Source organism: Humulus lupulus, chromosome X (genome assembly GCF_963169125.1).
Source record: "Humulus lupulus chromosome X, drHumLupu1.1, whole genome shotgun sequence".
Taxonomy (NCBI): Eukaryota; Viridiplantae; Streptophyta; class Magnoliopsida; order Rosales; family Cannabaceae; genus Humulus; species Humulus lupulus.
Genome location: NC_084802.1, coordinates 72,444,567 through 72,516,655, shown reverse-complemented (window position 1 = coordinate 72,516,655; position 72,089 = coordinate 72,444,567). Strand labels below are relative to the sequence as shown.

Sequence of the window (72,089 nt, the reverse complement as noted above, 5' to 3'; positions counted from 1 at the left end):
CTGAAGAGATGACTAGAGTAGGTATAGAGTTGGTGGTTGGTCAGTTAGCCAACATCACTCTTCAGTCTACGCTCCTTGAGAGGATCAAAGTGGTACAAGGGGAGGATCCCCAGCTAAGAGAGTATAAAGAGAGTGTCTTTGTCGGAGCGGCTAAAGACTTCTCTATTTCAGAGATGGGATTACTGAAGTACAAAGGCTGGATTTGTGTTCCGATAGATTCTGGTATCAGGCGAGAGATCTTGGATGAGTCTCATACCACTCCTTATTCTTTACATCTGGGTACGACGAATATGTACCAAGATTTGAGAACTCTATATTGGTGGGCAGGAATGAAGAGGGATGTGGTGGATTATGTGGCCAAGTGATTGACTTGTCAGCAGGTAAAGGCTAAACATCAGAGGCCAACGGGGTTGTTGCAACCTCTAGGGATTCCGGAGTGGAAATGGGAGGATATCGCCATGGACTTTGTGGTTGGATTACTGAAGACCATGGGACAACATGATTCAGTGTGGGTGATTATGGATAGGTATACTAAGTCTGCCCACTTTTTGCCTGTTAGGACAACTTATACTGTGGAGCAGTATGCTAAATTATATGTGAAGGAAATTGTGCGACTACAAGGGGCTCTGAGATCGATAGTATCTGATAGGGACCCCACCTTCACCTCCATGTTTTGGGAGAGCCTACAGAAGGCTATGGGTATACAGTTGCGATTTAGTACTGCTTATCATCCTCAGACAGATGGGCAATCTGAGAGGACGATTCAGGTACTAGAGGATATGTTACGAGCCTGTGTGTTAGATTTTGGGGGATCTTGTAGTAAGTATCTCCCTTTGATTGAGTTCTCGTATAATAACAGTTATCATGCAACCATTGGAGTGGCTCCGTATGAGATGTTATATGGGAGAAAGTGCAGATCACCTATCCATTGGAATGAGACGGGTGAGAGGAGATATCTAGGTCCTGAGGTTGTTCAGAGGACCAATGAGGCGATTGAGAAGATTAGAGCTCAAATGCTCGCCTCCCAGAGTCGACGGAAGAGTTACTCAGACTTGAGACGCAAGAGCGTAGAGTTTCAAGTCAGTGACCATGTATTTCTCAGAGTTTCTCCCTTAAGAGGGGTAAAATGGTTTGGTGTTCGGGGCAAGTTGAGCCCTAGGTTTGTTGGCCCCTTTGAGATTCTTGGACGGGTTGGCGAGGCATCTTACAGATTAGCGATGCCTCCATCTCTACTAGGGGTTCACAATGTGTTTCATGTATCCATGCTCCGGAAGTATGTATCAGATTCCACGCACGTGCTGAGTTATGAGAACTTGGAGCTGGATCAAGATTTATCGTATGAAGAGAAGTCGGATCAGATTCTCCACCTAAAGGATAAAGTCTTGCGGAGCAAGACCATTGCCTTAGTGAAAGTGCTATGGAGGAACAGGAAACTGGAAGAGGCGACTTGGGAACTTGAGACAAACATGCATCAGTATCCCGAGTTATTCAGGTAATTTCGAGGACAAAATTTGTGTAAGGAGGGATAGTTGTAGCATCCCGAATTTGCTAATAAGTATTAGGGCCTTGATTAGCGAGTCTGGAGGGCAATAATTGATTTAACTACGTTAATATATGAAATTGATAAGTATGTGATTAGAAATGCATGTTTAGGTGAATTAAATATGCATGTGGGCCACATTTGGCTATTAGGGGTATATTTGTAGTTTTAGCCCATTGAGGGCATAAATGTAATATTTGTGTATATTTTGATTGATACCATGAGTGAGTAGTGATATATTTGTGATGCACGATCCAAGACAGTCCTAGGGTGCAGTTTACCTAGAAAGTCACAACGGGGTCGAATACCCGGCTCGAGAGGAGACATGGGGTATTTTGGGAACGTAATATGTGTTCGGGATTTATCAAGTAATGGGTAGTAATTTAGCAATGATTTGGACATGTCGGGATTAAATGGGGATTTATAGGAACACTCAAGGAATTAGTGGGACTTGGAAATTGAAGAAATTGCCCTTGGTAGCACTTGAGGATTAAGATAAGCTTAAGGGGCATTTTAGACTTTTGGCAAGGGATAAGCTTGGACTCTTATGACTGCTAGGACCTTAGAAGGAAATAGAAGAGGAAAAACACCAAATATCTCACCTCTCTCTCTCATTCGGTTCTCACACCCTCACATTGGTGCCTAAAGACTTTTTTGAAGAAATTATCCAGAGATAAATGATTCAAGGCTGGAATTCAGGAGACTAGAAGCTTGGAAACTCAGGGAATCAATTTAGGGTCAAATTTAGTACAGAGGTAAGCTCCTAAACTTAATCATTTGTGTTGAATTATGCCATAGATGGGAAGCTTGCATGAGGCTTGAACTATAGTTTGATTTTGAGTGTCTGTGAGGATTTGGAATGATTTTTGGAGACTGTTGAGATGTTTAGGTTGTATGGAAAAGGATTATAGGCTTAATTCTAAGTGGGACTGGTGTTTGGAGGGTGAATTATGGATTTAGGCTCTGGGAAAAATGCAGAAAGTGTGAGAATTCTAGGTTTAGAGGCTTGAGCAGCAGCCCTATTCTTCAGGCGTCACGACCCGTGTGTTGGAAGAGGCTGGAAGGCCTTTGATTCGCTAGGCGCGCCGTGGCTCAAGGTTTGGAGTGCCGCAGCCTGTGTCCCCCAGCAGAGAGGCATTTTTGCCTCTGACTTGAGCGCGCTATGGCACTTAAGGGGTTGGGTCGCGGCTCAAATGTGAAATGTAGGCTGTTTGAAGGTTTATAGCTTGGGAACTCAAGTGTTAAGGCTCGGGAAGGATTTTACTACCCCGTTTGGTAGAATCCAAGGTCCCGGAGGCTAGAATTTTGTCTCGAAGTTATTTATTGGTTTAGAACTTGATGGTTGGTTGTTATCAATGCGTTGTGGCTAGGTTTTCATCGAGCTCGGGATAGAGGACTGTGCTAGTGGTCGCGGTGCTCAGATAGCTCACGACACAGGTAAGAAAACTATTGTACCCGTAGAGGAGGGCGTGGCCCTAATGTTTGTATTGCAGGGTGTGGCCCTATTGATTGAATTGCAGGGCATAGCCCTATTGTTTATGTTTAGTATATGTTTAAATATATGTTGATATTATGCTATTCGATGCATATTTGTGAGTGAACGACGAAGGTCGGGAACAGTGAAGGCCGAGAACGACAGGAAGCTGAGTACGGCAAGGGGTCAGGATTGGCTTTGAGCACGCGAAGTGCAGCCATTACGGCTAGACCCTCCTAGGATTCTGGAGTCATCTTTTTGGTGAAGACTGCGAACCCATGTCTTGGTAAAGCGCCTAGGACGGAGTTGGTCGTTATACATTTAGCCTGTTGGCTATCTTGCTGTATATTGTTGACTATTTTGCATATGTTATGTGTTATATGTAAGTTTTCTTGCTGAGCTTCAGCTCACGGGTGCTCTATGGAGCTCTAAAGGAAAGGTCGACCAACCATGAGTACGGAGAGCGTGGAGCGTCGAATACTTGTTCAACTTACCTGGCTGCCACGGCCAGGGTTATTTTGGGAAGATGTAATATATTGGTTGATATGTCGCTTAGGTTGACTTAACTATATTTTTGTGTTGTAAAGTATTTTCTAAACAGTATTTTGGGATCCCAAATGTATAACACTTTACGTTTTCAATGAATGACCACATTTTTATATTAAATGCCTTTAAACGACTTTTATTACAGTTTGGCTGCACTTTTAACCTAAAACCTCGATTAGCAAGCTAAAGTCACATCTTTAACTCACTTAGCAACGACTCTAAGGAAGTAGGGCGTTACAATTTCTGCCTGACCCAGCGCTTTGTGGCCCTTCGGCGATGGTTACTACATTTTCCCCATCGATCGGGGGAGGTCGATTATGCTCCCTCGCACGTGGTGTCATGTTCTGTTGGGCAGGCTATGTAGGAGCTACCCTCTGCCCAGCCGAAGCTTAGGCCAGATTTCTGTTTCTAACATACTGCCCAAAGTATCCTCTGGAGATCAATCCTTCGATCTCATCTTTTAGTTGTTTGTATTCATCGGTGGTATGACCAATGTGCCTATGAAATCAACAGAATTTATTGGCATCCCATTTCGACTTCTGATTTCGCATCGGATCAGGTCGTCTGAAAGGAACCTGGTTCTTGTTTGCAACAAAAATTTTCTCCCAAGTATCAATGAGCTCGGTATAGAATATATAAATGGAGAAGTAATTATCTCATTTTTTCTTCTTACCCCCATCAGCCTTCAAGTTATTCTCTTCATTCTTCTTTCTCTTTGAAGAGTTATCTCCTGAGGGTCATGACGTGGAGGGCGTAGCTGAGGTCGAGGTTGAGTTAACGTTTGTCATTATAGTTATTATGGGCTGAGAAGTCAACTTTAATGTTGACCTCACCTCTTCTACATTGACAAACCTATGAGCCCAGTTGTTGAACTCGGTTACTGTCCTCATGAGTTTCCTTTGCCTGTCGTCCCAAAGGGGACTCCTTGGAAATACTTCAGCTCAACTGCCATGAGATGACCACTGTCATCGACATTTCAAGCTCGTACCACTTCTATGTTGAATCTCGCCAGGTAGCTTTTTAATGACTCTCCTGGCTACTGCCTAACATTAGTCAATGTTGAGGCCTTGGGCTTGACACTCCTTACGACCTAGAATTGTTTCTTGAACTCCTTAAAAAGTTGTACCCATGACGAGATCGAGTGTCTCCGGGACTTATCAAACAAGTTTTTTGCTGGTCCAGTGAGTGTGGTCGAAAAGAGCATGAACCTTAGCTCGTATTCGACGTTGCTAGCTCGCATTATTGTGTTAAACGTACTCATATGGCTGTATGGGTCAGAAGTCCCATCGAAGGGTGCCACATGGGGTATCTTAAATCCATAAGGAAATGGAGTGTTTGAGATGTGGGAAGAAAAAGGCTCAAGCTCCTCGTCAGACTCGTCAGCCTTGTCCTTATTTTTTTTCTTCTTCAAAGAGCTTGAATGCTCTTTCAAGCTGGTTGATCCTTTCTTGGACCAAATCCACTGGAGGTTGAGCTTGCATTTGTGGTAGCTGGTTATAGTTTGTAAAAACACCAGCTCTGTAACGACCCAAATTTACTAATAAGGCTTAAGGGCCTTGATTAGTGTGCCGGGAGGGCATAATTGGAATATATGTGATTTAATGATTAAAAGCATGTTATATGGCTATTTGAATATTTGAGACGCATGACTATGTGTATTAGTATGCATGTAGGCCCTAATTAGGTTAGAAAAGGCATAATTGTAATTTTGGCCGTTGAGGGCATAACTGTATATAAATGTGATAAATTGTTGAGACCACATTATTATGTGGATATATATTTGTGATCTGTGATTCGAGACAATCCTAGTGAGCAGGTTAGCGAAAAGTCACGGCAGGGATTTATACCCGGCTCGGGGCGAGCCTAGGGGTATAAATGGGAATTTAGAGAATATATTGGGGTTTATCTTGATATATAGGAATATAATTGGTGATTAATTAGGTATCGGGAAGTAAGCGAAAAATAATAGAGACACTTGAGGAATTAGCAGAAATCGGATGAAATGACCAAAATACCCCTAGGTGGATTAAAGGAGTTAGAATTAAAAGGGAGGGTATTATGGTCATTTGGGCTTATAGAGGATAGGCATAAATGAGGCTTTATGCTTAGTGGAGTTTGCAGAAAGAAATAGAAGTGTGAAGAAAGAAAAGAAAGGAAAGAAAGAAGGAAAAGAAAAGGGAAAGAGGAGAAGGTTGTTTCCAAGGTCGGTTTAGGCATACCTCCATCAATTCTTGAGGTATTTTGGAGCAGAAACCCAGGGGAAGCCAGAGTAAGCTTGAGGCAAGAGTTCTTGATCTGGCTTGAAGATTTGGCAAGGGTTTAGCAAGAACAAGCCATTCAATTAAGGTAAGACTTTGAAGTTTCTTCAGTTTCTGGTTTTGGTATTGAACTAAGGTGTCTAAGCTGAATTTGGTGGGAACTCTAGAGAATTCAAGCCAGGGTTTTGAGGAGGATTAAGCCAAGGAGGTGTAGAAGCTTACTTAAGGTCGAATCCCCATTGAAGGTATGAAATTCTGAGGTTTTGACTGTTGTGCTGAAGTTTTTGAGTTTGAGGTTCAACCATGGTGAATTTTGAGATTAGGGGTGCATGTGATTGGTTTTTGTGTATTTGGGATGCTTGGGATGAGTGGAGTGTGTTGATAAGCTTGTTTTTAAGTTTGGTTGAATATTGGAAAAGTTTTGGTAAGGGTTGGCTCGGGGAAATCGCAGGAAGGAAAAATTAAGGGGTGCTGGTTCTGTGACTAGCGCTACAGCACTAGCCTTTGGGCGTTGTAGCGCTAGGCTTGGTTGTCTGGGGGATTTTGGTTCTGCTTGTAGCGCTGTAGCACCCTCCAAAGTGCGTTGTAGCGCTACCCTGCTTCCATAAGAGGGTTTTTGAGTTATTTTCAAGGGTTTTTGCCCGGGGGTTCGAGGTTCGATTCCACCACCCCGTTTGGTGGAATTAGAGCTTCCCGAGGGCTCAGGATTGGTCCCGAGGCTAGGTTTTGGACTTGAGGTTTGGTAGTGATTTTGACCTATGGTTGTGACTAGGTGCGCGCTAGGGCTCAAGGGGGATCGTGCTCAAGGATCAAAGTGAACAAAGCTAGCAAATTTAAAGGTAAGAAAACTGCACCCGGTTATATGTTCATGATGGGACTAAGTGCTCCCGATATCTGTAAAATGTCATAGATGGTATTATGCCATGGGACATGTGATAAACAGCATAAGGGTGCCGTATACAATATTTGCGCACAGGGCACGGCTTGGCCACTGGTAGCCAAGGACAGCTTTATATTCATTGAGCTCGATTTAAGCGAGCCGGAGTCAGTGGGATAAACAGAGGGTGCGGCCTAAGGGCGCTAACCCTAGTTATCATTTGTAAATTGGTGATTGATATGAGTTGATATGTTTAGTATGCTGAATACTTGATTATCATGAATGATTATATGGCTGAGAACATGCCTATGTGATATGAGATGTTGGATTGTTTATTGATTGCTTATGCTCTGTTATTGTGTTTTCTTGCTGGGCCTCGGCTCACGGGTGCTACGTGGTGCAGGTAAAGGCAAAGGCAAGTTGGACCAACCCTGAGGTGGAGGGCTGCGGGGCAGAACGTACATAATCAGTTGTTCGGTCGCCATGGCCGAGGAGTGGATCAGGATAGGGCTTGCTTAACTGTCTATTTTGCCTTAGTATGGCTAATACTGTAATTAAATCTCGAACCTTTTGTAAATGGTTTTAATCTAATTATTTCTGGGATCTCGTGTAAACAGAAAATGTTTATTTATAAGAAATGCAGCTTTTGAAACCAAAATCTTTTAACCCTAGTTCCACAATAGTTTCAATAACACGTTTCCAACTTAACAACTTGATTAGCGAGTCTAGCACTTTTATACACACACAATGTAACGGTCTTGGCTATCCAGGGCATTACAAGCTCCTTGTCCTAGTATAGGGTTATACTGATTCCCGTGCATTGACTGTGAAGGTTCTTTTCGGCTATTCAAGTGTGTTCATAAATCTAGATTTGACGAATTAGTCTGACCCCGGTTCTGATTCAGATGATCTCGAAGATCAAGATAGTCATTCTCACAATTCTCATTATTCCTGGGCTCGATGTTGTACACACTCACCGACAAGCTGAGGTCCAAACTTCCACTAAGGAAGCTAACATTCCTCTCTGGTTGTTGTTGTTGCATGGCTCTATTGTTACGAGGTGGGTTTTCTCCTTGCCCCCTCGCCCAATTGTTTTTCACCTTTACATATGACTTCTCGTTGGCTGAGGTGCCCGATGTCTTTGATGAGCCTCTTATGGGGCCTCACGTTCACCCCCTTGTCTAGGTCAAGCCCTATGGTTTCTGTCTCGGCTCCCACTTCGAGCGCTCTGAAAAGGTCTCTGGGGTGCCCGATCCCCTGTCTGATCCCCTACCTAGTTCCCATTTGGAGCTGGCTGGGGTGCCTCTCGAGATGGAGAGGGATGTCTTATCGAAGAGGGCGGTGGCCTTTCGTTATTAGGCCTGGAAGGTCCAGAATTGGTTCGCACAGGCTCTGGGTTGTTCTTGATAGGTTTGGGGTTATCATTTCGAGCTACCAGAGGAGCTCGACTATTCCCAGTTCTAGCAGGTACATTTCCAGTAGGATTGTCCCTAGCAGCGTTTTGGGTGTTTCCCCCTGGTTGACCATTGTTGGTATTTGTCCTGGGCCTTGGTTGAGTCTGCTGGGCCCTTTACTTGGCCATTCTTGCAGTCGTGCTCCCTCGGGGTCGTCCTCTGGTCCTTCGGGGTGGTGCCTGTACTTCATCGACTTGCCTAGCCAATTCCTAATTTCGTCATGTAGCCTTGGCTAGCTTTTCATGCAATTTGTGATACTCTAATTCCATGATTAGTATGTAACTTTTAGGATTATAATACAAATCCTCGTTGGGTCTGGGGGTCTGAACAGGTTGCCCCCTGGAGGCCAATGATGCACTCCCTTCATTGAGGCTCTGATCTACCATAGGCTGCTTCCCAAGCCTTCGTGGGTGGTTCTCAGTCTGAAGAGTATGCTCCTCGGGGATTTGGGGTAATGGTCGCCCACCAAATCTGGGGATATTCATGGCAACCATCGATGATGTGCAGGAGTTTTTGATTAAACAATACAATGATTTGCTTAATGCTCTCAATGAAAGCATCAAACTGTTGACGCCGTTTTTTGTCAACTTAATTATGAAGAGCACTAAACAAGAATGTAGAAAAAATAGAAGAATTCAGAGGTGTTTTACTTGGTTCAACAGTTAAAATCTGCCTGGTCCACGTGTCACTGTTATTATCACTACTCTCTCAAAGCTTTGAATGAAAGCAATTTGTTAGAGTTTTCTTCAGTATAATTTGTGCGTGAATACAAATGAATTAGACTAGGCTATTTATAGACCTGGCTGTGAGAATATTTTCCCCCAATTCAGGAAAGTTACAATCAAGCATTCAAATTCAAATATCTACATTAATAATATTAATCAAATTCACTAATTAAGTAATATCCCATAATAAAAGGGATTTAATACACGGTAATAGCGAATCCCTACGAAATAGGGATTTCCTAACAGCCTTTTCGTGTGACAAATGCGTGATAGAGCTCGATCGTTGTGCTAACACGCTTTCGAGATTAGCCAATCTTCGAGCTCATTGTTCTAGTTGTAGCCTCCTCCTCATCCACTAATTTGGTCAAACTTATTCCTCGGATAAGGTTGATGTCTTCGAGCCTACAGCTCAGGCTTGAACACTGGGACTCATGCTCGAGTGTTAAAAACAGACCTAGAACCATTTGACAATTCATATAAGTGTACTGCTAACACTTGTAGGTCCCCAGCTTAACCTTTTCAAGCCTACATTTTGGCTGTCTAGTTAATCTCAAATTTTGGGTGTAACTGGGGTATTGAGTATAGAATTGAGTTATAAACTAATTTAGAAACTTGTTGTGGTAAGAATCTTGGTTTTGAGCTAGTGATTTTCAAATTTTGTAAGAAAATGGAATTTGAAACTCAACAATTTTAAGTTATGTTCTTCTGGGTTTTAAGTGTGTTTGTGTGGTCTAATGAGGTTGGGTTCTGTTGACGGTGAAATCTCGTCAACGATATAAGGTTAGAAAACTATGACTATATTGCCAAAGGTATCTCAGAAGAAGATGGAGAAAACTTAAATGAGCAAAAAATGTAGAACTGCAATGGAGTCGAAATTGTATATTACTTAACAGCCTTAGCAAACAATCAATTTTCCAACCCCCTTCTCTGTGGAAGTGGGGTTCATTTTATAGTAGGCTCTAATGGCCTTGGATACATGGTGGTCTAGGGGACCAGGTGGTACACAAGTACTCTGTCAGGAGAGTGGTCTTAGGGGTAGTGGTGCTGATACTAGTACATAGTCAGGTACCATGAGGAGGTCTCCACTACTCTACCGTACGAATGTCAGAGGAGTGGTACAGGTGATAGTGGTGTCGACTCTGACATCTGATTGGGAGTTTGCAGGCCATGTCCCTTCTCCTAGTGTTCCCACTACCTGACTAGCATGAGTGCCACGGTCAGACGTACGGGGTCTTACAAGCCTACCCCGTACGAGATTGTACCATCATGACCTTTCGGAATCATACTTGGGCTTTCACTTCTAGACGGTGGGGTTTCCATAGGTCTCCATAAGGGAGGCCATCTCAAGGTGAGGGGTGTGAGATGTTATCACGCGAGGCCCTCGCGTAGCCATGGCGGGGCTATGCGAGGTCACCCCTCGTGGAGATGGCATGACATGCTCCCACGCGAGGCCGTCGGGGCTAGGAGAGGCTCCCACGCGAGGCCCCCCCACGGGGCTATGGGATGCTCCCACGCGAGGCCCCCCCACGGGGCTAGGAGATGCTTCTACGCGAGGTCGTCGGGGCTAGGAGAGGCTCCCACGCGAGGCCGTCGAGGCTATGGGATGCCCCCCACGCGAGGCCTTCGTGGTGCGGCCGAGGCGAGGCTACGCTAGGCTGCTGCTGAGTGCCGCGGCGCGCGAGGTGGTGGGCGAGGTGCGCACGCGAGGCAGTCCACGCGGGGGCACTAGGCGCGCCGAGGGGTGGCGCGAGGCTTGGGCCTCGCGAGATGCCTGCTGAGTACCGTGGCACGCGAGGCGGTGAGCGAGGTGTGCACACGAGGCGGTACACGCGAGGGCGCTGGGCGCGCCGAGGGGTGGCGCGAGGCTAGGGCCTCGCGAGACGCCTGCTGAGTGCCCTGGCGCGCGAGGCAGTGGGCAAGGTGTGCACGCGAGGCGGTCCACGCGGGGGCGCTGGGTGTCACGAGCTGACATTTTGACAGCGGAAATGCCCGTGCGGCACCTTGACTCCTCTGAGCCAAGGTCAGCCTTCCAACCATTCGAATAACAATGGGCACATTTTTCGCACGACCGTGTGCCTCTGCACACTTCTGTCTCTCGAACAACTCTCGCTGAGTCATGCTCTCAAGCATCTATGAGTGCAATCATGCATCAAGGCTATCTAGCCAAGACACTCACACTGTCCATAGGTTCTCACTATGGCAAGGAAAATCCCAACACCGATGCTCACCCAGACATTCGCAAGCCAAGGTAGCATGTGTGGCTAAGAGCCAACACCAAGCTGACGTGCCAACACCTCCCATCATGTCCCATTCGATACTATCCGATTAGTTCACGTCACAGACCAAGGACTCCCATACGTCCATGGTCCAATCCTCAAGGCACCATACCATCGTGCATGTTGGCAGGCCCTCGAGACTGGCTGCCAGACTAGTAGCATACACTGGACCTCTGTCCTACTCAAGCATAGTGCACCCTCCAATGCTTGCATGCTAACAAGTCCCACGAATGACTTCCTGTGCCATCTCGTGTAGAGATTCATGGCCATGGCGCGCCACGACATCTCTCGAAGGTTTGGGCCACGTTCCATGCAAGCGGCATCCCGGCAAGCCAAGGGAACCGTACCCTTAAACCTCTGGCAGCACACTTCGACGCACTACCGAGGCGGCCCGGTAATGTCCATGAGTACTCCTACTCATGGAGACATATGAGTCCCCTCGTGGTCCTCATATGCCCACCCTACTAGTCCTCCCAACTAGTAGTAGCTCACTTGACGCACCTGTGCCAGGGGGTGGTGGAGAGCTAACACCAGGTGCTCCCCCTACAAAGAGCTTTCTGAGCTTTTAGCCTTCTACCAGGAACATATATGATTTTTGCTTGGGAGACATATTTGGCTTCCAGCTCGCCAATTCTCCGAATCTCCCAAATCCGATCATACCATTGCGTTCATTGACCCTTCAATATGGAACCTACCAAGTCCCGTCCATTTCCGGGCAATATTGAAGATATTTACAAAAATGCCACTGCCGTACAAACTAGGCATCAGCATGCTCACCAGCCTGCACCCTCGCGTGCGCATCTGACGGAGCGCCATCCTAGCTTGTAACGTGCCATCAAGGCCGGCACGTTACACTCTCCCACACTTCAATTGTCGATGCCCTCATCGACAGACCGCTGGCCAATCTTCCTGCCTCGACTCCTAAGCTCACTCCATGTTTCTTCCGAATCTTGAGTCTGCACTAGTCCCTCTACCACTGTAGAACCACTAACTTGGTGATGATCTCCCATGTCCACCCTTGGACTCGATCAAGGACCCCATGCCACCGTCACTATTCAGAATTCTCCCATGAAGTAGTGCCGCTGCACTCGAATACTCCTTGCATACATGAACTCCTCCGAGTCCATCACGATGTCCCTCCAGTCAACCAAGCAACCCTTGCAACACTGACCCCAAAGCCAACACATCTTTTGATTGTTTCTTTCCCACCAATCTTCCAATGCCTACTCTCTTATTGACAAGGAGAAAATTTAGGTGCACCCCCCTCAGGGTGAGGTTCGCAAACCAACCGTTCCCAACGGCACCTACGAAACATCCTTCCATTGAAGGCATGTCTCTCTTCAACGTGGGACTCATGCCAACTGTGGCCTTTATGCAGTATCTAGTGCCTCCTTGCACACAGACTTCGCGAAGTAGTCTCTCAGACTTTTGGCCCTCCGGCCTTACTGCATACCCATGGCTTGATGCAAAATGGCCACTCCCGACCATAAGCATAACTGCTCCTCTGAGCTTCTACAATGTGGTCAATGATCTGACATTATTCGAAACCACTACACTGCCTTCTGGCTCGTGCTCATGCTGACTCTCAGCATCGTGCCTCAAGTTCTGCCCCCAAATCAACCTTGCCTAACTCTAGACGGCATGTTGAATCTTGACCAACTTGACTGCACTCTACCTCACCCTTGAGGTCTGAAGTTATCCCAATCCTCTATCTCCCTTCGGCATATGTTCTCTGAATCATTCGGCTTGTGTTCCCATAAACACGTGTCCCCATAAAACACTAAGCATATCCCATAATATGCTGCAAAACTTGCCCAATCTTGGTCTCAGCCCACACCCATGCATACCGTCTATCTGCAGTTTCAATTGGTCACCTGACCTACTCGCATCAGTCATGCATGTCTTCGCACTGTACAACCCATCTGTTGGTGTGTTTCTCTCTAGATTCACACACCAAAACTGAACAAGTACCCTGACTCTTCGAACATATGAATTAGTGGGCTCCCCCACTTCAACTTGGGAATAACTTCTCTTCTCGAGGTGTACCTCTCAAGGTATAGCTCGCAAGCTAACCGCTTTCTCGTGCGGTCCCTCGTTCCATTTATCACTTTTGAAGGTGATGTTGAACTAATGTCTCAGCCATTCTGACTCTTCGCCCCTCGACATCTCTACGTTGCCTTAGTACCTGAGTCCTGTTGACTTTCACCCTAGGCAAACGTTGCACTGATGTTACCTTAGTACCTGAGTCCTGACGACTTTCACCCTAGGTAACTGGCTCTGTCTTTGTCTCTGAGTCTCCTTGACTTTTACATTCTGAACAACTAACGATCTCCATGATAACTTATCTCGATGCTTTCGTAATGGAACATTGGTCTGCTATTTGGATGTTTGAACCGTGAAGGTCTCTCCCCCACTTCAACTGTTGGCGTCCTCGACAACCTGCCCACATGCAAGAACATCTGACCACCCCAAGTTTTCATGCACACAACAAATCTAGAAGTGCACCCTGTAGGATGTGACTCTCGAGTCAACTACTTCGTGTAGCACCACTGTCGATTCCCTTATGCGTGCACTGTCCACATAGCTATCCATCTACTCTATACTAGCATCTTGCCCCTCCGGGCAGCTTCTCTCGGCTTCTATGGTCACTAAGTCCCAATAACAAGGCCCTCCGGCCCACATTTAAACTCAAGCACCATCTCTGCCTCCTTAAGCCTTCTTGCAATACTAAGTTTCCTTGACGCGGCCCTCCAGCGCTCTCAAAACTCTAGTACTATTCTAACCACTGCGCGCGGTCTACTCAGCCCTGCTGGCCTTTGAAGCATATATTCCACAACTCAGCATCTCCCACGATGCCACAGTGTTGCCCACACCAGTTAATCACTGTGAGGAAACACGTTCCACTCAATTGTCTCGGCGCCTCCCTTCTTGGGTGAAACAAGATAACATGTAGACACCTCCAAGTACGACTGCCCTCTAACGATCGCGGCCACGGCCACCTTGGTCTCCCTGTGATGCCATTTGGCACACAAGTAGCAACTGAAGCATTCCATGGTCATCTTTATCTAGTTCCCCAAAGCTATCCACTCTCAACTTCTGTCGTGACTAACAAGAGTCTGACGGCCACTATTATGCTCACCCACTCTTGCGTACAAGTTCCCTTTTCAACAACAGCGCTCCACGCGACTTACACTGTCACTCAGGCAAACCTGAACTAGTGAACCAAGCATAAAACCTTGACCTCTTGATCAAACCTTGTCTCGTGTCAATGAGCTCCAAATCTTTTGTAGCACCTCTCCACAATTGCACGTGGTTGTTGTCTTTCTAGCATCTCTGAACTTTGATTCGAAGCAACCATAACTTGCCCCCTCTCTAGGATGTCCAGTATTCCCACGAAGAAGAGCAACCAAGTCTCATCCCGTCTCAGCCTACTGATCCTTTCTAGGTGACTAAAAGGCTCAACGACATCTATCCAAGCATCCAGACCCTTACGGTCCTTCAGCACGCCTACATCCTTTCTAGGATGGGCCAACCAAGTTCACCCCAACTTGAGATGAACCTGGCTCTGATACCAACTGTCACGTGCTGACATTTTGACAGCGGAAATGCCCGTGCGGCACCTTGACTCCTCTGAGCCAAGGTCAGCCTTCCAACCATTCGAATAACAATGGGCACATTTTTCTCACGACCGTGTGCCTCTGCACACTTCTGTCTCTCGAAAAACTCTCGCTGAGTCATGCTCTCAAGCATCTATGAGTGCAATCATGCATCAAGGCTATCTAGCCAAGACACTCACACTGTCCATAGGTTCTCACTATGGCAAGGCAAATCCCAACACCGATGCTCACCCAGACTTTCGCAAGCCAAGGTAGCATGTGTGGCTAAGAGCCAACACCAAGCTGATGTGCCAACACCTCCCATCATGTCCCATTCGATACTATCCGATTAGTTCACGTCACAGACCAAGGACTCCCATACGTCCATGGTCCAATCCTCAAGGCACCATACCATCGTGCATGTTGGCAGGCCCTCGAGACTGGCTGCCAGACTAGTAGCATACACTGGACCTCTGTCCTACTCAAGCATAGTGCACCCTCCAATGCTTGCATGCTAACAAGTCCCGTGAATGACTTCCCGTGCCATCTCGTGTAGAGATTCATGGCCATGGCGCGCCACGACATCTCTCGAAGGTTTGGGCCACGTTCCATGCAAGCGGCATCCCGACAAGCCAAGGGAACCATACCCTTAAACCTCTGGCAGCATACTTCGACGCACTACCGGGGCGGCCCGGTAATGTCCATGAGTACTCCTACTCATGGAGACATATGAGTCCCCTCGTGGTCCTCATATGCCCGCCCTACTAGTCCTCCCAACTAGTAGTAGCTCACTTGACGCACCTGCGCCAGGGGGTGGTGGAGAGCTAACACCAGGTGCTCCCCCTACAAAGAGCCTTCTGAGCTTTTAGCTTTCTACCAGGAACATATATGATTTTTGCTTGGGAGACATATTTGGCTTCCAGCTCGCCAATTCTCTGAATCTCCCAAATCCGATCATACTATTGCGTTCATTGACCCTTCAATATGGAACCTACCAAGTCCCGTCCATTTCCGGGCAATATTGAAGATATTTACAAAAATGCCACTGCCGTACAAACTAGGCATCAGCATGCTCACCAGCCTGCACCCTCGCGTGCGCATCTGACCGAGCGCCATCCTAGCTTGTAACGTGCCATCAAGGCCGGCACGTTACACTGGGCGCGCCGAGGGGTGGCGCAAGGCTGGGGCCTCGCGAGATGCCATGCGCCATGAGGTGATGCGAGGCCGTTGCAAGAGGACGATTTCCTGAGCGTGCCGCGGCTCAGGCATGTATTTAGGCCCTTATGGCACCTTAGCACGCGCCTTGGATCTTTTACAGTCATGGTATATTGAGCATCCACAGTGTCCAAGGTGGAGTGGTCAATTTGAGCAGGGTCATTTTGGGCACTAATTTGAGGGTTCAAATGGACTTCAAACATGGTTGCTTTGGACCTTCTAGGAACCTTAGGCATGAGGTGTGGGTTCGTTACCGGTGTTGAATTTTGAGCATCCACAGGTTCTGATTATCTAATGGTATGAGGTGTTTTGAGGTCAAAAATCTATTCTGGAAACTCAGTTTGGTGATTTTTGAGGGGTTAGGTCAGAGTGGGGTGAGTTTGGGTTGGAGAAATTGCAGAAAATGCAACCCAGAATTCTAGGTGCGCAACATAGCACCCTTGCCCTTGGTTTTGGCACCCTATTCAAGGGAAGTTAGGGTTGTCTCTGCCTACTTGGGCACCCCTGCGCTATGCAGGGGGAAGCTTGGGCACCCATTCGCTTGTTTTGGGCACCCCTGCCTATGCCCGTTTTAGCATGAGTAGGGCTTGGGAAGAACTTGGGGGCTCAGGGGACGATTCGACCACCCTGTTTGGTGGAATTGGAGGTCCTGAGAGCTTGGGATTTGTCCCAAATTCAGTAATTGGATTTAGTTCTTAACAGAATTGCCGTTTATTGTTGTGACTAGGTATAGTACAATGCTTGGGGAAGTATTATTATTCACACAGGACATGAGGTAAGAAAACTACACCTGGGTTGTGATTAGGGCTTGAGTCCCGGTGATTGAACATGATTATAATCATGCCTTTGAATATCCGTTTAATTATAAATATTTGTGTTATGTCTGAATTGCATACTTGAATGAATCTGATTGAAAAGTTCGGCTTATAAGTCGTGGTCGCCATAAGCATGTGGAATGTAGGCCGTTATGGTTGGACCACTTTGGAAGTGTGATATGCACTTGCCTGGCTCTGAAGCCGCTTGAATAAATGAGGTGCGGTATGCACTCGTGTGACTCTATGATCGCATAATTGAGTAAAACGCCTGCTAGAGCATAGTTATTACTTCTAAGCATGCTAATTATGATCTGTCGATTATCTGTATTTGTTTATGTATCTGCTTGTTTAAGTTTTCTGTTGAGCCTTGGCTCGCGAGTGCTAAATGGTGCAGGTAAGGGCAAGCTAGGTGTCATCCACCATGGGTTGGAAAGCTTTGGAGCTCGGCCACCACGACCAAGTAGTATGAGGGACTTAGGTTACCGATCTAATTTTGTTGCTTAGGTCGACTGTTTGTAAAACTATAATTGTAATTATGTTTTGATCAAACTTTTAGGGGTCTCATGTAAACTCTTTTTACAATCTTAATGAAAAGTTAAATCTTTTTATCCAAAATTTTTACTACATTGACCTTTATGTAACTCAAATTACAGTTTTGAGTCTAAATGACTCGCTTATCGATAAGCACTATTTTAAACACATAGTGTAACAGTCCTGGATTAGTAGGACTCTACAACAGCCATTCTTTCTAGCCCATTTTGCAAGGATATGAGCTGCAAAATTATAGCTTCTTGAGATGTATTGGACTCCAACATGGCTATATCTTTGACGACAGAGTAAAAAAGTTGGATTTGGTTTGAGAGAGCATGGTGACCTTGCCCAGTGTCATTGCCTAAAATCAATTCAATGACTACTTTGCAGTCACTTTGGAAAACAACCTTTGGCCATCCAAGAGTTGCAGCAATCCTTGCTCATTCGAATAATTCCAAAGCCTCTATTAATGTTGTGTCTATCTAAAGTACTGCAGTGGTATGAATATAGACGATCTCTACCTTTCTATTTCTAAACATTGCAGATTGTCCACTCTTGAGGAGGGGGTTTCCATTGATCCCATGCAATTGGTCTAGAGTTGAGCAAAGTATCGATTTCAGATATCCTATAATTGACTCTCCTAATGAGTTCACTAATGCTTGTGCTCATCCCCCTGTGAACTTGGTGATTTCTTTCTCTCCAAATGGTATCAATAATAATTGAGCTTCCTACAAGGAAATTATTGAAAGACAAATTTGCAGGCCTGTTTGGCTTAAGTTTGAACCAAGTGAGCTAGTCTTCCCAAGCTGCGAAATGAACAACTGAGGGTCGTATGCCCCAACAACACTCAAACCAAATTCTGATTGCCACATAGCATTCCAAAAATAAGTGAATAGTGGTTTCATTCTCCTGACTACATAAGGGACATGACACCTTTTCCAAGTTCATTACTCTATCAATTTTCACTTTATTTTAGAATCCATCAGCTAGTAATTACCACCATAGCATTTTTGAATCTGTAATGGATTTTGGACCCCCAAATCCATTTCTAAGCTAGTTTCAAATCCTCATTCTTGTCATTGTTTGTTACCATTCTGTAGAGTCCAAGAACTTTACTTATCTAGTTAGATAGTAGTAGCAATAGTAATAGTTGTAGTATTTTTATGACTGTGGATTTTGGTTCAGACCGGGATTTAGTTGGACACTCGTAGTAACACTTGTAGATTTTCTAAGTTTAACCTATAGTTTAAGAATATAAATTTTATCCTAAGGTTTGATTAATATGACTGATATTGATTGTGATATTTATTATATTATAAGGTTTAGATAGACCCAATAAGATAGTAACACTTGTCTTGTGTATGTTTAATGATAATTAAGTATTTTTGAGGAATAAGTTTATTAAGATCAATGTTTGAATATCTTAGGGTCTATCAGCAGCTTTGAAATCGTTAGAGGACTTAGTCAAAGCTGTTTACTCAATTCAAATTAGGCTAAAAATATGCAATTTCGTGTTTAAATATTCAGTGTATGCCGATATATCGCAGCTATAGGGGGCGATATATCACAATACGGGGATACGAAAAACACGTAACTTCGCACAACCACCTCGACGAGCCTCGGGCATATTAGCCCAAGCGATATATGGCCTACTAGGGGCGATATATCGACTCATGTACCATATTTTAATCTTTAACCTCTTGATAAGTCCAACATCTTTCTGAACGAGTCTTCAGCCTCTGCTGAACGATAATTCAAATATTTTTCAATTAAAAAGCCATTATTTTATTCAAGTTAAATGAAGATCTTTTCATTCTTGAACTCTATAAATAGGACCTAGTACCCAACCATTTGTTCATTCATCAAGCTAAGTTCAGAGTCTGCAAGCTGCTAGGTTATTTTTGAGTGCTTAAACACTTGGGTTGGGAATATAAGCTTTATCCTTTTAAGCTTAATAAACACTCAAGAAGTAAGGTTCATAGTATTTTTCGGTTCGAGGTGTAGTTCAGTTATAGAAGCATTTGAGGTATTCATTATTTTAGTTCATTTATGTGTTATTCTTATAGTTTTCTACTCAAAATCCTAACTCTATTCTTTATTCTTGGTTAGGAAATCTAAGATCTTGAACATAAGGTTCTTGGTAAGTATATTTTTGATGGTATAGTTCTTTCATTCTTTTCATCCCTTTTTCTTTAGTATACTCACCTTTCTTTGATGGTTTTTAGGAGTGTCCCAAAGTCTCAATCCTGTTCTCATATCCCGGTATATTTGGTAAGGAAAATAGGGTAGGATTTTATATGTTATGTTATATGTTATCTTATGATTTATGTGTTATGTTATATGTTATATTATGTATGTTTGTAGACTTGGGCATATGACTTGTATAACTAACAAGCCCCAATAAATTTATGGGCATATGACTTGCTTAGCTAGCAAGCCCCACAAATCTAATGGGCATATGACTTGTTTAGTTTACAAGCCCCAAGTAATAATGGCTATTATAGTATAGGTGACATATGTTTATGAAATGTTTTAGTATATGTTGCGATATGAATTTTATGTATATGATTTATGTGTTAGATTTTCCTTGCTGGGCATTAGGCTCATTCATTTATGTTTACATGTGCAGGAAAATAGCTATGATGTCGGAAAGGTTCTTGGCAGCTTAGGGATTGTGTATTGAGGCAGAATGGAAATGGATGGATTGAGCGTTCGGTTCGAGGATGAAGTCGCTTCTTAGTCTTTTAAAAATTATGCTTTATATGTATTTCCCGCACTTTATTTTGTAATCCCTTTATTTAAAGTTATGTTATGTTTTCATTTTAAAAACAATGGGATCCCATATACTACTTTAAATTTTATGCAGTTTAACACTTGTTTTCTTTCAAGTTATAATGAAGTTATGATTATTTCACTTGTAAGTTTTATTAAAAATTAGTGTCTATGTATAGTAGTCATTAATGGTCCAAAGTCTAGAGTAGTTGGGTCATTCCACATTCTATAGGTAGATTTGAGAGAGAAGCAGCCCATTTTTCTTTCGGCCAAAACAACTATCTTCCCTATCAGAATTGGGCACTGAAATATTCAAAATTCACTGCGCATCTGAAAACTCAAACCATTCTCTGATCTTAGGTTCATCCCAGCTGGAGTTCATCAAGAATTCTGACACTTTTCTTATGATGTTAGTTTCACCCTTCATGGGTGTTGGTTGGAATTCTCCATTTGGGACCCAAGGATAATAGATGTGAATTTTCTATTCCCAATTCTTCGACAAATCCCCTTCTTTAAATCTGATCTTTTTCTAAGGATAGCCTTCCAAAAGTAAGAATCCCTAGACTTAGCTTCCATATCCATGAATTCTTGGCCATGAATATACTTTGCATTGATGATTGAACTCCATAAGCTGTGTTTGTCCACTAAAGCTTTCCAACCCCATTTCATAAGAAATGCTTCATTAATTGCACGTGTATCTCAGAATCTGAGACCTCCCGAGGTCTTGGGTTTGCATAGTTTATTCCAAGCAATTTAATGCCAATTTCTTTTTTCTTCTGAGTCTCCCCACCAGAAACTTCTAAGGTGCTTATCCACCTTTTTGTAGATTGTCTTCGAAATAACATCAGCCGCTGCCATATAGGACGCAATCGAGATGTCGACCGACTGAATGAGTGTGGCCTTTTCAGCCTTCAAGAGTAGTCTCATTTTCCATCCTTGAATCTGATTGACCATTTTATCTAACAAGAAATTTAGCTCCTCACTTCTGTTTTTCTTTCTAAACATTGGTAGTCCAAAATAGATGGTATCCTTCCTCATCCTCTTCATACGAAGGTACTCAAAATATTAATTACCTTAACAGTAGGAACACCTTTTGAGAAGAAGACTCAAGATTTGTCTGTGTTTATGGACTACCCCGACCAACTACAGTATAACTTGATACACGACATGAAAGCCTTTGCCTCCTTCATAGATGTTCTTCCAAACAATATTAGATCATACGCAAACATTAGGTGGTTGATAGAGGGCACATGTCGCATGATCTTTATACCCTGTAGCTGCCCTTGTTCCTTCGCTTGTTTAAGTAATCTCGACAGAATGTCAGCTGCTAATACAAATACAAATGGAGAAATTGGGTTACCTTGGCGAAGGCCTCTAGTTGGGTGTATTTTCCCACAAATAGATCTATTCAAAAGAACATTAACTTTATGAATGGCAATGCATTGAGAGGCCCAATTAGTGAATTTGTTTCCAAACCCAAGGCTCTAAAGTACCTCATAAATGAACTCCCAAGACATCTTGTAATATGTTTTTTCCATGTCCATTTTAATGATCATATATCCCTTCTTTCCCTTTTTCTTAGCAACAAAATGTAGGCCTTCTTTAGCAACCATTGTGTTTTCCTGGATAACTCTTCCATGAACAAATGCAGCTTTGTTTGGTGCAATGATCTGAGGTTGTTGGTGCTTCAGTATTGGGGCTAGAACTTTAGAAAGTATCTTGTATGAAACATTACAAAGGGCAACCGGCCTGTAGTAATTCACTGAGCTCGATTGATCTCTTTTTGGGATAAGTACCAAATTGGTGTCATTGAGAAAACTTGGTAACTGGCCTGATGTGAAGAAATGTCTTACCATGCTTATCACATCATTTGAGATTGTATCCTAGTGATGATTGTAAAAGGAAATCGGGAATCCATCAGGACCTGGAACTTATACTTCCCCATGGATCGAATTGTATTGATTATTTCCCCATCTGCCGGAACTTCCAACAGCGAAACCAAAGTGTCTTCAGTGATGGAAGGGGATACAATTTTGGTCAGATTGCTTCCATGTCTTCAGACCGGTTCCTCAAAAATGTGACTGAATCTTCTTAGAAATAGTTTACTAATCTCACAAGCGCTGTTTATCCAAGCTCCATCTTCATCTTTTAGACTTTGGATATAATTTCTTTGGTGCCTGACAATAGTGGAAGTGAAGAAGAATTTCGAACATCTGTCACCTTCTTTTAGTCATGCCACTCTCGGTTTTTGTTTCTAGAAAATCTCTTCTCTTTCCAAAGTCTCGTTAAGTCTCCCTCTATCCTATTCTTGTTGTTCAAAGTCATTAGGTGACGTTTTTTCCACCTCTTGAAGATTAGCTCTAGCTTCTTCTACCTAGCTTTTGATGTCGCGGAAGTGAGTTCTATTCCAAGCCGAGAGATTTGCTTTTGTCTTGCGAAGCTATTTGTGGAAGTTGAGCATTTGATCCGAGCTGAGATTAGTTGTCCAAGACCTTTTCACTACCTAAAAGCTTCTAGGATCTTGAAACCACATATTCTCGTATTTAAATTGTCTAGAGCTGTAGTAAATTCCACCCATTGTATCCATCAGAATAGGATTATGGTCAGAGGGACTTGTTGAGATATTGCTGACAATTGCACTTGGGAATAACAGGCGCCACTCGATCGAACTAAATACTCTGTCCAATCTGGCCTTCTTCAGAATTGTTTTGCCATAACCACTACATGTTCTTCGACTCCAAGTGAATCTTGGACCCTGGTATCCCAAATCAATCAGCCCTGTACTATTGACCATTCTTCTTAGATCATACGAATACATGGAGATGTTCCCTAGGCTAGAATAGTTTATGCAATCGTTGTCCTTTAATGTTCCATTGAGATCTCCAAATAGGACCACTGGATATGGAGACGCCAATATATTTTATTCAATGGCCATCCAAAACAATTCTTTGTAAATCTGAGTAGGAGGACGATAGATTCCCATGAGGCCCCAAATTTTCCTAGGTGGGTCGGATGAGATCGTAGTGTCTATCAAGTTCTTGTTTGCATTAATTACTTAGCATGAGACTCCATTTTTCCATCCCAAACCTAAGCCTCTCAACTTACCAATAGGAGGAATGTACTGAACATTGACAAAGTGGAATATATTCATTAGAGAGTTGAACTTGTCCTCAGGTAACCTTGTTTCTGAAAGTAATATCAATTCAGGTTGGCAAAGGCGGAGTAAGTCTGCAAGCTGTCAAACTGTTGTAGTTTTTCCGAGCCCACAACAGTATCAGGACAATAATTTCATGGTCCCTGTGGAAGTTTTTCAGGGCAAGCTTCCAACTCCCCAAACTGAAAAACCTATCCTCCATTGTTGATAGCATCCCCTTCATTAATTCTTTCAACCTTTTACTCACTGAAATTCTCATTGACCTCCTCAATAACACAAGTTACCTTAGAAGGAGAACTCTTGGCGACCACTACAAATTGGTTATCAAGATCCACTTTCAAGTCTATCAGATTATTATCCCAATAGGCATGCACCTTTCGAGAGACGGATGACATAGTTTTCTTTTTGGGCATTGATTTAAATGGTAGAAATTCTAGTTTGAGCTTTCTTAGCCTCCCTCAGAATTTTTTGTCATGAGATTGATGTAGCTGGAGGTCAGTGTTTTTCCTAGGACGCCGCCGAGTTCTCTTTGAAGAGCTAGCATTCCCAACCCCAGACGAGAAGCTTCCAGTTTCAGTCAACGTTATCTAGCCTAGATTGTGTGCCTACGTTTCCTTTGTAATCCCCTTCTCGTTATCCTCTTTTGTCAGTACTTCCTTGAATCTAAAGCCTTGTTTGATTCATAGCTCGAACTAGCATCCTCCTTCAGGCCCATTTTAGGGCTTAAGAAAGCCCTGTCATAGGCTTTCCTCTTCCTTGGGTCGTCCTTGAGGTCATGGGCCCTGAAGTCACCAATATCCAAAAGGGATAATTACAATAAACACGGTGTTTCAGAAAAAAATTCTAAATATACGGTAATATAAAATAATTACATATTTACGGTATAAATTCTAGTTTTCTATATTAACTTCCAGGTTTTATCACTTGCTTACACACCCACACAATTATGCATCCCTTCACATTAGTTCCTCAAACTAATATTATATATATAGAAGTTTATATATATATACAATTATAAATATTTGGGTGCTACTTTTTAAATTGAAAAATAAATATTTATTTATATATATGATAATATTTTACTTTTTGTTTTTTCTATTTTCTACACTTTAGTTTTTTTTTATCTCTTTCTCTTCAGTAATTAGTTCATACATACTTTTGGTATGCTAATAATAATAATAATAATTATTATTATTATTATTATAAATAAATAAATTTATTTTACTTATAAATATTTAAAATGAATATAATTATTGATATTAAATAAATATTTATGCTTACATAAAATATTATATATTTAATCAATATAATTTATTTATTTATTAGTAGTTACAATTTAAAATATATATTACTTGTTTAATGTAATTTAACATTTTAACTTAGTTTTATATATTTTTGTTACAAATATGTTAACTAAATTTACAACTTATTTTTAAAAATATTAGTCACAAATATAAAAAAATTTAGTTATAAAATTAGTTATGTAAACCATTGTTACAAAAATAAAAAAAATTAGCAACGAATTATTTTGTAAATGTTGTCTACAAAAATGTAAAACTTGTTTACAAATATGTAAAACTTAGTTATATATTAGTAAATGTTGTTTACAAAAATATTTTTATGTAACTGGTTTACGTATCTGTAACACATGTTTACGAATTTGTAACGGCTATTAACAAAAAAAGTTGTATTTCACTGTTACTCCGTATTTACATTTTTGCCACTCCATATTTTTCATAAAAATTCCGTATTTTTGTAATCTACCGTATTTTTCATATATTTTTTAAATGTTAATGTATTTTTGTAAATTTCCCTATCCAAAATGGGGTTGAAAAGGGAGGACTCCCTATTAAACTTGTCAATTGTCATTGAAACTGTAATCATATCCAGAGCACTGGGCCTAGCATTGGGAAGAAGGTCGTTTCATTTGCTGGGCCTGAGTCCCAAAAACGTTTTGGAGAGTTGTATTTGAAGGTAAATGATTTTTGGGCCCAATCTATCAATGCTATTCGTGTTAGGTCCTTTTCCCATCTCTTGCATGGCACCGTTTCCTTCACGTTGTTGACTTGATTTTTGAAATCGAGGGTAAGTTTCCAGAGTGCTTTCCAATTGCTTCCCCTCCTTTGCCATTCTGATGAGTATTGGGGTTATTGGTCCTTGAGCTTTCAGCAATGTCACGCCTACTGGAGTCGATGGTTGTCAGTTTGCTGAACCATCTTGCGAATTGACTGTACTCGCTCATCCTTTTCCCAACTTCCATTGGGGTCTACTTTTCCTTTCCAATAAAAAATTCTCTTTTGCCTAGAAAAGTGACCAATGGGATGCGGTTGATTGCATCTTCTTCATTGACCACTGGGTTAAAGTTCTTCTCTTCATTGACCCAATCCACAAACCATTTCTGGTATGGAGTCGTGAAAGGGCTCATATTCGATGCTTCCACTTTTAATCAGTTGCCTAAGAGAGGGAATATATGTTTGTAATTGTTAACCACAATTATTGGAGCTCTAAAACACAGCTTCTAGTCATGACCAATCATTCCACATTTGAAACAAATCATTGGCAATCTCTCATATTTGTATTGGAGCCAAAGATTGTATAAGCCTTCTTGCTTCAAGAAAAAACCTAACTACAGCGGTTTGTCAATGGAGACAATAGCTTGAATTCTTAGAGTGCCAGAGTTGAAACGTCGAATTGCATTTTGTGGGATTTCATATACTGGTCCAGCCTTAGCACCAATCCTTTCTAAGTTGTTTTCTATCCAAAACCCTGGTGGAATGCCTTGCACTTTGATGCATACTGGAGTACGATCAAACGATACTTCATTATATGCAAGCCATCTCGGCCTGGGTATAACGATGAGTAGTGTACCGCCTAAGAACCATGGATGTTTCTCCAACACTGTGATTGCATCCTCAGTAGTGGCGAAGGTGAACTCCAAAATTCCCGAGTCTATTTTGTGCCACTTCCATTCCTTAAACTTGTTCCAAGCAATGCGGAGGGAGGCGGAGATGATGTCTCGGGAGATTCTTGTTTTGGAGATTATCTTGCCCAGTAATATTTAAATTTTTGTTATTTATTTTATTTAAATGTTAAGTGTGATGAATTGTTTTATTTAAATGTTTATTTTATTTAGTTGTTGTTTGTTTTATTTGATTGTTTGTTTAATTGTTAGAATTGTTTAGTATAATCTTTTGAATTTAAAATTTGTTAATTGTTTGTTTGGTAAATTAATTTAATAAGTGAATAATTGTGTAACATGTTTATTTTTCTATTAGTGTTACATTTTGTTGACCCTCGTTTTAGCCAACTAACACGGAGTCAAAATATGAATGATATAGGTGAATATGTATAGATAATAACGTAATGACAAAAGTAAAGAAAACACAGTAATTTATAGTGGTTCGGCCCCAGGATCTAGTAATGACCTATGTCCACTTAGAATGATATTGATATGGGAACAAAAGTGCGATCAGAGAGCTTGGGCTCAATGAGTTTCAACACTCCTCATAAACAATCCTCGTTTTCACAGATAATTTCTATGTTCCTATGGTTTTTTAGCTGCCAAAAGGTCCCTTCCCATGAGCCATCTCTTGCTTTTTATAGGCCCATGGGGGGTTGCCCAATATTGTTACAGATATTATCCCTTGAATCATGGGATATTCAGAAGATTGCGTGAAATAAATTCGGGATACATAAGATCTTTCCATAAATGTTGCTTTGCCAGCGGAACCACCGACCAGTCTGGTCGTGGTAAAAACAGGTATGTCCTGCTTCTGGTGTGTCTCATGGTCGATACTCTAGCAGACGCTCCAGGTGTCAAGCACGTGTCAAGAGATTATTCGCCACGTCACAAATGCTAATTTATTGGATAACATTTGCCCCCCAAAGTTTATTTACTACGAACTGTAAATAAACTTTGAGCGTACGACCCTTCGGTAACCCCTCCTGACGTGTCAGAGCCTTTCGTGCGTTCTTGAAAAAAGCAAACCACTCCTGTCTAATCAAGGCTTTTCAGTTTCCCAGAAACAATTTTGACGGCCTTTACGCTTCCCCATACTTCGAAAATGGAAAATTAATGATCACGCCTTTTGAGTACCAGAGACAAACTTATATAAGGTTACTTGAGCCATTTTCTTCCTTTTTACGCACGTCATCTCTTTGTCGAAAAACCCTAAAAACCAGAGCTTTACTCTCTCCGGCGAACCTTCCTTCGTGCTGTAGGATCAGACGGTGGGCTCGTTGACTTCCGAAACTCTCATTTCCATCTTCACGACCACTTTCCTTGGTAAGTTACTCTGTAACTCCATGCTTCTAACCTTTCGTGGTGCATGCTTTTAAATGGTCTACTGTTTGAATCTCTTGGTTTCTGGTTTTTTGAACGCCTGTAGATAAGATGTTTTTTGTCGTCAACGTATGCTTTTGAGTAGGTTTAAAACCCAGGATTAGCACCTTTTAGGACGTAGGATCGAAGTAGCATTTCGATTTTTTAATCCGGTTGGAAATAATTTCTTCCCGTCGCGAGGGGAGTCGAAAAAGCTTTTCAGGAAAACTTTTCACTCTCACCCTTTTGGCCCGCTTTTTAAACTGTTTGCGCAGAGAGACTTAGTCAGAATACTGTTATATAAAGGCTTAGCTTTCATACTTCGACTAGTGCTACTTTAAGAATCTCCTAGATCCCTCTGACCTCGCCTCCCCATTCTTCTGTTTGCAGATTTTAATGCCAGATTTGTGGGGAGGTGAGAGACCCATCGACGACGACCTCCTTGCCCAACTGCTCGAGGGAGAAGAACAAATATCCGATCGCATCCACCAGATACCCTTCTCTCGAGTCTCTTCCAGACCGCACCCTTTTATGGCCCGTTCAAAATCCTCTGGCAAGAAAAGGCCCGAATCTGAAAGTAACCCATCTCCTTCTGCTCAGCCTGACTCGCAGGCGGGGGCTCCCTTGACCAGTGGTCGAGAAAATCTTACTCCTGACCCCAATATCCAAACTAGGGCTCGTCCTCGTCATCGCAATCCGCCTGATGTCGAGTGGTACACTCCTCCAGCCAGTTCGATGACCCCTCGGATGGTCGCGAACTGCTTCAGAAAATACCCCCTAACGGGGGTGACCATTACACGTCCTACTGCGGAGCAGAGGGCTAACCGTCCAGGAGGGGCAAACAGCGCCTGGTCCCGGTATCACATTGAAGCGGGGGCTTATCTCCCTCTTCATCCTTTCTTTGTGGGGGTGGCCAATTATTTCGGCGTCGCTCCCTTTCAAATAACCCCTAATGGATATAGGATGTTGGCTGCGCTCTATGTCCTGTACAAACTTAACAAGTGGCCAAAACCTTCACCTCATGAGGTTAATTACCTCTTTGATCTTAAGTCCAATCCTCAACACAACGGGACGGGCTTTTTTCACTTCTGCCATCAGGAAACTGGCCGGACGTTTTTGAGTGGCACCACCCACATATCAAACGTGGGACATTACAACAAGGAGTACTTCTTTACTCCGGATATATCCAGCAACAACTTGGCCTTCGCGAGAGGAGGTACAATTTTGTCTTTGTCCTGGTCGATACTTTATCATAAAGTATTTCTCTTCGTCATTTCTCAAACTCGACTCGTTTTTCAGGCCCCTGGTTGCGCCCGACCCCAACACCAGACATGGTGTCGAGGTCTGACACTCTGGCCAGGATGTCTGCCGCTACCAAATGTGTCAAGACCTTGACACAAGAAAAGAATTTGAGGTCGTCTGGCCTTCTGGCTCCTCGCCATGACAATAGAGGGTCCGAAACGGACGAACCCATTGCTGGGGGGGTCCCCGAGCAGCAATTTCCTGTGCCCTCTCCAAGGAGGAGGCCAACAGGAGTTACGATCAGGGAACCCACGGGCAGCCCTTCTGCAGAAAGGCCTTCTGCTCCCCAAGGCAAGGGGAAAGAAAAGGCCAAAGAACCAGTTGTTGACTTGGAAGAGTCTTCTGATGACAATGGTAACGTTATTTCACTTTTAAATGGTCTGCCAATCCCCTGTCACATGTTCGATGGGGATGGCAACTTTACATATGCTCCAAATCTAGGGCCAAACTTCTTCATGCCAGAAAATGAGTATATGATTAATAGAGTCAATAGTATAGCGACCAGTAGTTGTAGCTCGGGTATTCACTTTATTATCTTCTTTCTGCTGTATTACTCTTTTCCACCTTTTTCTTCCCTTATTAACCTTTTGTGTTTATTTTCATGCAGATATGTCGACTCCCAATATCTTTGACATGTACCAGGCCGAAGAGGAAGAAGAAGTCCCTCAACTTCAACGGAGGTCAAAGAAACGAACTGGCGAAACCAGTCGAGGCCCTTCAGCCAAGAAGAGTCGACCAGAAGACCTTCCTCAGGGCATTCCAACTGGGCAAAGTCCTGCGCCAACTGGGCGAACTCCTACCCCTCCTCCAGCTCCTTCTGAACAGCAAAACACCCCTGCTCGGTCCAATCCTCCACCTGCGCCTGCTAGGGAGCATCTTTCTCGCGAAGAGGCTCATGAGGCCAGGCTCGTGAGCCATACCATTCGATCCGCTAAGGATCGAATTGATCGGATTGGCAGAGGTGAGCGTGTTGGGGCTGCCATGATCCAAGCTGTAGAGCTACCAATCGATCAGATCCTGAACAGGACTCTGAACGAGATCTCCAGCGTAAGTATTTCTTTGTTTCTCGAGTCTTTGTTTTTTTTTTAGTTCTCGCGATGAGTCTTGACTTCTTTTTCTTTCGTTTACAGGCCTTACTTTCTGCCATTACTGCTCGTACCCGAGCCCAGGCCTACTTTGAGCAGATTGAGGTTAAAGTTCTCGAGAAACATCAGGTGAAGGCGGCTGAGGAGCTTTCGGCTGCTGAAGCCAAACATGCTAAGGAGTTGGGGACGGTGGTCCAAGAGCGGGATGCAGCGGTGACCAAACTGTCTGCGGCTGAAGCTGCTAAAGATGCAGCGGTTAAGCTGAGGGAAGAGTATCGGTCGTACAACAAAACTCATCTCCGCGAGATCAAGCATCTGGAGGGGGTAGTCAAGTCTAAGGACGAGACTATTGCCACTCTCGAGGGCAAGCTGCAGCAGTCGGAGCTCGACAACTCCAAGAATCTGGAAAAGTATAAGAGGGCGACACTCCGATGTTTCTATAACTTTTGGAAACATAATCGGGGTGCTGACTTTAGCTACCTTTCAGAGGAGGTTAGAGTTGCAGAGTTGGCTCGGTGCGCTGCTCAACTGGCTGAAGAGGAGGCGAGAGCTGCGACTCCTGCAACCCCAAGCGTCGTTGGTTTGGACGAAGAAACCATCGAGGAAGAGACTGACCAGGTTGTTGCCCAGGATCCTCCTGCCCCCCATGCCTCTTAATTTATTTAGCTGTTCTTCTTTCTTTTTAAACACGCGACCCACGGGTCGCCATGTAAAGACAATAATTTCTTTTTAAACTTTGCTGCACGAGCAGTAAATCTTTTTGTTTGAACAATTACATCCAAGCAGCAATGCTTGTGGTGTAAAAGCTTAACTCTTGGTGTTATAATATTTTTACTTATTATAACATTTGTCCGTATGACCGAACTTAGCATAGTACTTTGGCATCATATATTTTGAAAAAATACTCTAAGTACTTGAAGCATGCTTTCACTCATTTTGTTCATGTGTTTACATACCTTGAGAGTATGCTTTGCTATCGATGTGCCTTATATGCCCCCCAAGTGATCGAGGAGCTCTTAGGTCCTTGGTCACTTGCCTTGACCATGGCCTGTTCGAACATTACTGTTCGCGCGGAAAAATGATACGTAATGAACAAATACTTGTAAATGTAAATTCACAAAGTTTGGCAAGAACGACTGGCTGAGCACAGTCCCTTATAATTTCGTATTAAAAATGGACTAATAATGTCTTTACGAATGATTCTGAAACAGAATCTTACATATACGAGCAGTTAGCCATATTCGTAGCTAACCCTCTTTGCAAAACTTGTAAAAATTAATGGGAAAATTTGAACAAGCCAGCCCTTTAAGAAGGGCTGTTTATTGATAATACTTGCGCAGGTGTTCTCCATTCCAGTAACGTGGAACGAGATCTCCGTTTAAGCGTGCAAGTTTGTAGGTGCCTGGGTGAAGGACTTCTTCAATCTGGTAAGGTCCTTCCCAGTTAGGTCCGAGCACGCCGGCAGTGGGGTCGCGGGTATTCAAGAAGACTCGTCGTAACACCAAGTCTCTGACGTTGAATCTTCTTTCTTTAACTTTGGAGTTAAAGTACCGGGCGACTTTTTGTTGATAAGCAGCAACTCGGAGTTGAGACTTTTCTCGTATCTCATCAATTGAGTCTAAGGACTCCAGTATTAGCTGGTTGTTTTTCTCTTGATCATACGTTAAACGCCGATGTGAGGGGGGATCTATCTCGACGGGTATCATTGCCTCATACCCATAGGCTAAGGAAAATGGGGTACGCCCTGTGGCTGTTCGATGAGATGTTCTATATGACCAGAGGACTTCCGGTAATTGTTCTGGCCATGCTCCTTTCGCTTCTTCAAGTCTTTTCTTCAGGGTGTCCTTGAGGGTTTTGTTTACAGATTCGACTTGCCCATTCGCTTGGGGGTGTGCGACTGAAGAAAAGCTCTTGATTACCCCATGCCTTTCGCAGAAATCGGTGAACAGGTCGCTGTCAAATTGGGTTCCGTTGTCTGAAACTATCTTTCTGGGCAATCCATACCGGCACACAATGTTCTTGATGACAAAGTCGAGAACTTTCTTGGTCGTTATGGTTGCGAGTGGTTCAGCTTCGACCCATTTTGTAAAGTAGTCGACTGCCACAACTGCGTACTTTACTCCCCCTTTTCCTGTCGGTAGTGATCCAATTAAATCTATTCCCCATATTGCAAAAGGCCACGGGCTTTGCATCTGCTTTAGCTCGTTTGGAGCTGCTCGTGGGATTTTGGAGAACCTTTGACATTTATCACACCTTCGTACGTACTCCATCGAATCCTCGTTCATCGTTGGCCAAAAATAGCCTTGTCGAAGAATTTTTTTCGCCAAACTCTGCCCCCCAGCGTGATCTCCGCAGAAGCCTTCATGCACCTCTTTCATGAGTTCCTTAGCTTTTTCTGATGTAATGCACCTGAGCAGTGGCATTGAATATCCTCTTCGGTACATAACACCGTCGAGCAGTATGTACCTAGCAGCTTGTCTTTGCAGAGTTCTGGCTTTGTTTCTATCTACTGGCAATGTCCCATTTGTCAGATACTCCAGGTAAGGTGCCATCCATGTATCTTCTACTCGAATTTCCATGCTGGCTTCGGCTGCATCAATGCTTGGTTCACTTAATCTCTCTACTGGGACTATGTTCAAGGTGTCAGCGTCTTTGGCACTTGCAAGTTTGGCCAAGGCGTCTGCATTCGAATTTTGGTCTCGCGGAATTTGCTGGAGGGTGTATTTTGTAAACTGTGCTAGCAAATCTTTTGCTTTATTAAGGTAGGCCATCATTTTTAACCCTCGCGCTTGATATTCTCCCAGGACTTGGTTTACGACCAGCTGAGAGTCGCTGAAAATATCGAGCGCTTTTATGTTCATCTCCCTGGCCATTTTCAGTCCAGCGAGGAGTGCTTCGTATTCCGCTTCATTGTTTGACGCTGCGAAATCAAACCTGATTGCGCAGTGAAATCGATGCCCATCGGGCGTTATCAATATCACTCCTGCTCCAGCGTGAGATTCATTAGATGATCCATCTGTGAATAGTTTCCACGAAGGAGTCTTGTCTTGAGGCATGGGCGCCTCAGGTTTCTCGCACAACTCGTTGCTGGGGAGTTCGGTGAACTCCGCAATAAAATCGGCTAAGGCTTGCCCTTTTATTGCTGCTCGCGGTGAATAAGTCACGTCGAACTGTCCTAATTCGACCGCCCATTTTAACAGTCGTCCAGCCGCCTCAGGTTTTTGGAGGACCTGCCGAAGGGGCTGGTCAGTCAAAACCGTGATAGGATGGGCTTGGAAGTACGGTCGCAACTTTCGGGAAGCTAGAATTAGGCAATACGCTAATCTTTCGATCGGTGGGTATTTTAATTCTGCACCGATCAGCCTTTTGCTGACGTAGTAAACAGCTTTCTGCACGCCTTCTTCTTCCCGTATCAGTACCGCACTAGCAGCAACTTCGGTAATTGCCAGATAAATGTACAAAGTCTCTCCTTCCATTGGTTTTGATAGGACAGGAGGTTGCGACATGTGAGCCTTTATTGTTTGGAATGCTTGCTCGCAGTCTTCCGTCCATTCAAACTTTTTATTTCCCCTAAGTAGATTGAAGAATGGAACGCACTTGTCAGTTGATTTTGAGATGAATCTACTAAGGGCAGCTATCCTTCCGGTCAGGCTTTGGACATCCTTGATCTTTTCTGGCGACTTCATATCGATCAGGGCTTTTATCTTGTCGGGGTTGGCCTCGATTCCCCTTGAATTCACTATAAATCCCAAAAACTTTCCTGACCCGACTCCGAAGGAACATTTGAGGGGATTCAACTTCATATGGTACTTATTTAACACATCAAAGCACCTTTGCAAATCCTTCACATGTCCTTCAGCCTTCTTGGACTTTACCAGCATGTCATCCACGTATACTTCCATGCTTACCCCGATCAGCTCCTTGAACATGTGGTTGACCAATCGCTGGTAAGTTGCACCTGCGTTCTTCAGTCCAAAGGGCATTACTTTGTAACAATATAAGCCCGTATCGGTCCGAAAGCTGGTATGATCCTCATCAGGGGGATGCATGCTGATCTGATTGTAGCCTGAATACGCATCCATGAACGAAAGGGTCTCATGCCCAGCAGTTGCATCGACTAGCTGGTCGATCCTCGGGAGTGGGAAGCAGTCTTTTGGGCAGGCCTTATTGAGGTCTGTAAAATCCACATAGGTCCGCCATTTGCCGTTAGGCTTGGGGACCAACACCGGATTGGAGACCCATGATGGATAAAACGCCACCCTGATGAACCCATTTTCTTTAAGTCTTTCGACTTCTTCTTTCAAGGCTCTTGACCTGTCTTTATCGAGCAGCCTTCTTTTTTGTTGCACCGGTGGAAAGACTTTGTCTATGTTCAGGACATGGCTGATCACCGCAGGATCTATTCCGACCATGTCTTTATGCGACCAGGCGAAAACCCCCTGGTTCCCTTGCAAGAATTCCACCAGCGCTTGTTTCGCAGTAGGTTCTAAATTCTTCCCAATCTTTACGATTCGAGTCGGGTCTCTTTCATCGAGATGGACCTCCTCCAGGTCCTCGACGGGCCCAACATTTTCTTCAAAATCCCCAAAGCGAGGATCCAAATCTATATCCTCACTTTGGGCAACACCCTATTTGGTGACTTTTCCACCTGATTGGGTTTTGCTGTCTTCCGTCATCTGCAATCGTTCTGGGGTAGCGCTCCTAGATGTTCCACTTTTTGCCTTTGTGATCGAGGCGTTATAGCACTCCCTGGCTTCCCTTTGGTTTCCCAAAACGCATCCTACCCCTGCGTTCGTTGGGAATTTCATGGCTAGGTGCCACATGGAGATGACGGCCCTCAGTTCAACCAGTATGGGTCTTCCAATAACGGCGTTATACGCTGAAGGACAATCGACCACTACAAAAGTGGCGAGTAATGTCCTTGAAGCGGGCGCTGTACCCGTTGTCACTGGGAGTTTGATCATTCCGGCTGGAACGAGTCCTTCTCCAGAGAAGCCGTATATGGTTTGATTGCAGGGCTCCAAGTCCTTTACAGACAGCTTCATGCGTTCCAGCGTTGATTTATAGAGGATGTTTACTGAACTTCCTGTATCGACCAGTATTCTTTTTACCATCATATTGGCCATTTGGATATCTACGACCAGCGGATCGGAATGTGGGAACCGGACGTGTTGGGCATCGCCTTCAGAGAAGGTTATCCCGCACTCCTCTGAGCGGGCCTTTTTCGGCGCTCGGTCCTCCACAGTCATCATCTCGATGTCCTGGTCGTGGCGCAGAGTTCGAGCATATCGTTCTCTAGCCTTTCCGCTATTTCCAGCGAGGTGTGGGCCTCCACAGATGGTTAAAAGTGTTCCAGCTACGGGGGCAGGCTGTAATGGTGGCGAGCGTTGGCGTGTGGACGTCTGCTCATTGCCACCTGGAGCTTCTCATTGGGAAGTTCCCGAGGCCCGTACGTACCTTCTCAAGTGTCCTTGTCTAATGAGGAACTCGATTTCATCTTTTAGCTGGTTGCATTCATTAGTGTCATGTCCATAGTCGTTATGATAACGACAGAATTTGGTAGTGTCTCTTTTCGAAATGTCTTTTCGAATGGGACCAGGCTTCTTGTAGGGCACGCTAGAGCTTGTGGCCTGGTATACCTCTCCTCGAGACTCAACGAGGGCAGTGTAGTTAGTGAACCTAGGTTCATAACGATTACTCTTAGCTCGCTTATTGTCGGAGGTGGAAGGCTCATTGTGTTGCCGTTTCCCACCATTCTTTCCATTACCGTTGCCGTTTCCATTGCCCTTGCCGTTGCCATTTGGTTTAGTGCCATTGGCGGCTTTGGCGGGTTCGGCAGCCTTCTTGCCCTTGTTCGAGGATTTTCCATCATCGGCAATGGCTTCTTCGAGTTTGATATATCGATCAGCTCGGTCTAAGAATTCCTGGGTGGTTCTGACCCCATCCTTACGAAGACTTTTCCACAGAGGCGAGCGGCGTCTCACTCCCGCAGTTATAGCCATCATCTTTCCTTCGTCCCCGACTGTCTTTGCTCCGGCTGCCGCTCGCATAAAGCGCTGGATGTAATCTTTTAGTGATTCTCCATCTTGCTGGCGGATCTCAACCAGTTGATTTGCTTCGGTCGGGTGGACACGACCTGCGTAGAACTCCCTTACGAACATTTCCCAGGAAACTATGCTTGCAGGTGGGAACTTAAAGAACCATTCCTGCGCGGCTTCAGAAAGTGTTGCAGGAAAGATCCTGCACCGAGCGTCTTCGGATACCTTCTGAATGTCCATCTGGATTTCAAACTTATTCACATGCGAGACGGGATCTCCGTATCCATCAAATTTCGGGAGCGTGGGCATCTTGAACTTGCCGGGAGTCTCTGCGTTGGCTATTCTTTGGATAAATGGAGTGCCCTTTCTTCTATCGTGGTCAATATAAGAGGTTCTTCCTCCGACCAATTGTTGCACAGCCTGATTTAGTGCGTCTATCTGGACTTGCAAGGCAGTAGGAATAGCTACGTTCTCCGCTGCTGGGGGGATGTTCTCACCATGCTTCTCTCGACGATCATTGAGTATGTCTCTTAGATCTTCCTCTCTTCTCCGTTGCTCGCTACCTCCGAGCCGGTTGAAGACATTATTTTGCCGGGGTTGCCCCCCAGCATCTTGTCTATTTGGCTGATCATCTCGAGGTATTTGGCTCCTGCTTCTACCTTTATTTCCGTTCCTCCCATCAGCATTGTTCTTGCCTGAGTCAGCCTCGTTGTAGCCGTGGCCATCTTTGAACTTTGACTGGCTATGGTAAGACTGGTTGTTCCCTCTATTCCCGTCTCTGGCAGAAACACCTCGAGCGTTAGGGGGTGGCCTGCGCTGGTCGCGATGTCCCCGTGCATTATCATGCTGCTGGGATCCACGGACCGCAGAGCCTAACTCCGAGTCTCTCCTGTTACCAGGAGGGTAGTGACCCCTGTTCGCTTGGTGTGGCCCATCATTCTCGCGGCGTCTAGGACTACGAGGCTGTCGCTCGGCCCTATTCTGCCTTTGCTGCGGGGGATTACCTCGAGCAGCGTGGGATGGTGGATCTGCCTCGGGGTCCAGTGGGACGTCGTCATGGGGCATCTGGGGCTGTTCAGGCCTTTGCGGACTTGAAGGATGGACTGGCGGGCTAGGATTGGGACCTCCCTGGGGTGGCCCAGTTTCAGGTTGATTAGGCTGCGAGGCAGGCGCGGCCTGATTTCTGGCCAACAGCAAGGCCGCTTCAAGGGCTGCCATGGCCTCAGTCTGGCGGCGATCCACCTCCGCCTGTCTCTCGCTCAACTCCGCCCTCTGACGATCAAGTTCCTGCTGTTGCCTCGCCATAGCTTCTGCGGCAGTCTCTTGATTGGCTCTCAGACTTGCCAGCTCTTCCTGCAACGTGCCCAAGGTGCTCCTCAAAGTCGCATCGTCCATTTCCTCCTCTTCAAAATCTAGTTGCGGTTCATCTTCCGCCATGCTTGCTGGGGGAGGAGGAGGTGGCGGGTTCGACGGTGCAGCGGCAGTCTGAGCAGCTTTCTTCCCTACTTTCGCCATTAGTTTTATCAACAATGATGAGTCGCCCTCTCAATGAAAGCACCAGAATGTTGACCCTCGTTTTAGCCAACTGACACGGAGTCAAAATATGAATGATATAGGCGAATATGTATAGATAATAACGTAATGACAAAAGTAAAGAAAACACAGTAATTTATAGTGGTTCGGCCCCAGGATCTGGTAATGACCTACGTCCACTTAGAATGATATTGATATGGGAACAAAAGTGCGATCAGAGAGCTTGGGCTCAATGAGTTTCAACACTCCTCATAAACAATCCTCGTTTTCACAGATAATTTCTATGTTCCTATGGTTTTTTAGCTGCCAAAAGGTCCCTTCCCATGAGCCATCTCTTGCTTTTTATAGGCCCATGGGGGGTTGCCCAATATTGTTACAGATATTATCCCTTGAATCATGGGATATTCAGAAGATTGCGTGAAATAAATTCGGGATACATAAGATCTTTCCATAAATGTTGCTTTGCCAGCGGAACCACCGACCAGTCTGGTCGTGGTAAAAACAGGTATGTCCTGCTTCTGGTGTGTCTCATGGTCGATACTCTAGCAGACGCTCCAGGTGTCAGGCACGTGTCAAGAGATTATTCGCCACGTCACAAATGCTAATTTATTGGATAACACATTTTAAATAAGTGTGACAATTGAGGTAATTATGTGAGTTATGGTTGAATGCACTAAGGTGCATGGTAGATAGTGATGCACTCTAGTGTTTTAGTGTGTGCTAGTACATGGTAATAAGGTGCACATGTGTGGATTTTCTACACATTTTATAATTGCCATTTATGATATTTTTGGGTAGTTTATTTTATTAAGTAGGAAATTAAATAAAAAAAAATAAGGGAATGGGAAACCATGTGGTGGACGTGTATATGTAGTGGGAAAAGAATGGTTTATTCCATTTATTTTCTTGATTCAAATAAATTAAAATTAGAAGACCATGGTTATTTTAAGTAAGGATGTGATCATCTTTTTATTCCATGCCATTTAAAGATAAAAACAATTATACAAAAATTAAGAGAAAATATGGAGAGAATAGGAATCTTACCTTTTCTTTTTATTAAGCCATTATGAGAGAATAAGGATAAAGGGGAAAGGAAAGAGGAGAAGAGCCATTTGCTCTTGTGGCTGCCGAAATTAGAGAGAGAGAGAGAGAGAGAGAGAGAGAGAGTGGCGTGTAGAGAGAGAGGGAGAAGAAGAAAGAAAGAAATAAAGAAGAAGAAGGTGAAGAGGAACCCATTTTAGAGTATGTGTTTCTTGTATTTTTGGTTTGTCAAATCTCTTTTCTTGATTATATGTTATTGACTTTGTTTATTTGTTGTGTGTGATTGGATTATTTCTCCTCCTCATGGTGGTTTTCAAATAAAACCCTAGGCTTGAACAAGGGTGTGAAGTTTGGGTGTTGATCATATTGTGTTCTTGATTTTACAATCAAGAGAGGTGATGGTCTTTCTTAGCCTATATATTGGTTTTGATGGGTTTATCTTCGAGGTTTTTGATGGTGATGCTAATGGTTGATTATTGTAGGATTGATGATTATGATTTGTATATTTTTTAGAATATGATTTGTTTAAAAAGGGTTCATGGGTATGATTGAGGGAATGGATTTGATAGGGTTTATAATGAGGATATATGTTATGTTTATATTGCTATGGTTATCTTTTTAATCCTTGATTTATGTAAAATGGTAAAAGATGATTTTAGAAATATGATGAGAAATATGTTAGGATTGTTATAAGGCATGTTCATGAGATATGGTGTTATGAATTTATGTATGTTATTGCCATGGTTATTGTTGTTGGATTTCATGTGTAGATTCAATGGAATAGAAAATTTGGTTTTATAAGATTTCATGTGAATATGTTAGTAATATTCTTATAATTGTGTATATAACAAGAGTATGATGATATTTTGGACATGTATGATTTTTGTTGACGCGGTTCTTCGCCAACAGGTAATTAAGAGAAAGAGAGAAATGGATTAGTGCTGAAAATAGAACCGTCACAGATATGAAATCTTAGAGGATGAACTAGGTGACTCAAGACACGTTTTTAAATGGTTCAAAGGTTAAAATCCTTCTACTCCACTAGTCAATATTATTGATATCTTCTGGGTATTTGGTTACAAAGTGTATACCTCTTTGAGACTATTGTTTTTCCCAACCCTTATCAACTCCCAGGGTCTCCATATTTATAGGAGAAGGCACCTGGAAGTTGGTAAGGAGGTCATCCCGTGACCTTATTATTTGTCATATCAACTCTGTGACATTCATGATTAATTCCTAAACCTGACACATGAGTATGGTCAAATCGATAGATGAGGAGATAATGGGCCGCACGGCCCAACCCAGCCGTGGGTGTCTGAATACGCACGTTCCTGCTGCGTGTCCGAGAAGTCAGGGAGATATCGGACACGTGATGTCAGATATAGGCACGTTTATCTTGCGTGTGTTGACTTTACAAAGAGTCAGAGATCTATGAGAAGCAGCTCGTACCACGAGCTGCTTCCCTGACCCGACCTTCGGCCTCAAGGACTCCTTCCCCCATTCTCGGGCAGCCCTGGAGAGTTCTTGAGGATAGCTCGAGCTAAGGGGGTACGACCTGGAAAACAGAATCTCCGACCTGGGGAAGTTTACGGACTAACCTTGATTAGTCCGAGGCTCGACCTGCTAATCAGTCCGTGGGAAAACCAGGGCGTACAATTTTATGTGAAATTTTGGGATAAAAGATGAATCTCATGAGAAATTAAGCTTGCTGATTTTTGTAAATAATTGGGTAAAAGTTTGATAAAAAAATGATTTGCATGCATAAGTAATGTCCTTGATGTTATGTTACTTTTATGAAATTAAAAGGGGTATTTTAAATCCCATTAAAATGATATTTTACTCAAATAATTACCTACAAAATTTTTATTGAATTTTTGAGAAAATATGAGCTTTCAAATTGAATATGGTGATTTTTAATGATAAAAATAGTTGTTGGAATTTTTGTAAGAAAATATGAAGTGAGTTTTACTAAAATGAATTTGATGAGTTTTTGGAACAAATTACTTTCCTAAGTTATGGTAATATTGAAAAATTGTATTTTTAATGGTATGAATGCATATTTTGATAAGTTATGATTTTTCTTTTATTTTGATTGAGAAAAATATTTAGATTCTATTTATTTGTGATTTTTGAAGAAAATAAATGGTGGCTGAAAGTTTGTTTTAAAAAGGTTAAAAATTGTTATTTAATTGTCACATAAGGATTTTTGTTACATAAAATTAAGTCTTCAATTATTTAAATAAAAATATATTTTCCACACTTAAAAATATATTTTTTTCACATCATTTATGTAACACAATGATAAAATTTATTTTTTCTAAAGAAACATATTAAAAATAGGTATTTTAATTAAATCCAAGCTTTTTGGTTAATTCTTTGTAATTTGAGATTAATAAATGAAATTGTCACATATTTTATTTTTTAGCTAAAATAAAATAATTTTATAAAATAAAATAATGTTTTGAGAAATTTAATCAACTTAGAAATTTTAAGAAAAATAAAGCATGTAATATGTCTATTGATTTTAAAATAATAAAAGTAAGAAATGTAGAATTATTGTTTTTGAAAACGTCTCTATTACGCAATGTTCCCACGTATGCATGTTACATGCAACTCCACTTTTACGTCCAAAATTATGTTTATTATTCAACTATGTGGTTTTTATAAAACGATCATGCATGTAAAATGGGTAAAATGAGCATTATTCTTTTCATGGCTTTATGTGTAGTTAAGAATAATTGCATGTTATGTGTAACGATTATTATGTGTGCATGGCCCATGCACACGTGAGTTGTGTGGAAGGGAAAAATAGTAATTTTATGGACCTAAGAAATGTTATTTTAATTATGATATAGGCTCGTTGAAAGATTGTGAAAATTTCTTAGCTTGGACCTGAGGTAAGGAAGTTAGATAGATTCTATGATTTTGTGCTATGAATGGTAAGACTGTTATATGAATGAATTGTTATGAATTATGAATGCCATAATGTGATGATATGTTGAATGTGATATGTGTATGGATGTTAGATACATCAAACAAGTTACGATGTTAGATACATCAAACAGATTACGATGTTAGATACATCAAACAGATTACGATGTTAGATACATCAAACAGATTACGATGTCAGATACATTGAACGAGTTACTAAGGACATTGAGACATAACTCCTAGGGCGGACGCACCGAGGTTATTCAAGGACCAGAGATCTCCTGTTTACCTCATAGGGTGACATGGACAACTAGCGATCCATGCTCATCATGCATGCTGTATGTTTGTGATATGATGATATGTTACGATTATGTTATGATATGATGATATGTTACGATTATGTTATGATATACCATGATGTTTTAGATGAACGCTAGTGTTTGTATTTGTTGTATTCTTACTTGATTATTTGTTTGTACTTCCTTACTGGGCTTTTAGCTCACCCCCCTTACTTTCCTTCCAGGTAGCAAATAAGATTTCTTTATGGCACGCGTGGTGACGTGAGGAGTTCTTTCATCATGGGGTGTATGGCGTGGGGTAATCCTATGGACGGAGAAACGATCACTGTAGAACACCATTTAAATTATGTTTTGTTATAAGAGACTTTCCTAAATTATCAGTGGGACTCAGTTATTTCATTTTGCTTATTTTGAACTTTGCATAAAAATTTATGTTTTCTTTTTAAAACTTATGGCGCCAACTTGCATGGTTTTAAGCAAGTCCCCACTGAAACTTTGATAATGAGTGGTATTCTTTTACAAACTTTGATATGCGAATGTTTTATAAGTATTAGCTTAGGGCATTCTTTACATGGTTGTAGTCATGGGGCTCCAACTCCAGTGTAAGATCATCCGTTGAGTGGTTTAGAGAGTCCTCTAGTTGGGCACAGAGATGGTTTATTTCTGTTAATAATATAAGTTTTATTATTATATAAGGGTAGTTTAGTCTTTTAGCCTCTCATTATTTTGGCTATATATTTTGTTGCTCTTGTACTCTTATTTTCATCTCTTTTTTGACATAATGAAAACCTAGCCTCCATTTTGATTCTCTCTCAAATCTCCTTTGTCTATTTTGCAAAATTATCATGGTATCGGAGCAATGTTCTTGAGTACCCTCGATTTGGTTGCGATAGGATTATAATCTCGGTGATCGATCTTGGGGATTTCGCACTTTGTTCTATTTATTTGGATTTCGATTGTTCGTCATGGCTGGCGCAAAAGATGATTCTCTTTAGTCCATCAATGTGCAATTGAATGGGCAGAATTATTCGTATTGGCATTATGTTATGAAAATTTTTCTGAAAGGGAAACGTATGTGGGGTTATGTTTCTGGAACTTCCATGAAACCAAAGAATGATAAGGATGAGAGCTTTGCAGAACAGTTGGATCTTTGGGATGCCAAGAATTCGAAAATCATCACTTGGATAAACAACTCGGTTCAACAATCAATCTGTATCCAATTGGCGAAATATGAGACGGCGAAGGAAGTTTGGGAGCACTTGGAAAGGCTGTATACACAGTCTAATTTCGCAAAGTAGTATCAGTTGGAGATTGACATTCGGGCCCTTCAACAGAATAGCATGAACGTTCAGGAATTTTATTCTGCTATGTCTAATCTGTGGGATCAGCTTGCTTTGACTGAATCAGCGGAGTTACGGGCATTTGCCCCTTACATTTCTCGGAGAGACGCACAACGTCTAGTTCAGTTTTTTATGGCTCTTCAAGATGAGTTTGAAGGTCTTCGTGGAATAATCCCGCATCGCAGTCCTCTTCCGTCGGTTGATTCGGTGGTTAATGAGTTGTTAGCATAAGAGATTCGCTTGAAGTCTCGTGTTGATAAAGGGGGGGCGAAAAAGGGGATTCTTCCTTCTCCGAATCCCTCTGTCTTTGCAGTTCCTCATCGGCCAGTCTCCAACAATCAACACAAGACTCAAGCCAAGGTTGGCTACGACGAATGCAGTTTTTGCAAGCAAAAGGGACACTGGAAGGCTCAATGTCCCAAATTGTTGAACAGGGTGCAATCACCGAATTAGTCTCCTCACTGGAAATCTGGCAACCAACCTCATCGACCTCTTCACTCTATGTCTTCGAACATGGCAGCTATTGTTCTGCCTGCAGATTCTGGAAGCACTCCTAGTACCTCTATTGCTACACTCACAAAGCAGTTTCAGAAGTTCATTGCCTCGCAGCCACACGCCATGTCAGCCTCCTCACACATAGGTTTGCCTTCTAGTAGTACACCAGGTATATCTTCCTCTATATGGATCCTTGATTCTGGAGCTTCACATCATATGTCACCTAATTCCAATTCCTTCTTGTCCATTAAATTAGCACCCTTTGTATCTGTCATGACCGCTGATGGCACTCCCATGCCATTAGCAGGGATTGGCTCGATTTGCACTCAAAAAATGTCATTCTCTGATGTATATCATATTCCAAATCTTACTTTGAATCTTGTCTCTGTTGGTCAATTATGTGACTCTGGTTTCTCAGTTATTTTCTCTAATTCTCGTTGTTATGTGCAGGATCCTCATTCTAAGAAGCTGATTGGGACAGGCCGTAGGCAAGGGGGCTTTACATTTTAGATGAGCTGAGAGTTCCTGATGTTGCAGCTTCTAATGTCGATTTGTCTTCATTTCATTTAAGTTCGTCTTCATCTAGTTTTTATTTATGGCATTCTCGTCTTGGACATGTATCTGGTTCACGTTTAAAGTACTTAGCTTCCACAGGAGCATTAGGAAAGTTACAAACCCATGATATTTCAGATTGTGTGGTTGCAAATTGGCAAAATTTTCTGCTTTACCTTTTTATAAGAGTGTTTCTGTTTCTCCTGTACCTTTTGATTTAATTCACTCTGATGTGTGGGGGCCATCACCCGTTCTAACAAAAGGTGGATCACATTACTATGTCTCTTTTATTGATGATTATACTCATTTTTGTTGGGTCTATCTTATGAAACATCGTTCTGATTTCCTCGTGATTTATCATATGTTCCGTGCTTTTGTTAAAACTCAACATAATGCTGTTATCAAATGTTTTTGATGTGATCTGGGTGGTGAATATACCTCCAATCGTTTCTCTGAATTGCTTGCTTTAGATGGTACCTTACATCAAACCTCTTGTACCGATACACCAGAGCAAAATGGGGTTGCCGAAAGAAAACATAGACACATTGTTGAAACTGCTCGTTCTCTCTTATTGTCTACTTATGTTCCTAGTGAGTTCTGGGGGGAAGCCATTCTGACTGCAGTTCATTCAATCAATAGAATTCCGTCATCTGTCACTTCAGGTCTGTCTCCCTTTGAAAAACTTTATGGTCACACTCCTGATTATTCTTCATTGAGAGTCTTTGGTTCCACATGTTTTGTTCTCCGTCCTCATGTTGAACGTAGTAAGCTTACTTCTCGTTCCGCTCTTTGTGTATTTCTTGGTTATGGTGAAGGTCAAAAAGGATATCGATGTTATGATCCTGTTAGTCAAAAACTCTATGTTTCTCGTCATGTTGTGTTTCTTGAGCATATACCTTTCTACTCTATTCCATCGGACACCCCCAATCTACACAAATCTGATCTCACTCGTATTGATCCATTTAATTCTTGTACTGTTGATACTCTTAACTCTGCAGATGTCGGTTCTTAGCCTGTCAAAGTCCCTTCTGTCCCTACTACTGCCCAAGATGCTTCTGAGATTGTGGATCCTGCTCCTCCTCCTCGCTACCCTCAAAGAATTCGTAAGTCCACACAGTTACCTGATTTTGTCTACTCCACTTATTCTGATTCTTTCTCTTCTTTTTTGACTTTTATTCACCAACTCTCTGAGCCCTCTTTCTATAAAGAGGCTATTCTTGACCCTCTTTGGCAGCAGGCAATGGCTGAAGAACTCTCTATGTTGTACAAGACAGGTACTTGGGATATTGTTCCTCTTTCTGTGGGGAAGCGTGCTATTGGTTCCCGTTGGGTTTACAAGATCAAGACTAAGTCTGATGGGTCAGTAGAGCGGTACAAATCTGGTTTGGTTGCTAAAGGCTTTGCTCAGAAGTATGGGATGGATTATGAGGAAACTTTCGCTCCAGTTTCCAAACATACCACTATTCGCACTCTCATTGCTGTTGCGTCTGCTCGACAGTGGTCCATTTCTCAAATGGACGTTAAAAACGCCTTCTTGAACAGGACTCTTCAAGAAGAAGTTTACATGGTTCCTCCACCAGGTGTTCCTCATAATTCAGGAGAAGTTTGCAGATTGAAGAAGGCTCTTTATGGGCTTAAACAAGCTCCCCGAGCCTGGTTTGAAAATTTTCCATCGTGATTTCTTCTCTCGGCTTCCACCCCAGCGCACATGATTCAGCTCTCTTTGTTAGGTGTACTTCTTCTGGCTGCACTTTACTCTCTTTATATGTTGATGATATGATTATCACCGGTGATGATGCGAATGGGATAACGGAGTTGAAAACGCACTTGACTCGTGAATTTGAGATGAAAGATTTGGGTTCCCTACGGTACTTTGTAGGGATAGAAGTAGCTTACTCTCCTCGTGGCTATCTTCTTTCTCAATCTAAGTACATTGCTGATATTCTCGATCAGGCTCGTCTCTCTGATGCTTGCACTGTTGATACCCCTCTTGAGCTTAATGCCATGTATTCTTCATCTGATGGTGTTGCCTTGTCAGATCCCTCTCTATATCGCACTCTGGTTGGTAGCTTAGTGTACCTTACTATCACCAAGCCAGACATCGCTTATGCAGTTCACATTGTCAGTCAGTTTGTTGCATCTCCCACTACCGTTCATTGGGCAGCTGTGCTTCGTATTCTTCGATATCTTCGGGGAACTCAATTTCAGAGTCTGCTTTTTCCATCTATGTCTACTTTAGAGTTACGTGCCTACTCAGATGCAGATTGGGGTGGTGATTGTACTGATCTTAAATCTACCACTGGTTTTTGTATATTTTTTTGGAGATTCTCTTATTTCTTGGAAGAGTAAAAAATAGATTGTTGTCTCTCGATCGTCTACAGAAGCAGAATATCATGCCATGGCCTCCACTACCGCTGAAATTGTTTGGTTGAGTTGGTTACTTGCTGATATGGGTGTTATTCTCTCAGATCCCACTCCGATGCATTGTGACAATGTTAGTGCTATTCAGATTACTCGCAACTCCGTTTTTCATGAGCGCACGAAACATATTGAGATAGATTGTCATCTTACTCGTCACCACTATCAGAATGGGATCATCACTTTACCATTTGTCACTTCCGCTATGTAGATTGCCGACTTGTTTACAAAGGCTCATACTATTTCTCGTTTTCGTTTCTTAGTTAGCAAACTCTCAATGCTTCCCGCAAATGCATCGTGAGTTTGAGGGGGGATGTTAATAATATAAGTTTTATTATTATGTAAGGGTAGTTTAGTCTTTAGCCTCTCATTATTTTGGCTATATATTTTGTTGCTCTTGTACTCTTATTTTCATCTCTTTTTTGACATAATGAAAACCTAGCCTCCATTTTGATTCTCTCTCAAATCTCCTTTGTCTATTTTGCAAAATTATCAATTTCCATCGTTGACCAATGGAAGTTCAGCTAGAGAGCTAAAAACCAAACGTTCTTTCTGTAGGTAAAACTTATACATGATCTTTATTTATTTTCATGTATATCTAATATTAAACAAATTAATACGAGATAGCCTAAAACATGTTTCTAAAATTGAATTCAAGAGAAACAAAGAATAGAATACTTACAGTATACGCAGCGGAATTAAAGAGTCATTCCTTCAGTTTCTCTAACTCTTGTATCCTCTCTGTCGCAAAGTATTATCAAGAAACTGAACCGATCTTCTATTTTATTCACGATCTTCCAATGTATCCTTAGAACCACCTAGACTAGTGTGGGCAATTCTCAACACATGAGATAGATATAGAGAGAAGAAGAGAAAATAACAAAGTGGCTTAGAAAAGGACTTGTGTTTAGAGAGAATATAAAACTATCAGAAAATCTGACTTGTTCCTTATCTGTCGTCTCTAAGCACTCCTTTTATAGACTCAATTAGGCCATTTAATTTAATTAAAAAATCAATAAAATAACAGCCATTTTGAAGCCCTAGGTCGAAATTATCATGGGCTATAGGCCCGTGAAATTTCCCATTTGATTATAAGCCCATTGGACTTAAAATCAAGGCCTGTATTATTTTCTATTGATTTAATTAATTAAATAATTATTTAAATCCTTTATCAAATTAATTATTTATAATTTGAACCTTGATTTAAACTTATTTATTAATTTAGATACCAATTTATCTTAATTAATAAATCTGCCATAATTTCTCTTTTCTTCTCAAAATTACACAACTCTGTGAAACTATCCAAAATTGACCTGGTCAACTTTGATAATTCTAATTGATGATTAAATCAATTAATTGAGACTATCTAGATGATTTTATCCAAGGTACAATAGGGACCATGGGCCTATGAAATCAAGCTCCAATAAGTTATCATAAATTTAACAAATAAATTTACTAACTTATTAATTCCTCGTGACTCCACTATAGACTTGGAATTGTACTCTTGAATTCATAGAACGCTGTATAACAAATATAGATACGCTATTAATTATCCATTGTTACAACCATAATTGTCACTCAATCCTCTATAGACGGTCTACAATGAGATAGGACTAAAATACCATTTTACCCCTCATTGTATTTTATCCTTAAAACACTTAGTTCCTTGTAAATGATATTTCAGTAAACTAATTTAATTACTGAAATGAGATCTCTATCATTTAACACCTTGAACCAAACTAAAAGGAAACCATCGTTTCACTTCTTCATCAGAAGCTATAGATGTTCATATCTATGATTAACACTCCTACTCAATTATACTACCGAGTTCCCAAGATGTAAGTATGGGCTAGTCCGTAGGGTAAGCTGGTAACGAACAAGTCAAAGAACTCAAGTAATACAATCAGTTAGAATACTAACCACTCAGAATTGAGATTGAATTGACCTATGGTCAACTATATGATATGACTAGAATAGATAATAACGGTATGTTTACTTATCTTATCAACTGTCAATATCGGTCCTGTCCCATGTAACAAATACATCTGATCTTATCTACTTTGCTAATGTTCTGGAAAGAACATAACACTGTAATGTGTAAGTAGATCATATCGTAGATTGGCAAGTCAGTGTAAATCCGGTGCACTGACTAATCTTAGGACTAACTTATTTTTGAACATATAATCATATTTATATTCCACTGTGATTACGTCACTATAAATAAGATTAGCTATATGCTCGGGATTTAATAGAAGTTTATATTAAACAAATAATCATGAAAATAAAACATGTGAGCAAAGTGATTGACCAAGTCAAAAAATGATTTCTATTCTTTTATTGATAATAAAATGAGATTACAAAGAATTTGGGTTTTAATTAGGGCATAAAACCCCAACACTTTCAATAACTCACCCTTTCTGAGGATAATATAGACCAGCCTGGGACTATATGAAAACAACAAGATAGTGTATAAGTACAGCAATAGAGTGAATAATGACTAAGGAACAGAGAAACATGAATAGCACTTTAGTAAAACAAGACCTTCAAAGACTAATCAAAAGCTGAGCTGGAACATTATTGAGTGGTGTGAAGGTATTGAGTTTTAGGTACATAACCTACGGCTACACCGCACATTCCTTCTAAGGAAGCTCCTTCATATAGCATGAATCGCTTGGTGGTCTATTCGGTTGTTATTATTGGAGTTAATGTAATAATAATAATAATTAGTTAAAAGTGTATTGACATCGTGTCCTATCTAGTTGTAATGAAATTTGATAAACTTATTTCATTATTTAATTATATTATAGATGATATAGAAAGAAAGAAAAAAATAGATAGATGATATAGATTTTTGGATGGTGGACCATGTTGGCTGCAATAGTTTTGCCTGGGGTAAGAAGATCCTAGATATACCTTTTGCTACTATAAAGGGTGCCCTTAGAGAAAAATAGAACTACAAGGATAAGATGGAGAAAGAAGGCACAAAAGATCACCCCTGTACCTACTATGTTAAGTGTTTTTTTTAGTGAGTGATATCTTACATTCTACTTTATTAGTTACAAGTTGTTCTGACTATGGCTCGTCAATAGGTTAGAGCAACTTTAATTCTCGTTGCCAAAATGGTAGCCTGCAGAAGAAAAGTAGAATTGATAGAGAGAGAATAAAGTATTGGTATATTTCTCTATATTTTGACACAAGACTGAGTATATTTTTTATATACAAGAGAGACTAAGTGGGGTCTATGTACACCCTCAAACATAACAGAATAATAAAACTAATTATATACAAAAATACTAATTAATTAGTCTTAACATCCCCCCGCAAGGTCATCGGTCTAGGAAGGACGGTGAGCTTGGATCGCAAAGATAGAAAGCATTGTGCAGTAAGAGGTTTAGTGAGGGCATCTGCAAGTTGCTCAGTTGAAGGCATATGACGAATAACTAGAGAGTGATCAACAACCTTTTCTCGCACAAAGTGAAAATCAAGCTCAACATGCTTAGTTCGAGAGTGAAAGACAGGGTTGGAGCTGAGATAAGTGGCGCCAAGATTGTCACAAAGAAGAACAGGGGCTAAAGACAAAGGATAATGCAGATCCTAAAAGAGAGAGCGAAGCCATAACAATTCAGCAGTACCGTTGGCGAGACTACGGTATTCAAATTCAGTGCTAGAGCGAGAAACCACTCGTTGTTTGCTCGAAGACCAGGAAATAAGATTAACTCCATGAAAGATACAAAAGGCACTTGTAATTCTACGATCATTGGGGCAAGAAGCCCAATCCGCATCAATGTAACACAACAATGTAGGATCGGTAGAGGGTTGATAGAAGAAACCATAGTCAATGGAACCAGCCAAATAGCGAAGGATGTGTTTAACGACTTGCCAATGAGAGTCTGTGGGAGAGTGCATAAATTGACAAGCCTTGTTCACACTAAAGGCAATGTCAGGTCGGGTTAACGTACAATACTGCAAAGCACCCATAATGGACTGGTAATGAGTGCCATTTGCCAAAGGGAGACCAGAATGAAGTGAGAGAGTACTAGCAGAGGACATTGGAGTAGCCATCGGAGAAGCATCAGAGATAGAAGCACGAGATAACATATCCAAGATGTACTTAGACTAACTGAGATGTAAACCTGTAGAGCTGCGATGTACCTCAATACCTAAAAAATAATGTAGGGGACCAAGATCTTTAATCGCAACTTTAGTAGCTAAACCAGCAATGAACCTAATGATGTGAGCTTCATTAGGACCAGCGACAATAATGTCATCAACATAGACAAGAACCAAGATGAAACAGCCAGGAATGGACAAGACAAACATGCTGGAATCAGACTTGGAGGCAAGGAAGCCTTTGTGCAGCAGCGAAGTACTCAACTTAGTGAACCAGGCCCGCGGTGTAATGCCTCGAAATCCCTAATGTGGTTTAACGGCTGGATTAGTAGGCCGGGAGGGCCATAATTGTTTTATTATGCCATTAAATGATTATATGCATGTTTATGTGAATTATATTATAATATGATGTTAAATGCATGCATGTGGGTCCACATTTCATTACAGGGGTGTTTTGGTAATTTGGCCCGTTGAGGGCGTAATTGTATATTTGTATGCATGTCGGTGACCTATTGTTGAGGCCACATTATAATTTGGATTTGTTCGATCCATTCGGCATGAGACGATCTTGAGTGCAAATTAGCGGTTTAGTCATAACGGGATTCAGTTCGGGGCTCGGGGTGATTTTAATGATTAAAGTGTTGCCGGGAATTAAAGGGTAACAGGATATGAAATATTGGTATTTGAGAATATCGAGAATAGTGGGAATTGGAGGGTGTTAATTATGATTAACGAAATAGGTGGAAAAGGTCAATTTTACCCTTGGGAGTCTTTAGAAACCTTTATTTGACCTATGGGTATTTTAGTCTTTTCACCCCTAGGATTGATTTAAGCCATGAAGGCTGTGGAAGTTTGAAGAAAACAGAGCATAGAAATTACCTTTCCCGTACACCATTTCTCTTCATTTTCTCTTTAGATTTTTTAGCCTAACTTAAGGATTCAAGCTTGGGAAGTAAGTCTTGAGGGCTTTGGAGTGTGTTCCACCATTGAAGAGCATCATAATCTGAACTTGAGGTAAGATTCTAGCCATTAAATCTCTGGTTTGCTCTGTTTTTGTCTTGGTTTTCAGTTGGGATTTCTAGGTTAGTTGAATGGGGTTGTTGGGAGATTTTGGCTAGGGTTCTTGGGGTTGTGAAGCCTAGGACATGTTGGGGATGGTTTTTACGTTCATTTGGAACTTAATTTGATGTTTGGAAGCATTGGAATCAAGTTGGAAATGATGGAGTCGAAGGAGGAAGGTTTCTGGTCATTTCAGTCTAGGTGTAGCGCCATAGCGCCCACAAGGGGGCGCTACAGCGCTACCCAGGGTTGGCCTTGGGAATTTTTGGTTCTGAGATGAGCGTTGGGGTGCTATTGAGTAGCGCTGGGGTGCTACTCTGTTCCTTCAGAATCCTGTTTTGAGTATTTTTAAGGGTTTTTGGCTCAGGGTTTCAATCCTTAAGGCCCGAGATCGAATCTACTCACCATGTGGGTACGTTTCCAGGTCCCGAGAATGGGGTTTGGGTTAAGATCCTATTATTGTTGATTTTCATTAATGGAGGTTATAATTGATTATGATTAAAAACTGCTAAGGAATCAAAAGGTCGATCGTTCTTAGGGGTCGTTCTTGTTCTATTTCTCGCTCGAACCAGAGGTAAGAAAACTGCACCCTGTGTATATGACATGCATGGTTGTTGTTGAGGCATGTTCATTGTTAAATGTAGACGTTGATTGCATATTAAATGCCTAGCAAATCTTGCTTACTTGTGTATGGCACTGACTATTCAAAATCGGCACTGGTCATGTATTACTGACCTGGGAGTTAGGAACGGCATAAGCGTCATGAATGCAGAGCCGATAAAAGATTAGTTCTAATCGATATCAGCGTTGAATGACTCTAGGAGCATTAATGCTGGACCGACCCTAAGGTTGATGAAAATTATAAGCGCTTGACTAGTCTAAGACTAGTTACTCAGAACCAAGGCCTAAGGCCTAGGTGACTGTTTTGTCTCGTGGTTAGGGAGCAGAATCCCATGGTTGTGACTCTATGGTCATGCTGTAGGTTATGTTGGTGACTAGTTCATCAAAAACTTATCTTGATAAGATAGTGAAAGGATCACTTATTTGTAAAGCCCAGGTGACCCTATCATCACATGGTTGATGAGAACGGAACCCACCTTAGTGACTTTTACAACTGTCACTCCTCTATTTTGGACTGAAAGTCCTGAATGATTATTACGATCATTGTTGATATTATATTCATGCAATATTGTGTTTTCTTGCTGGGCTTTGGCTCATGGGTGCAGGTAAAGGGAAAGAAAAGCTCACCCAGCCTTGAGTGGAGAGCTTAGGTGGTGATGTGTACATATGCGACCGCTTGACCACCACGGCCAAGGAGTTCTTAGGGGAACTAGGGGGTTTACCCTAATTTTTGCCGCTTAGATCAGGGGGTTGTAAATTTTACACAGTAGTGACCATTTTGTATCGTAAACAACTTGTATACATTTTTATGGGCCCATGAACAATTTTATGTTTTAAATAAAATATATCATTTCCTTTTGGTTGGTTTTCCACCTTAACCTATTAATAACACCTAGAAGCATGTTTTTAACCAAAGAACTCGATTAGCGAGTTAAATTCACGGTTTAACGTTCACCGTAACGGTCTTGGGGTAACCAGGGAGTTACAACTTGGTATCAGAGCGTGCCAAGGTTAGGGTTCCTGTAAACTGGCTGGGCATGTACACTCACCACTGAAGGCAAGCTTGACTCATGGTTTGGTAACTATTTATGTAGTTATATGTGTAACTGCTTAAATATAGTATAAATGTCTTACCTATTTACATGAGACACCATGTTAAACCTATGCCCTGAGTACTGCATCTTCAGCAATCGTGTGCTAAATAGTACTGATATTGCTGGAACATACTCATTAGTATTGTTCATTGTGAACTATTATTTGATACACGTTAAGTGCTAAATGCTATAATCATGTATCTATTTGTATATAATTGTATGACTGTGGAATATGATAGTTAGCTGCTTGTTCTTGGATCGTAAGGCGGCAAGAGGTTTAGTTATCACTACCTGACTGGCTGTATTGACTATTGTTTTAGCAAGGTATAAGTTGATAAGAATGAATCCAGGACAGATAGATACGTCAGCTGGCCAAAGTGATCAAGGCGAGAATAATGATAATCAGGGTCAAGAGAATGACTAGGGATAGATTCCACAGCCAGCTCCTACAAACTGGCAGCAGTTATTTAATGATCTGCAGGCTATAGTGTTGAGGCAGGGAGAATAACTCCGCCTCCTGAGACAACAGCAAGCTCCAGTAGTGGCCAGTGTATCTGAAGCACCTCGTGTATCGGTGCTAGTAGCTGGGCAGCTGCCTGAGGTTGGTAATAAATGGGAGCCTCTCTATGAAAGGTTCAGAATGCAGCAACCTCCAGTTTTTTAAGGCAGTACAGATCCTGCCAAAGCAGAGCAGTGGATGAGCATGATTACCACCATCCTGGACATCATGAGGGTGACTGGTAATGAGAGGGTGGCTTGTGCCACATATATGTTTTGGGAGGATGCCCGAGTTTGGTGGGAGGTTATAACCCAAATCAGAAACATCAATGCCCTGAGTTGGGAAGAGTTTCAGACTCTGTTCAACGAGAAGTATTACAATGATGCCATCAGCGCGGCAAAAGCTGAGGAATTTATTAGGTTACTTCAGGGGAGTTTGTCAGTGACTGAGTATGCCCTGAAGTTTGATCGATTGGCAAAGTTTGTCATGGAGCTGGTGCCCACTGATGGGACCAGGAGGGAGATATTTCTTCAGGGGCTACAGCCCAGGTTAGCCTGTGATGTTCGCATTACCACTATGTCTGGGGTTACTACCTATGCACAGGTGGTTGAGAAGGCACTCACAGCTGAGAGTGCAGAGAATAAGATCAGGCGGGATAGTGCAGCCATAAAGGAATTCAGGAGAACAACTTCTCCTTTTGTGGATTCAAGTAGGAGTGGAGGCCCCAGTGATCAGAAGAGGAAGGTTCCTGACACCTTCCCAGTTCCAGGTCCTGATAGGCGGCCCCGTGGTATTTCAATGGGTTGTCAGGATGGTAGTGAAGCCTGGAAGACTCGTCCTGAATGCCCTAGATGTAAGAGGTGTCATTTGGGAGAGTGTAGGGTAAAGGCCTGCTATTTGTGTGGAGCAATAGGTCATTTTAATAAAAACTGGCCTAAGGCAAGAAAGGAAGAACCCAGGAAAGTGGACAGCTCAGCCCAGCTCAAGTGTTCGCATTGACAAATGCAGAAGCTGAGGCTTCTCCCTCAGTAGTTACAGGTCAGACTCTTAGTGCTAAAACCCCTTATAATGTTTTGATTGATTCTGGTGCTACACATTCTTTTGTTGCTAGTAGTATTATTGATATACTGTGTAGACCCTGTGATTTTTATGTAGTGGGGTTTGGAACCTTATTACCCACTGGGGAGTTAGTGATATCCAAGAGATGGGTCAGATTTTTGCCAGTGACAGTAGAGGGCAGAGAGTTGTTAGTGGATTTGATAGAGTTGGTTATGACTGACTTTGACATGATTCTTGGTATGGATTGGTTGGTAAAGTACAGGGCAACCATTGATTGCAGAAGGAAGATGGTCACATTTGAGCCTGAAGGTGAGGATCATTTTGTGTTTGTTGGTACTGTGCATGGACCTCGCATACCTATGAATTTTGATCTGAGGGCTAGAGATCTATTGCAAGGAGGTTGCATTGGATTCTTAGCCAGTGTGGTTGATACCACTCAGGTCGTGCCAGTGAGACCAGAAGAGACCAGGTTAGTTTGTGAATTCCTGGATGTATTTCCAGAAGATTTGCCAGGGATGCCACCGCACAAAGAGATAGAGTTCATGATAGAACTGGCACCAGGGGTGGAGCCAGTGTCTAGAGTACCTTACAGAATGGCCCCAGCTGAGTTGAAAGAATTGAAAGTACAGTTGCAAAAGCTATTGGATTTGGGTTTTATCAGACCTAGTTTTTCACCTTGGGGTGCGCCAATTCTGTTTGTGAAAAAGAAAGATGGTTCTCTAAGGGTGTGCATTGATTACAGAGATCTTAATAAGCTAACAATCAAGAATAAGTATCCTTTGCCAAGGATAGATGATCTGTTTGATCAGTTGCAAGGTAAAAAGTTATTCTCAAAGATCGACCTTCGTTCTAGTTATCATCAGTTGAGGGTCAAGGAGGGAGACATATGAAAGACTGCTTTTCGTACTAGGTATGAGCATTACGAGTTCTTAGTTATGTCTTTTGGCTTGACTAATGCCCCTGCTGCTTTTATGGATCTGATGAACAGAGTGCTCAAGGATTATCTGGACAAGTTCGTGATCGTCTTCATCGATGATATACTGGTATATTCTCAGTCTGAGTCAGAGCATGAGCAACATCTGAGGTTGGTTCTACAAAGACTGAGGGAACACAAATTGTTTGCAAAGTTCATGAAATGTGAGTTCTGGTTATCTCATGTATCTTTTCTTGGGCACATTGTCAGTAAGGAGGGGATTAAGGTAGATCCAGCAAAGATCAAGGCAGTCAGAGATTGGCCAAGGCCAAATAATGCTTCTGAGGTTAGAAGTTTCCTTGGATTGGCAGGTTATTATAGGCATTTCGTGGAAGGGTTCTCAAAGATTGCTACTGCATTGACTGAGCTGACACGCAAGAATCAGAAGTTCGTGTGGTCAGATAAGTGTGAGAACAGCTTCCAGGAACTGAAGAAGAGATTGATTACAGCTCCAATTCTGAGTCTTCCAACAAATCAAGAGAAGTTTGTGATTTACTGCGATGCTTCTCATTAGGGTTTGGGTTGTGTTCTGATGCAGTCAGAGAAGGTAATTGCTTATGCTTCACGTCAGTTGAAGGAGTATGAAAAGAGATATCCCACTCATGATTTGGAGTTGGCGGCTATGGTCTTTGCTTTAAAGATATGGAGGCATTATCTTTATGGGGAGAAGTGTGGGATCTATACAGACCACAAGAGCCTGAAATACTTCTTCACACAGAAATATTTGAATATGAGACAAAGGTGTTGTCTAGAGTTAGTAAAAGATTATGATTGTGAGATTTTGTATCATCCAGGAAAAGCCAACGTGGTAGCTGATGCTTTAAGCCGGAAAGGACCGGGGCAGATTTATGGTGCGAGGCTGATAGCCAGAGAGTTAACAGATGATATGACCAGAGCTGGTATAGAGTTGCTGGTAGGCCTGTTGGCCAATATTACGCTGCAGTCTACACTATTGGAGAGAATCAAGGAGGGTCAGTTGAGTGATCCACAACTGATCAAGATCAGAGAGGATGTTTTGGCTGGAGCATCCAGAGATTATTCTGTGTCTGATTTAGGCTTGTTGAGATATAAGGGGTAGATATGTGTTTCCTTAGACATTGCTATAAGGCGAGAGATTCTGGATGAATCTCATACTACACCTTAATCTTTGCATCCAGGCACCATGAAGATGTACCAGGATGTGAGATCGTTGTATTGGTGGCCGGGGATGAAGAAGGATGTAGTGGATTATGTAGCTAAGTGCTTGACATGTCAGCAGGTCAAGGCTGAGCATCAGAGGCTGGCAGGGTTATTACAACCTCTGGATATCCCAGAGTGGAAATAGGAGGACATCACGATCGATTTCGTGGGGGCTTACCCAAGACTCTTGGTCAGTATGATTCTATTTGGGTTATAGTGGATCGCTACACCAAGTCAGCTCACTTTTTGCCAGTAAGGACTACATATACAGTTGACCAGTATGCATATATCTATGTGAGAGAGATCGTGTGCCTCCATGGAGCGCCAAGGTCGATCATGTCAGATCGGGACCCCACTTTTACTTCCAAGTTCTGGGGGAGTTTACAGAAGGCCATGGGAACACAGTTGAAGTTCAGTACTGCTTATCATCCTCAGACAGATGGGAAATCTGAGAGGACGATCCAGATATTGGAAGACATGCTGTGGGCATGTGTGCTAGACTTTGGTGGATCTTGGAGTAAGTATCTACCTTTGATAGAGTTTTCCTACAACAACAGTTATCAGTCTACCATTGGAGTTGCACCTTATGAGATGCTGTATGGTAGGAAATGCAGATCTCCCATTCATTGGGATGAGACTGGTGAAAGGAGATACTTGGGTCATGAGGCAGTTCAGAGGACCAGTGAGGCCATTGAGAAGATTAGAGCTCGGATGCTCGCTTCTCAGAGTGGACAGAAGAGCTATGCAGATCCCAAGCGCAAGAATGTGGAGTTCCAAGTGGGAGACTGTGTCTTCTTTAGAGTCTCGCCATGGAAAGGGGTGAGAAGGTTTGGGAAAAAAGGCAAGCTAAGACCTAGGTTTGTAGGTCCATTTGAGATCCTGGAGAGGATTGGTCAAGTGGCTTACAGGTTGGCTTTGCCTCCGATGTTGTCATCCGTACATAACATGTTTCATGTTTCAGCTCTTCGAAGGTATGTAGATCTGGAGCTTAAGGTAGATCTCTCCTTTGAGCTATGAAGATCTAGAGCTTAAGGTTGGTCCACTTGAGCTATGAAGATCTGGAGCTTAAGGTAGATCTCTCCTTTGAAGAGCAGCCAGTCCAGATACTTGACAGAAAGGACAACGTCCTCAAGAATAAGACGATACCTTTGGTTAAGGTATTGTGGAGGAACAGCAAGGTCGAGGAAGCGACCTGGAAGCTGGAGTCAGATATGTAGAGTCAGTATCCCGAGTTGTTCAGGTAAATTTTGAGGACAAAATTTCTGTAAGGAGGGGATAGTTGCAATGCCCTAAAATCCCTAATGCGGTTTAATGGCTGGATTAGTAGGTCGGGAGGGCCATAATTGTTTTATTATAACATTAAATGATTATATGCATGTTTATGTGAATTATATTATAATATGATGTTAAATGCATGCATGTGGGTCCACATTTCATTACAGGAGTGTTTTGGTAATTTGGCTCGTTGATGGCGTAATTGTATATTTGTATGCATGTCGGTGACCTATTGTTGAGGCCACATTATAATGTGGATTTGTTCGAGTCATTCGACATGAGACGATCTTGAGTGCAAATTAGCGGTTTAGTCATAACGGGATTAAGTTTGGGGTTCGGGGTGATTTTAATGATTAGAGCGTTGCCGGGAATTAAAGGATAACGGGATATGAAATATTGGTATTTGAGAATATCGAGAATAGTGGGAATTGGAGGGTGTTAATTATGATTAACGAAATAGGTGGAAAAGGTCAATTTTACCCTTGGGAGTCTTTAGAAACCTTTATTTGACCTATGGGTATTTTAGTCTTTTCACCCCTAGGATTGATTTAAGCCATGAAGGCTGTGGAAGTTTGAAGAAAACAGAGCATAGAAATTACCTTTCCCGTACACCATTTCTCTTCATTTTCTCTTTAGATTTTTTAGCCTAACTTGAGGATTCAAGCTTGGGAAGTAAGTCTTGAGGGCTTTGGAGTGTGTTCCACCATTGAAGAGCATCATAATCTGAACTTGAGGTAAGATTCTAGCCATTAAATCTCTGGTTTTCTCTGTTTTTGTCTTGGTTTTCAGTTGGGATTTCTAGGTTAGTTGAATTGGGTTGTTGGGAGATTTTGGCTAGGGTTCCTGGGATTGTAAAGCCTAGGACATGTTGGGGATGGTTTTTGCATTCATTTGGAAATAAATTTGATGTTTGGAAGCATTGGAATCAAGTTGGAAATGATGGAGTCGAAGGAGGAAGGTTTCTGGTCATTCAGTCTAGGTGTAGCGCCATAGCGCCCACAAGAGGGTGCTACAGCGCTACCCAGGGTTGGCCTTGGGTGATTTTGGTTCTGAGATGAGCACTGGAGCACTAGTGAGTAGTGCTGGGGCGCTACTCTGTTCCTTCAGAAACCTGTTTTGAGTGCTTTTAAGGGTTTTTAGCTCGGGGTTTCAATCCTTAAGGCCCGAGATCGAATTTACTCATCGTGTGGGTGTGTTTCGGGGTCCCGAGAGTGGGGTTTGGGTTAAGATCCTATTATTGTTGATTTTCATTAATGGAGGTTATAATTGGTTATGATTAGGTAACCGCTAAGGTATCAAAAGGTCGATCGTTCTCAGGGGTCGTTCTTGTTTTATTTCTCGTTCAAACCAGAGGTAAGAAAACTACACCATGTGTATATGACATGTGTGGTTGTTGTTAAGGCATGTTGGTTGTTAAATGAGGATGTTGATTGCATATTAAATGCCTAGCAAATCTTGCTTACTTGTGTATGGCACTGACTATTCAGAATCAGCACTGGTCGTGTATTACTAACCTAGGAGTCAGGAACGGCATCAGCGTCATGAACGCAGAGCCGGTAAAAGATTAGATCTAATCGATATCAGCATTGAATGACTCTAGGAGCATTAATGCTTGACCGACCCTAAGGTCGATGAAAATTATAAGTGCTTGACTAGTCTAAGACTAGTAACTCAGAGCCAGGGCCTAAGGTGTAGGTGACTGTTTTGTCACGTGGCTAGGGAGCGGAATCCCATGGTTGTGACTCTATGGTCATGCTGTAGGTTATGTTGGTGACTAGTTCATCAAATACTTATCTTGATAAGCTAGTGAAAGGACCACTTATTTGTAAAGCCCAGGTGACCCTATCGTCACATGGCTGATGGGAACGGAACCCACCTTAGTGACTTGTACAACTATCACTCCTCTATTTTGGACTGAAAGTCCTGAATGATTATTATGATCATTGTTGATATTATATTCATGCAATATTGTGTTTTCTTGATGGGCTTTGGCTCATGGGTGGTATGTGGTGTAGGTAAAGGGAAAGAAAAGCTCACCCATCCTTGATTGGAGAGCTTAGGTGGTGATGTGTACATATCCGGCCGCTTGACCACCACGGCCAAGGAGTTCTTAGGGGAACTAGGGGGTTTACCCTATTTTTTGTCGCTTAGATCGGCAGGTTGTAAATTTTACACAGTAGTGACCATTTTGTATCGTAAACAACTTGTAAATGTTTTTATGGGCCCATGAACAGTTTTATGTTTTAAATAAAATATATCATTTCCTTTTTATTGGTTTTCCACCTTAACCTATTAATAACACCAAGAAGCACATTTTTAACCAAAGAACTCGATTAGCGAGTTAAATTCACGGTTCATCGTTCACCGTAACGATCTTGGGGTAACTAGGGCGTTACATGCGAGGACTGTTTAAGGCCATACAAAGATTTGTCGAGTTTACTCACAAAATCAGGTTGGGAGGAATCAACAAAGCTTGGTGGCTGGGTCATGAACACATCTTCAGACAGCTCACCATGCAAAAAGGCATTCTGAACATCTAATTGGCGAAAACACTAGTTGTATTGGACAGCCAAGGAAAGAACAACACGAATAGTAGTAGGATTCACGATTAGACTAAACGTCTAAAAGTAATCTAGCCCCTCAGTTTGGCTATATCCTTTAGCAACCAAACGAGCCTTGTAATGGTCAATATCACCATTGGGTTGTAATTTCAGCTTGTACACCCACTTCCAACCAATGACATGAGAAGCACAAGTAGATGGAACAAGGTACCAAGTTTTATTTCGATGCAAGGCATCCATCTCAGATTGCATGGCTTGCATCCAGTGAGAACTCTTGGCTGCCTCCTTAAAAGAGGAGGGCTCAGTAGGTATACCTACATAGATACTCAACAACAAACATGGTTTGCAGATCCCAGCTTTGGACCGCGTAACCATAGGGTGAACATTAGTAGGTAATGGAGCAGTACACTCCAAATTATCAAGTAAATTAACCACTAAGGGAACCTCAGAAGAGACAGACTCGGAAGGTGCAGGAATACTACAAGAAGGAAAGTCATGAGAGGAGGTAGAGAGGATAGGGGAAAGAGGTGGAGAAAGAGGCAGAGAAGGGGGAGGAATGGAAGAAGAAGGGGAAGCAGAAGCAGGCGGAGTAAGGGACACAAGAAGAGACAAAATAGTAAAGGAAGGAAGGGAGGGACAAGGAATGGTGACTGAAGGAGAGGAGGAAGAAGGAAGAGAGAGAAGAGAAGAATGAAATGGAAGAGAGTGTTCATTGAAGACCACATGTCGAGAGACATACACTCGACCAATTTCATGATGAAGACACAAATACCCTTTGTGTCGTGAGCTATAACCAATGAAAACACATTCAAGAGAACGAAATTGTAACTTATTTTGGTTATAGGGCCGGAGGAAAGGAAAAGAGGCACAACCAAAAACCCGAAGTTGGGAATACATGGGCAGCTTGCCATACAAAATAAAATATGGGGAGTCATGGGAAAGAACAATAGTAGGCAATATATTAATCAAGAACACAACAGTATGAAACACATAATTCCAAAAAGAAAGAGGCAAGGATGAATGAGTCAGCATAGCAAGGCCAAGCTCGACAACATGTCGATGCTTACGCTCAACACGACCATTTTGAGCAGATGTATGGTGACAAGATAAACGGTGAGTAATACCAAGAGAGTAAAAAAATTTGGACAAGGGATGAAACTCACCATCCCAATCAGACTAAACCATCTTAATTTTTCCTGAAAATTGAGTATCAATCATTTTATGAAAATGGAGAAAACTATTATAGGCCTCATCTTTTGAATGCAAAGGGTAATACCAACTAAACCGAGTGTGATCATCAACAATCAATAAAAAAATAATTGTAACCATCAATAGAAGTAAGAGGGGAAGATCCCCATAAATCCAAATTTATTAAATCAAAAAAAGCATTAGCTTGTGAGTTTGATAAGGAAAATGGTAAACGATGGCTCTTGACCATTTGACAAGAAGAACAAAAAGAAACAGAATCTGATTTTTGTTTTGCAATATTATATAGATCAAGGACGCGGTTAACAACAGGAAAAGCTGGATGTCCTAAGCGTTGATGCCAAATTGCAGAGTCAGTGGTATGAGTAAGAAATAACTGAGGAGAAGAGACTGGAATGTGAGAGGCTGGAAGTGAAGAATGAGTGGAAACACGATAAAGACCATGATCAAGCAGACCCTAGAGAAGGATTTTCGGGCTGACTCGATCCTTCACAACAACAAAACCAGGATGAAATTCGACATAGGCAAAGTTTTAACGACATAATTTGGTAACACTAATAAGATTGTGGGAAAGAGAAGGAGCATGAAGAATATTAGACAACTGAATAGAGGAATCATTAGTAGATAATTTAGAGTGACCAACATGAGTTATAGGAACTTGCTTACCATCACCTACCGTAACCTGTTCAGCACCTGTATACGAAGCAGCCAAGTCAATGAGATTGTAGTCTGAGTGAAGTGATGAGTAGCCCTCGAATCCATGAGCCACTGAGTAAAACTAGTAGGGTGAGTGGGAGCAGAGTTCGAATAGGTGGTGGGAAATGTATAGTTGGGAGAGGAGGGGATGAAGGTATTCAAATTAGTGGGAGGTGAAGGTTGATAGGAGAAATTGGCTCGATGGTAACATACAAGGGCCGTGTGACCCATCTTACCACAGATTTGACACTGTAGGCGTGAGGAGGCAGAGGAAGGAGAAGGTTTCCAAGGTCCGAGAGAGGCAGGAGGTTTGCCAAGAACACAAGGTGAAGAGACAGAAGGATGAGATTGATGATTGGGGTAAATAGGAGAAGGAGATTTTGGTGGATTGGGACAGTTGGTATGAGTGAGATTAGCTTGAGTGAGATAAAAAATTTCAATAGTATTTTGAGATTGAATCATGTTATCAAAACTGATAAGAAGGTTGTGTATGGTAGCAAGAGAAGGTGTATCAGTTCTCATTTTGAAAGAGGTAACAAATGAGTTATAATCTCTATCCGAACCACCAAGCAGAGCAATAATGTGGTCATTACGGGAAACAAGTTCACCTATAGCAACTAGACTGTTACAGATCATCTTGAGTTTCTGGATATAGGCAGTGATGGTGAGATTGTTCTTCTTCAACGTCTATAGAGCAGTTCGGAGCTCACTCAAGTGTGACATCGTGACTGCTTCGAAATATTCAGAGAGGGAAACCCAGATCTCAGCTGCTGTGTTGTAAGAGACGATTTGAGCAAGCATATCATTGGAGAGAGAGGCGTAGATCAATGACATAAGAAGGCGATTGTATCGCTGCCAAGTAGTATAGTCAGGATTTGGAAAGGTGTTAAGGGGAGGATCAAGGAACCGATCCAGAGCAGTAGTGGTTCCATCAAGGTATGCATCGAGACCTTGTGCTATAACAATATTGAGGATCTGGTTTTTCCAGATCATGTAGTTGTTGTTATCAAGTTTCACAGTGAGAGACTGATTAAGAAAGGGGAAATGGAAGGATGGGTTATTGGAGGAAGAAGTAGCAGTGGGGTTATGTGGGGTTTTTGGCTGGGGGTAACCATACCAGATGGTGGGGTAGCATCTAACGCCATGGCAGGAGCAATATTGCTCTGATACCAAGAAGAAAAGTAGAATTGATAGAGAGTGAATAAAGTATTGGTATATTTCTCTATATTTTTACACAAGACTGAGTACACTTTTTATATACAAGAGATACTAAGTGGGGTCTATGTAGACCCTCAAACATAACAGAATAATAAAACTAATTATATAAAAAAAAAATACTAATTAATAGGGATGGAAAAAAAACCCGGTGGATCGGGGCGGGACGGAGCCCCGGCCCGACGGGGCGACCTATGATCCGAAAATAAGCGATGCAAAACTAGGTCAAGTCGAGATCCGACCCAACCCGCTAGCAATTGAAGCGGGTCGGATCACGACCCGACCCGGTTGTTGTTTTTTTGTGTGTAATAAAGAATTTTTTTAAAAAACTAATTACTACAACTATTTAGGGTGATCTACAATCCAAATATATATATATAAATAAAACAAAGTATATTTAAGAGTGATAGAGAAGAAAATTGATGTTTTGCTTTTATGCAAGACAATTTATAAAAAAATTTAGGCAACTCGTTTATGTCTAGTATGACAGATTTTCTTGTCATTTATTTTTATATTGTAACATTTAAAAAAAAAAATTAGTCTTTCTTTTATTAAAGAAAAAGAAAAAAAAATCTTACCGGGTCAGGTCTGACCTGCTCCATCACATCCGAGGCGGGTTTGACCCGACCAAGATCAAAAGCCTTAACAGGTCAGGTCGAGTCAGGGCAGAAGCTTAGCGGGTCAGGGCAGATCTTTAGCAGGGCGGGGTCGGGTCCCTACTAATTAATTAGTCTTAACACTGCTGAGTGTATCTGACAGGCCATGTTGCCAATGCATTAGAGAGGACTTGGTGGCTTTGAATATTGAAGCACAACTGCCTCTGTCAGATAACTGTGCTTTCCTTTTATTTATTTATTTTTGTTGTTTTTTTCAATTATGAATAATATGTAACGTTTAAAAATTTAAACAACGGTCAAAATGACCGTTTTTTAACAATTGGCTTGTTTTTTTTTCAAACAATTTATTTAATTTTTTTCTTCTATAAATACTTATCAATTTCATTCAATTTACACATCATTCCATACATTCTTCTTGAAAATTTTCAATATAACAAATTTTCTTTTCTTACCAATGGATTCGCAAAATTCTCCACATACCAACTCCCGAACTCCAAATTTTCAATATTCACAAGTTTTTTAAAATTCATCAAATTCTCTACATACCAACCCCCAAAATCTAAATTTTAATATTCCCAATTCAATCAAAAATTTCAAAATTCTCCCTCTACTAATCCCCAAAAAAAATCCAAATTTTCAATATTCTCAATTTAACCAATTTTTTTCAAATTCTCAAAATTATCCCATGTCCTCTTACCCTTTCAAAAAATTGGGCACTTTTGAGACACCCCAACATGCTAAATTCTTCACACCAGGAAATTCACTACCGTATGTCTTTCATACACCTTTCTTCCCTACAACAACCCGAAAAGGTTTCAAGAAATTATAGGCCAAGGATGGAAAAGTCTAGTATTGATTTGAATCATGAAATGTCATCAACATCTGTCTCTAAAACCCAACCTGAACATGGTGTTGAAGGGTTAGAAAATGTGGTTAAACACAATGAAGATGAATCAAGACATAAAGGTAAAGTCAAATGGAGCATGGAAGCAACTATACTTCTGATAAGTGGATGGCTTAATACATCTAAGGATGCCATCATGGAGAATGGCCAAATTTCTGCAAAATTCTGGGCTCAAATCGTAGAATACTACAACACCAACAAAAAAGGTGAGCAAACAAGAACTGGAAGGAAATGCAAAGACCATTGGAACAAGATGAATCAAAAGGTGGCGTATTTTAATGGGAGTTATAAACGAGTACAACATGCACATCACAGTGGTTAGTCTGATGAGCATATTCTTGAGAAGGCACATCAAATGTATAAATATGAAAATAGCAACTCAAGTTTTCTGCTTGTAGACTTTTGGATATTGGTAAAGGATGAGCCGAAATGGAATACAATGTACCAACCAAAAGGTGGTAAGAGAACAAAGGTGTCAGAATCAGGGGCATATACTTCATCGTCCAATGCAGACATCAGTGATGATGAAGTACGTGAAGTGCGCCCTACTGGCCAAAAGGCAGCAAAGAGAAAAGGGAAGGAAAAGAAAGACACACATACTACATTTATAGAGATTAATGAACGGAATGCATCTGCATTGGAGAAATTGGTGGCGATAAGGGAGAAAGAGGCAAAAGATAATATGATGACAAAATACATGGATTATCTCATCATGGACACGTCGCATATGACTCCTGAGCAAAAGAAAAATCATGATAATTTGTGTAATTATATTAAGACTAATATCCTAAAGTTGTAATTGCTATGTATTTTTATCAATCACATTATTATTTATTATTTTATTTAAATAAATTATCCTTTATTATTTAGTGACTGAATTACGAATATATTTTAACACTTATATTTTAACAGCTATATATGTCACCATGTCTATAAATACCGAATTCCAATATTCCTTTTACTCAAATCTCCATTCCATCCTTCATTTTACTCTATCATTCATCTTTTATTCCCAAATATCATCTACTCTAAGCTCGACAATGGATTCGTCAATTCTCTGAATCCATACGACAATATGAGTCTAGACGATATCATAATAGCAGAGTCTACTGATCAGTATGATGATCAATATTTTAAAGATTTCATGGATGGGGGTAGCTCAACAAGGCGAGGAAGAAAGAGAGCCCACATTGATAGGGGTCATGTAGAAGGACACCAACGTTTGTTCGATGACTACTTTTCTGATGAACTGGTGTATATAGAATATCAATTTCGAAGAAGATTTAGAATGTGTAGACACATATTCCTACGCATAGTGCAAGCTCTAAAAAATCATTCGGGGTATTTCCATATGAGGTTTGATAAAATCGATAGAAGAGGGCTTTCACCATTATAGAATTGCACTGCTGCTATATGAATGTTGGCATACAGAGTGCCTGCCGATTACGTTGATGAGTATGTTCGAATTGGTGAAACCACCACTATTGAATGCCTTGTCAATTTCTTTCGAGGAGTGAATGAGATTTTTGGAATCGAATATTTGAGACGACCCAATGCTGGCGACATTCGTCGCTTACTTCAAATTGGGAGGTGCATGGTTTTCCAAGCATGTTCGGAAGCATTGATTGTATGCACTGGGAATGGAAAAAATTTCCAGTTCCATGGAAAGGCCAATTCATGTGAGGTGATCACGGCAGGCCAACAATCATGCTCGAAGCAGTTGCGTCACAAGATCTATGGATATGGCATGCATTTTTTGGTGTTTCGGGATCCAATAATGATCTCAACGTGTTAAATCAATCCCCATTATTCACTGACATCTTGCAAGGACAAGCTCTAAGAGTTGAGTTTACGATAAATGGCACACAATACAACAATGGGTAATATCTAGCAGATGGTATCTATCTAGAGTGGGGTACATTTGTTAAAACTATCACATTACCTCAAGGAGATAAAATAAAATTATTTTCCCAATGCCAAGAAGCGGTACGCAAAGATGTTGAGCGAGCATTTGGAGTAGTTCAATCTTGTGTTGCCATTGTACGAGGACCGCCATATTTTTGGCAAAGAGATATTCTCAAAGATATTGTGTATGCATGCATGCATCATATTGCACAACATTATTGTCGATGATGAAAGAGATGAATATGAGAGTTTGTTTGATTTTAATTATGATGAAGGCTCCGCCGACACCCCAACGGATGAAGTATTATGGACCTATTTATGACTTCCCGACAATGCTTCAAAGAAATGTTGAAATTCATGATAGAAACATTCATCGCAATCTTTAGGCAGACTTGGCGGAGGACATATGGTCAAAATTTGGAAATCAATTTAATTAGCAATTTTTAATTATGTTAGATTGATTAATTATTATTATGTCATTTTATGAGCTACTTTTAAATTTCGTCTAACTTAAATTTCATGTCATATTTATTTATATTAATATATGAATTTAATAAATTTAGTGTGACAATATTTATAATTACAAAATAATATATTAAATAATGATATGTGGGACCAAAGTTGACAACTTTTGGAGTGGCTTAGCATTGGATCATTTTTATGGAAAATATTGCCAAAAGTGATGTGGATAAGAGAGAAAATAAAAATTATATTTTGGGTTGACTTGGACATTTTTGGCAACCAATAGAGTAGCCACTATTGGAGTTGCTCTTACTCTATGTTTCATAAGTTACAGACTATTTTTTGTTTGTGTACTATCATTAGGTTATTGTCCGTTAAATGTTTACAAGTTGCTTAGATTTCTAGTTTATTACATTATGTTAATAGGTTCCAATTTTTTTTTTTTAAGGAAAAATCACAAAATTATGAATGACCTGCGAACCTTACACCACATTCACCTTTGCTTATGGATCAATATTATTGAGTACAACAAGGGAAAAAAATGCTACGATATGTAGGGGAAGACTACAATAGGTCCCCTAAAAAGGACCTACCGGTAGGTCCTTGAGTCCTTCTTCTATTTTCAGTACATGGATAAGTTGTAACTCTGATTTTTTATATATGGCGGTGTACATTGTAGTTATAGGGGACCTCCCACAAAATTTTCAGGAAATTAGGATTCAAACAACCTACTACACACGTGCCCATTTTATTTTTTGTACGCATGTGCATTAGGTTGTTTGAATCTTGATTTCGGTATCCTAAATTATCTCAAATTTCCTAAAATTTGTGAGAGGTCCTCTAACAATTTTTTATGCAAATTTTCGTCAACTTAAAAGAAATGAGAGATTAAGCAATCAAAATATGAAAATGAATAAAAGATAAACACAAAGATTTTACTTGGTTCAGTAGTTAAAATCTACCATATCCATGAGTCATTATTATTAGGTTCTTTGTTTACAGCGTGAGGCTATTTTGACAGAGTTTGTGATCAAAGAATTGTGCATGAAAAATAATGACTCGAGCCAGTCTTATACATAGATGGACTGGTCTCATATTCTTTTCTCACAAAAGAAGGGAGTTAAATCATCTCCAATGGCAGATATAAATATTGTGCTAAATTTAGTACAAAAATTCAATAAATGATATATATTGGCACACTTTTACAACTATTCTCCAATGCATAGGAATGCAAAATTGATGTAAAAATGAAATTTCAATAAATCATCATTTAATATTTATTGAAAATAATAAAAAAAATACATTTACATTTAATGCCAATAATAAATTAGGTACTACTAAAAGTAAAATAACCATTAATGGTAGAAAATTAAGTATTTATTGTTGATCCAAATTAGGATCATACTTTATTTTGTGTCAAATTTGTTACAATTTTTAACACATCATTGGAGTAACTATTTTTTAAAGTATATTATATGTTAGCAATGCAACAAAGATTTAGCATTCTATTGAAATGCTCTTACAAGATATTGTTTAAAATATAAATAAATAATAATAAGTAAAAATGAATAATGAATAATTACCATAATACATTTCCAAATTGATATTTTATGGATTCCTTATGGTTGTAACGTGTATTCAAGTTGACTTATACGAGTGAAATCCACTCGAGCTAAAGTAATAGATACACTTCGAGTTAAATGTTTGTTGATCATGTGTCAAACTTTTAACTAATGTATTCGAGTTGCTATCACACCTTTACCGAACTATTTTAGTCATCATGACCCACATATTGAAGTTTTACACTTGTCTTTTGGTCTATACATGCGACATATCGCAAGACGACTAATTCTCAAGAGTTTAACATGATAGTCTTTTTTCGAGTTCATTCCTCAATGTAGAGACAATTCGCTAGCTAGCTTATCTTTCTCAAAAATTGGGTTTAAACCACAGACAGAAAAAAGACCTAACGGTAAGTCCTTTTTAGGACTACTGCAGTCTCTCCTTATTTACATAAAAATTATATATAAAAAAATGTATGTTAATGTATATAGGACAATTCTTCTTGTACGCCCTAAATACCCACGGGCTATTAGCGAGCTGAGAGAGGGCATAATTATATCAGCCACCTACCCAAAGCTGCCGTTGAGAGGTTCTACCTCTTTAGCTCGAGGTAACCAAAGGTTTGTCGCGATTACTAAGGCACCGGGTCAGCAGTATGGGCACCACGGGCTAAGGCTACATCAAGCTCGGGGTACGAGCTTGAGTTGGCACCTCTGACCTTTTATAAAGTCAACCACGCAATGTAAACGTGCATATATCAGACATCACGTGTATACTCCATTCCTGAATTCTCGGACACACAGCCTAAACGTGCGTGTTCAGGCACCCACGACTGGGTTGGGCCATGCGGTCCATTATCCCCCTTACCTATTGATTAGACCACACTTCATTGTCAGGTTTTAGGAATTAATCATGGATGTCACAGAAGTGACATGATGGGTGAGAAGGTCACGGGATGACCTCCCTTGCCAACTCCTAGGTGCCCTCTCCCTATAAATATGGAGACCCTAGGAGTTGCAAATGGTTGGATTCTATTTGATAAAGAAATACCCTGTAAAGAATATAAGAGAAATATCAATAATATTGGCTGATGGACTAAAATGATTTTAACCTTTGAACCACCTAAAAAGTATCTGTGTTATCATTTTACTTTGAGAACATTTATCTATTACGGTTCATTATTTAGCACTAATCCCACTCCTTATTCTTATAATTATCTGTTGCCGAAGAACCGCGTCAACAGTTTGGTGCTTTCATTGAGTGGCTGTTAGATTGGTGCTATAAAAAATACTCAACCATGGTAGTCACTCTCTCAAGACATGGTAACGAGGCGGACCAACGTGATGGGCAGGAGGCCCATCATGCCGCCATGTCCGATGATCAGAACCTTGAGGTTCAGCAATGGCCGAGCAAGCAGCCACTGGGTCAAGACGACACTGGAAGTTCGGCTCCCCGGCCGCCCAATTCGAACCTAGATTTCTACACGGCGGTAGAAATGGAGAATGCTAAGTTGAGGAGTCAGCTGGCGAAAGCTGACCAGCGGATTCAAGAGGTTTTGGCCCGACTACCCCCTCTTACAACCGACGCCAACGTCGGAAAGAGGCAAGGCGAGACTCATAAGTCCCGCCGGGGTAATCGGTCCAGGCCCAGTCGGTCGGTCAGACCCCCAACATCAAATTATACTCCCACGTCGCACCACCGTGAGACCACATTTGAGGAACTTCCTAAGGCCGAGCAGCAGTACAGCCGATCGGTCCGGACCTCAACTCCCAGCTCGCTTCCACCCTCGAGCGCACCCAGGAGGGCTCGAGGAAGCTCACGAAGGAGATCCGGGGAGGGCTTGCAACGACAGCCCGCCCCGGCCAGCCGTCCTGCTCCTCGCTCAAATCGCCGAGCATAGGACGCGAAGGATGGTAGAGCGGAGCGGCCGCGACCTAACTTGATCCGTCCTGACGGAACTAGGATTGCATCCCCGGTCAGACATCCTCCTTCACCAGTAAGATACCCGTCTCCTTCAGTCCGAGACATCCCGGCTCATGGGAGCTATAATGACCCCAAATTCAGTATTAGGCTTAAGGGCCTGGAGTAGTGTGCCTGGAGGGCATAATGGGATTCTGTGTGTGACTTTTATGAGTTTAATGCATGAATATGATTTAATGCACGTTATATGACTATTTGATTAATTGTGATGCATGACTATGTGAATTAGTATGCATGTAGACCTGATTGAGCATATTTGTAATTTGGCCATGTTGGGCCTGACTATGTTGATACCTGTGATCTATGACTCGAGACGATCCTAGAATGAGCGGGTTAGCGGAAAGTCAAAGCGGGAACCTGTACCCGACTTGGGTTAAGCCTGGGGAGTTTAATTGAGAATCTGGGAATATATTTGATGATTAATCGGGTATTGGGTAGCGAGCGGGAATTATTAGGAACACTTGAGGAACTAGTGGGAATTTGGGTAATATGACTAAAATGCCCCTTTATGGACATAAAGGTT

General features: G+C 41.6%; 2 protein-coding genes across 2 annotated transcripts; one reads left to right on the top strand and one right to left on the bottom strand.

Annotated features, from left to right (window-relative positions):
* The first annotated feature begins 45,946 nt into the window (after positions 1-45,946).
* On the top strand, positions 45,947-46,799 carry LOC133805946 (uncharacterized mitochondrial protein AtMg00810-like). The gene is made up of 2 exons (XM_062244094.1): positions 45,947-46,478; positions 46,639-46,799. Exons 1-2 carry the CDS (start codon positions 45,947-45,949, stop codon positions 46,797-46,799), a joined length of 693 nt encoding a protein of 230 aa, XP_062100078.1.
* Positions 46,800-50,182: 3,383 nt separating this feature from the next.
* On the bottom strand, positions 50,183-50,650 carry LOC133805945 (uncharacterized mitochondrial protein AtMg00810-like). Its single transcript, XM_062244093.1, has one exon. It carries the CDS (start codon positions 50,648-50,650, stop codon positions 50,183-50,185), a length of 468 nt encoding a protein of 155 aa, XP_062100077.1.
* Between the last annotated feature and the right edge of the window lie 21,439 nt (positions 50,651-72,089).

What these genes read in the sequence shown, in the direction of transcription:
- LOC133805945 (XM_062244093.1), bottom strand. Translation starts at nt 50,650, where the DNA reads ATGGCTACTCCAATGTCCTCTGCTAGTACTCTCTCACTTCATTCTGGT.
- LOC133805946 (XM_062244094.1), top strand. Translation starts at nt 45,947, where the DNA reads ATGATTATCACCGGTGATGATGCGAATGGGATAACGGAGTTGAAAACG. An exon ending in TAAATCTACCACTGGTTTTT is followed by an intron (nt 46,479 to 46,638) that starts GTATATTTTTTT and finishes TTATTCTCTCAG; the next exon opens with ATCCCACTCCGATGCATTGT.